The 56,445-nt window shown below is 42.1% G+C and overlaps 1 protein-coding gene and 1 pseudogene across 5 annotated transcripts; both read left to right on the forward strand.

The window, feature by feature from the left end:
* The first annotated feature begins 2,047 nt into the window (after positions 1 to 2,047).
* Positions 2,048 to 36,975, forward strand: RNF8 (ring finger protein 8). Of its 5 annotated transcripts, XM_061146601.1 has the most exons (8): positions 2,049 to 2,288; positions 10,087 to 10,215; positions 20,929 to 21,669; positions 24,033 to 24,095; positions 26,429 to 26,518; positions 28,301 to 28,408; positions 30,598 to 30,802; positions 36,510 to 36,975. In XM_061146601.1, the coding sequence occupies exons 1-8, from the start codon at positions 2,178 to 2,180 to the stop codon at positions 36,524 to 36,526; spliced, it is 1,464 nt and encodes a 487-aa protein (XP_061002584.1). In that variant the 5' UTR covers positions 2,049 to 2,177; the 3' UTR covers positions 36,527 to 36,975. The 5 variants fall into 5 exon arrangements, with proteins under 5 accessions (XP_061002586.1, XP_061002588.1, XP_061002584.1 ...); XM_061146603.1 differs by lacking the exon at positions 30,598 to 30,802 and having other exon boundaries at positions 2,048 to 2,288; XM_061146602.1 differs by lacking the exon at positions 28,301 to 28,408.
* Positions 36,976 to 52,570: 15,595 nt separating this feature from the next.
* On the forward strand, positions 52,571 to 54,284 carry LOC133059026 (elongation factor 1-alpha 1-like; annotated as a pseudogene).
* The last annotated feature ends 2,161 nt before the right edge of the window (positions 54,285 to 56,445 follow it).

A 56,445-nucleotide genomic window follows, 5' to 3' on the forward strand; every position in this document is an offset into this window, starting at 1 on the left:
CACAGTCAAAGGCTTTAGCAGAGTTGATGAAACAGAGGTAGGTGTTTTTCTGGAATTCCCTAGCTTTCTCCATGATCCAGCGAATGTTGGTAATTTGATCCCTATTCCTAGTTCCTTCACTGCCTTGTCATGAAGGGGCTTGCCATAACTCAATGAACCTATGAGCCATGCTGTGTAGGGCTACCCAAGCTGGACGGGTCACAGCGGAGAGTTCTGACAACATACGATCCACTGTGGGAGGGAAAGGCAAACCACCCCAGTATACTTGCCATGAGAATCTCATGAACTGTATTAAAGGACAATAAATGTTAGCCATTTACTATCTCATTTTGTATGATTCATTATTTAGTATATATATTTTCTGCCAACAGAATTTAAGAAAATTGTTAACCACATACTGAAAAACTAAAAGATGAAAGGGGGCATTGAGTTATAATGTAATTACTACAGGGAGCAGTTACCAGACCATACTGGAGAGTCAAAGGAAAGAGTCTAAAGTTGTTTGTTTTTTAATTAATAGCTTTGTTGAGGGTAATTCACACACCATAAAATTCATCCATTGGTGGACAAAGAAGATGTGGTGTATATACACACACACACACACACACACACACACACATACACACAATGGAATATTACTAAGGCATAAAAAGAATGAAATAATGCCATTTGCAGCAACATGGTGAAACTAGAGATTATCATATTAAGTGAAGTAAGTCAGAAAGAGAAAGACAAATACCATATGATATCACTTTTGTGTGGAATCTAAAAAAAAAAAAATACAAATGTTTACAAAACAGAAACAGACTCACAGGCTTAGAAAACAAACTTCTGGTTACCAAAGGGGAAGGGTAGGGAGAGAGATAAATTAGAAGCTTGGGATGTGCCACTGCAGACTACTACATATAGAATAAATCACACAGTCCTACTGAATAGCACAGGGATCTATATTCGGTATCCTGTGATAAATCATAATGGAAAAGAATATATATGTATAACTGAGTCACTTTGCTGTGCAGCAGAAATTAACACAATATTGTAAATCAACTATATGTCAATCAACTATATGTCAACTATATGTAAATCAACTATATGGCAATAAAATTTTAAAAAATCCATCAGAAATGCATGCTTCAAGGATTTTGCAGTAGATTTATACTCATCACTACAATCTAGTTTCATTTTCATTTATTTACTTATTTTTAATTGAAATATAGTTGATGTAGGATATTATGTTCCAGTGTATACCACGATCCAGTTTTAAACAATTCTATCACCTCCGAAAATTCTCTCAAGTTCATCTGCATTCAGCCCCTAGGCTTCCACACTTAGCAGCAGGTAACTGCTTTCTGCCTGGATAGATTTGCCTAATAAGCTCTAAGTTTTTTTATACTTTTTTTTTGTGGGGGGCGGGAAGCGGGGGCGGGGAGGGGGGCGGGGGAAGGGTGAGTCGCCCTGCTAGCTAGCAGGATCTGTTTTTTTGCAGGATCTTAATTCCCCAACAAGGGACTGAACTGCGCTTCCCTGTCAGTGAAAGCGAGGAGTCCTAACCACTAGACTGCCAAGGGATTCCTTTCTTTCTTTCTTTTTTTTAATATTTTTTTTCAGTCTAAGTTTAAAAAAAGATAGTTAAAGGAGATGGTGCAAAAGAGGTTCTATTTAAAACAACTTTAATAGATTTAAAACAAAACAAAAGTTGTTTAATAGTAGGTTATAATTTTAAATAACTTAGCGTTATAAAGCAAAATTTTTAAAAAGGAGGAAAAGTGAGACGAGACTCCAGTGTGGAGAGGCTAAGACTGGGGTAAGCGTTCTACAAAGGGTGTGCAAGGTGTGACAGGAGCATTAGAGTGCCTGGGGCGGGGGGGGGCGGCAAATGCCTCACCTTGGGGTAGACCCACCCTCACCTGGCCTAGACCACCCCACCTGGACTAGACCACCCTCACCTGGGCTACCGGCCGCCGAGCGCCCTCCTCTCGCGCAGGCGCGGTGACTCCCGCTCGCTGGCGGGGCGGGCTGGGGGCGGAGCCCAAGCGAACATTCACATCGATCGTGAGCCCGTAGCGACTGCTTCTGTCTGTGGTGTAGGTATGGCGCCCGCGAGGAAGCCGAGAGGCGGCGGGAACCCACGTCAGGGTCTCGCTGTGTGCTGACTGCGACCCTGGTCTGAGTGGACTATGGGGGATCCCGGCTCCCTGGTCACGGAAGGCGGCGCGGGTGAACGGAGCTGGTGCTTGCGGCGAGTGGGGATGAACGCCGAGTGGCTGCTGCTGGAGGATGGAAACGAGGTGAGGGGGAGGGGTCTTCTTGAGGCGAGGGAAGGGGGTTGGGGGAGGCCAGGGTCCAAGGGAGGCCTCGCGTCCGGGCGGGAAGGATGAACCGGAAAGAGGAGGTGGGAGAAGTAGCGGAGAGCGGTGAGGGGTGGGTCCTGGATGTGGGAATGGAGAAAGGGGCCTGGTGCGAGCGGTTTGGGGGCGGGGAGGGTCTCAGGTGGGAGGTGTCCGGGGGAAGGAGGGCCGCGCGGGAGGAAAGATGGCCCCTCTGACAGCGGCCTAGGCCCGAGGGGCGAGCTGGGCCAGGTGTCTGGGTTGTGGGAAGGAGCCTGGTCGAGGGGTAGAGCGAGAGGTGAGCGTCGAGACTGTGACGACTGCTGGGGTTTCGAGGGGAAAGGAGGCGACTGTGGGTCTCACGGACGGCGACCGCCCGGGTGGCGGAACTGGGAGGCGGAGCTGCCCGGCATCTGAGGGGGAAGCTCGGAGGACTGCTGAGAGAGGAAACTTTCTCAAGTTTATTTTGAAAACGATTGCGAGCTTGGGATAGTGCCCCTTAAAATACCCAGGCTTTAACGTAAAAGTGTCTTTTTCTTTTCCAGTTCATGAGAATTGGCGCTTTGATATGGGCCACAATTCTCCTGTGAGTCTCGGTACTGCCCATTGGCACCTCCTGGGTTGGGGTAGGGTTTCAGAAATATGAGAATTTTCTCCAGAGGCCGTTTATGACGTTCTCCAGTGCTGTCATAAATGCAAAACAAAAACAACTTGAGAGGTGAGGCACAGTTTCAGTTGCAGGCCGCTAGGACTGGGGTGGTGGTTTTACAGATGATGGAAAAGAGAGGGAAGAGAGAATTCAGTCTACTTGGAAAGGATGGCTAGATCAGGGACCATTTTGGGGTGACTGGGAACCGTTTTGGTTTTGGAAACATTTGTGTGAAGGACAAAGAAGTCTTTAGGTAATTTTATATGTTTAAATTTTTCCTATAAGTTAGGTAATCTCGGTTCAGTCTCTTGGGTATTTATTGAGTACTTACATTGTTTGGTATAGTAAGAGAGGGATAAATAATAATGGCTTCTACTCTCAAAGAGTTCACTGCTTGACTGGGAAAAGGAGGATTTTATACAGTGAAGCAGTTTGAGAACATCCATGCAGAAGCTAATCAAGTGCCAAGCTGTGGTTTATTTAGTATTAAGGAAAAAAAGGCAGCACGGTTGTCTGAGGAGGCTTTACAAATAGGTGAGAAAAGGAGAGAACCAAAAGGCAAGGGAGAAAGGGAAACAAACACCCAACTGAATGCTGGGTTCCAGAGAATAGCAAGGAGAGATAACAAAGCCTTCTTAAGTGATCAGTGCAAAGAAATAGAGTAAAACAATAGAATCTGAAAGACTAGAGATCTCAAGAAAATTGGAAATGTCAAGGGGAACATTTCATGCAAGGATGGGCACGATAAAGGACAGAAACAGTAAGGACCTAACAGAAGAGATTAGGAGGTGGCAAGAATACACAGAAGAGCTATACAAAAAAGGTCTTAATGACCCAGATAACCACAACAGTATGATCACTAACCTAGAGCCAGACATCCTGTAGTGTGAAGTCAAGTGGGCATTAGGAAGCTTTACTACAAACAAAGCCAGTAGAGGTGACAGAGTTCCAGCTGAGCTATTCAGATCCTAAGAAATGATGTTGTAAAAGTGCTGCACTCAATATGTCAGCAAATTTGGAAAAGTCAGCAGCCGCCACAGGACTGGAAAAGGTTAGTTTTCATTCCAGTCCCAAAGGACAGTGCCAGAGAATGTTCAAACTACTGTACAGTTGCACTCATTTCACATGCTAGCAAGGTAATGCTCAAAATCTTCAGCAGTACATGAACCGAGAACTTCCCGATGTACCAGGTAAATTTAGAAAAGGCAGAGGAACCAGAGATCAAATTTCCAGCATCTGTTGGATCATAAAACAAGGGAATTCCAGAAGAACATCTGCTTCTGATTCATTGACTATACTAAAGTCTTTGTGTGGATCACAACGAACTGTGGGAAATTCTTAAATAGGTGGAAATACCAGACCACCTTACCTGTCTGTTGAGAACCCTGTGTGCAGGTCAAGAAGCAACAGTTAGAACCTGACATGAAACAACAGACTGGTTCAAAATTGGGAAAGTAGTACATCAAGGCTGTATATTATCACCTTGCTTATTTAACTTATATGCAGAGTACATCATGCAAAATGCTGGGCTGGATAAATCACAAGCTAGAATCAAGTTTGCTAGGAGAAAGTGAAGAGGAAAGTGAAAAAACTGGCTTAAAACTCAGTATTCAAAAAACTAAGATCATGGCATCCAGTCCCATCACTTCATGGCAAGTAGATGGAGATAAAGTGGAAACAGTAACACATTTTATTTTCTTCGGCTCCAAAATCACTGCAGATTGTGACTGCCATGGTGAAATTGAAAGACGCTTGCTCCCTGGAAAGAAAGCTGTAACAAACCTAGACAACGTATTAAAAAGCAGGGACATCACTTTGCCAGAAAGGTCCATATAGTTAAAGCTATGGTTTTTCCAGTAGTCATGTACAGATGTGAGAGTTGGATCATAAAGTAGGCTGAGTGCCATAGAATTGATGCTTTCAAATTGTGGTGCTGGAGAAGAGTCTTGAGAGCCCCTTAGACTGCAGGATCAAACCAGTAAATCCTAAAGGAAATCAACCTTGACTATTCATTAGAAGGACTGATGCTGAAGCTCCAATACTTTGGCCACCTGATGCAAAAGAACTGACTCCTTAGAAAAGACCCTGATGCTGGGAAAGATTGAGGGCAGGAGGGGGAGCAACAGAGGGTGAGATGGTTGGATAGCATTACCAACCCAATCGATATGAGTTTAAGCAAATTCCAGAGGATAGTGAAGGACAGGGAAGCCTGGCACACTGTAGTTCATGGGGTCACAAGGAAGTTTTTTTTTAAATTTATGCGTTTATTTATTTGATCTTAGTTATGGCATGCAGGATCTTCACTGCATCATGCAGGATCTTTCATTGTGGCGTGTGGACTCAGTAGTTGTGGTGTGCAGGCTTAGTTGCTCCACAGCATGTGGGATCTTTGTTCCCCTGCCAGGGATTGAACCCACATCCTCTACATTGCAAGGCAGATTCTTAACCACTGGACCACCAAGGAAGTCCATGCTTTTGGGAAGTTTAACAAATGACGATACTAACACCTGCATAATAGTAACTCTACCTTATTTTCTATAGGGCCAGACGCTTCACACACATCACCTAGTGCAAGCCCTGCACATGTACCACACCCATACACAACTCTATAAGGAATTTAGTAGTCATGTTAATTCATTTAAGATTAAGTTGCCATGGGGACTTCCCTGACGGTTCAGTGGTTAACACTCTGCCCTTCCAATGCATGGGGCGCGGGTTTCACCCCTGGTTGGGAAACTAAGATTCCACATGATGCACAGCCCACCCAACTCTCCCCCCATGAGAAGAAAAAAAGAAAAAATTTCAGTTGTGATGCATTAATTCATTGCTTCTCAGTAGCTTGGTAGCAGTGAGAGTCTTGGGGAGGGTGCAGACAGAAAGAGTTAAAGCCTCTGCGGCAAGGGGACTATAAAGTGCTCCTATACATATTTTAAACTATTGGATAATTTTTTGTGAGGCTACCTCTAATGGGGCTCTCCTCATAGACCTGGCTGCAAGGTCAGATCTTAGGAAGTGGTTCGTACACAGCATGCAGTGTGTATGAGCAGAGCTTGAGTCAAAGCCAAGACGTGATGTCTTGCTAATTGTAACAGTCCCCAAACCATAGCACAAGATGGTGCACACAAGATTTTAGGAGGTATGCTGATACCATTTAGTTACAACAGCAGAGTAAGGTCAGTTTCTTGCCTTCCCAGTTCCCCAAAGTCTCAGCTATAATAATGAAAGTTCCTCTCATTTCACTGAAGGAAAAACTGTAGCAAAGTGTTTGCCTGAATGGGTGTAGATGAATTATCAATATATCAGTGTATATTCTAGGACCAGAGAGTGAAGGGAAAGAGAAAAAAGTGTTTCCTTCCTTTCCTGGATTCAGAGTTCATAGGCAATTTCAGAAAAAGTACTCATTATTCCCTTTTTTGTATTATTTTCTCCAGGCTACCCATAATGGCAGTCTGTCTCCCCTCAAATATTGAAGTGGAATATTGAATACTTTCTTGCTAGAAATAAAGCTACCTAAATGGAAATTCTTTTTGAATATGGGTGACAGATAAATCCTTAACATTCCATTTTTAAAGGATATGTGTGCTCAGAGGAACGTCTATAATTAATTTCTGGCAAACGTCAAAGCATTGAGAAACTTCAGACTCAGGATTTTGGTCGAGGTGATCACTACATTTTAAAGGCAAACAAGTCAGGTTTGTAAGGTTCCTGGCTGCTGCTCCGTGGTTTCCAGTGGTAATAACCCATTTTCCAACTTCTGACCTAAAAAACACCCATCTCCTGGAATCCAGGAGGACTCATAAGCAAGATCTCTTTATTTTTCCATTTATTCACAAATATTTACTGAGCAGAAGGAGGCTCTAAGGAGTACAGAAATATTGTGGTACACAAGATGGATAAGGTCCCTGCTCGTGAAATTTAAATTCTAAATATAAATGTAGAAAAATAAATAAAAGTAGACAAAAATAAATGAAACAAGCAAGGTAATTTTGGATTGTGGTAAGCACATGCTAATAATGTGAAGGAATGCAATGGCAAGGGAGGGAGCAGGCAGCAACTTTAGATCAGGTAATCAGGGTAGGCCTCTGAGGAGCTGAAACTTGAAAGATGGGAAGGAGCCCATGCAAATGTCTGAAAGAAGAATGTTCTAACCAGAGGAGATAGGTGAAAATACCCTCAGGTAGAAGTCAGTGTTTCTAACCATGATGGGGGATAAACTGAAGAGATAGAGGGAGTTAGGACATTGAGGGCCTTAGAGACTGTGGAAGGAAGTTTGGATTATTAGAGAATTTTAAGTAAGGGGAAGACCTGGTTTAAGGTTTTTATATTACTACTCTAGCTACTGTGTAAAGAATGGGGGCTAGCACAGGAGCAAAAACAGCCTAACTAGAGGAAGCAGTGTGGTTTGGATTAAGATAATGGCCACTGATAGAAGTGAGTAGATTTAGGGCATATTTGAATTACAGCCAGTAGATTTTGCTGATGATTTGAATGTGGATCCGGATGAGGGCCATGGATGGCTCCTGGGTTTGGGGCTAAGCAGTGGGTTGGGTGGTAGTGTGAGTTACTGAGATGAGAGTTTGTGGGGAGGAATAGATTGGGGCAAAAAGCTGTGGTGGTTTTTGAGGGACTGAGGACAGGCATGATTTTGAAAGAATTTCAAGAGGAACAAAAGAGGCAGCTTTTAGAAAACCACACACTATTTGGCTTAATATTCCCAAGTAAGGTTGGGGTTATAGATCACTGAAGAGGTGACTTGTGTACCAAGAAGAAAAAGCAAATTCTGTGATCTGGATTCCAGAAGAATCTTATTTCCTTCCTTCACAGGGTTATTATGAACTCGACTGGTTTGTCAAAAAAATATGTTAGATGTGAACTGGGACTTCGTTGCAACCTGTCTTCGACTTTTTCTTTTTCATCTTTTGGTTGAACTATAACTGTTGAAGGTGATTGCTAAATTGTGTGGTAGAATGTTTACTAGGCTGTCCTGAGAGCTTTACCTTTGGTTGTAGCCTATTTTAATCTTTTTATCTGTGTCTTGAATAAAGGTACAGAGGGCATCATATCATTTTGGTGGGTGACTCAAAGCTGGAAGAGATACAGATTATGTCTGATGGCAGATGAAAAGTTTAGAAAGGTCTTGACAAGCTCATGATAGGCTGAATTAACAAGATGAAATTTAATAGGAATCAATTGATCCTGTACTGGAATCCAGATTTACCAACTAGTCAAATATAGGATAGAAGAGACATGATTTAGCATAAAAATTCTTAGGGGAGGGTTCAGTTCAGTCGCTCAGTCATGTCCTTTTCGACCCCAAGGACTGCAGTACGCCAGGCTTCCCTGTCCATCACCAACTCCTGGAGCTTGCTCAAACATCAAGTCAGTGATGCCATCCAACCATCTCATCTTCTGTCGTCCCTTTCTCCTGCCTTCAGTCTTTTCCAGCATCAAAGTCTTTTCCAATGAGTCAATTCTTCAAATCAGGTGGCCAAAGTATTGGAGTTTTAGCTTCAGCATTAGTCCTTCCATGAATATTCGGGACTGATTTCCTGACTGATTTGATCTTCTTGCAGTCCAAGGGGCTCTCGAGTCTTCTCCAATACCACAGTTCAAAAGCATCAATTCTTTGGTGCTCAGCTTTCTTTCCTTCTTTCTTTCAGGGGAGGATTAGACCAAGAAATTTAATTATTCTTAAGCCTAAAGATACATTGACAGTGTGATATATCAGCTATGAAAGCTAATGCATTTTATATGCTCCAGTGATAATATCTAGGACTGAGAAAGTGATACTTGCATCCGGCTATGTAATAAAAATTAGGTTTATTTTTTTTGATGTGGTATCCAGGAATAAAAATAAACCAGGGGTCTCTTCACAGACCCATAGGATGGCAAAAAGACTCAAACCTATGCCATGGAGTCACATCGAAGTAATTGGAAACACAGGGTCAAGAAAAGGGAAGATTCAATAAATAATTTATAGCTGCCATGTGAAAAGGGGAATTGGAGATTTTTCTGGTGGTGCCCAGAGCAGAGCCTGAGCCAAAGAATGGAATTTATAGAAAGAAAGAGGCCAAGTCAGAACCATTAAAAAATTGGAGAAACTGTCTTGTACAGAAGCTATAGTTCTTGGCAGTGTTTAAGACTAGTTGATGGGGGTGTGTAGAAAGGAATCCTCTATCCTGAGTGGCCTTTCAGAATCTGAAGAAGATTTAACTTCGGGACCAGGAACCAGGTTTGATCACTCAAGAGTTTTTGTGTAGGAGAGTTTTATTAAAGTGAAAAGGGACAGGAAAGCTTCTGACGTGGACACCAGAAGGGGATGGAGAACGACTCCCCCCCACCCCCCCAAGTGTTAGCAAGGGAGTTACATACTTTTTAATTAGTTATTACAATAAATCAAAAGAACGTCTCAAGGTTGTAAAGATCTTACCAAACCCACTCCCATAATTTACATTTTAAGATAACAGAGTTCAGTTCAATTCAGTTGCGTCCAATTCTTTGCGACCCCATGAATCGCAGCACGCCAGGCCTCCCTGTCCATTACCAACTCTGAGTTTACTGACTCATTAGCCAGAAGGTTTTCAGGAAGAAGAAACTGTCCTCAAGCAGGATACATTGTTGTTCTTTAATCCTTAGTACAGAGTTTAAACTGAGTTGTTTGTTATGTAATCATCAGTTCCTGGCTTAAAGGAAAAAATGTTTTATGTGACTAAAACTAAGAAATGTAGAGGAAAAAAAAAAATTTGTCCTTTCCTCTTCTTTGAGAACCCTAGACCCCTGTCTCTGCTTTGAGAGCCCCAGACCCCTTTCTCCTCCTCCGGGACTCCTGACTTCTTATCAACCTGCCTAGGAATTGACTCTCATCACCAATCCTAATACTCCATGGCTAACTCTGTTCAGCTAACTCTCGTCACAGCTTTTTGCCTTTTTCTACTCAGTGGCTCCAGTGGCAAATGAAGGAGGAGATGGCCAACGATCTATTTGGGTTTCATGGGAGTCTGGTTTCATAAGTCGAGACTTGGGGATACTGCTGGTTGACAAGATGGCAAAAGACCTCCTTTTTCAGTGCAGTGGCTGATTGTGTCTCTTACTTTGTTATTATCTTCCTAGGTGACTGTAGGGCGAGGATTTGGTGTTACATACCAGTTGGTATCAAAAATCTGCCCTCTGATGATTTCCCGAAACCACTGTATTTTGAAGCAGAATGCTGAGGGCCAGTGGACGATTATGGACAACAAGGTACAGTAATGCACAGAAGCCTAGTTACTTTTATTGGATTTTTTTTTTAGTTGGAGGATAATTGCTTTACAGTATTGTGTTGGTTTCTGCCATATATCAATGTGAATCAATCATAGGTATATGTATATCCCCTCTCTCTTGAATCTCCTTCCTATCTGTTTATTTTTAGGGTAGGGTTTTTTCCCTCCCCAAAGGTAATACATGGTACAAAATTAAAAGATTTAAAAATAGATCTTCTACCATAGCTACTCACTTGTCTTGCCCAGAAATGACTGCTTCTCTATGCTGCCAGAGGTTAGATTATGCCAAAATAAGTTACTTTGTAGGGAACATCTGGGCTTCCCTGCTGGCTCAAGGGTAAAGAATTCACCTGCCAATGCAGGAGATGAGGGTTCGATCTCTGGGTCAGGAAAATCCCCTGGAGAGGGAAATGGCAACCCATTCCAATATTCTTGCCTGGGAAATCCCACGGACAGAGGAGCCTGGGGCTGCAATCCATGTGGTCACAAAAGAGTGAGCATGACATAGCGACTGAACAGCAAAGGAACACCTGTGTTGGGGCAGTGAGGTCCTGTTCCAGAAATTAGACTAAGTTACCAGTGAATTTGGTCTCTTGTGAGTCAAAGGTCCAGAGACCTTGGGAATCTGATGAAGATTCTAGGGTACACCTGTGATTCAGGGCATGGAGAACAGGGGGAACTGAGCTGACTACACTTATTCCTTCTTTTCCCCACTCCTTTCCATCAGGGCAAACCCTTTCCCTCGCTTTTAACATGTTTTATGTATTAGTGCTCTAAGGAAAATTTCCTCAAAGTTTTTTTTTTTTGTTTGTTTGCTTGAAACAAATTTGAAAACCACAAATACTAAGGAAGTTGAAATAATGTATAGACCCAGCAATTAGGAAGTACCTAAAGTGCATATGTGAAGTTTGTACCGAAAGTGCAAATACAGTGAAAATATAGACTATGAAGTGAGAGAAATTCTACTGTAACCGGTTAAGGATTAGGAAGTGTGAAATGTCTTTTGACACCACTTTGCACTGCTCTGGTTGAAAAGGATTTTAAAGATACTTGCTAGAAGGAAAGGTATTAAGATGATTCTGAGACCAATGCCAACAGGTGTGGGGGAGTTCCCTCCCCACCCCTCATCTGTCTACCTGAGATAGCTTCAGATTCTACAGGTAGAGGGCTTAGTCCCACAAGACTGCTTTCCACTTCAGATACCAGTCACAACCCCAAGTTAACATCTGTGCTTCGACTGGCTATATGTTGGAGGTTCCAAGGAACTTGTCCTTGAACTTTGGGTGCCAGTTGCAGTCCAGGTTTTAACCTGTACTTCTGGCTGACTGGCTAAATCAGAGGTTCCCATGGCCACCTCCCATTTTGGATTTAATTAATCAGCTTCAGCTGCTGCTGCTACTAAGTCGATTCAGTCATGTCTGACTCTGTGCGACCCCATAGACAGCAGTCCACCAGGCTCCCCCATCCCTGAGATTCTCCAGGCAGGAATACCGGAGTGGGTTGCCATTTCCTTCTCCAGTGCATGAAAGTGAAAAGTGAAAGTGAAGTCGCTCAGTCGTGTCCGACTCTTAGCGACCCCATGGACTGCAGCCCACCAGGCTCCTCCGTCCATGGGATTTTCCAGGAAAGAGTACTGGAGTGGGTTGCCATTGCCTTCTCCAATCAGCTTCAGAGTGATTCACAACTCAGGAATACATTTTCTTACATTTACCAGTTTACTGTAAAAGGATATGGTCAGGGATACAAGTGAACATCCTCATGAAAAAGATGCATCAATTCATTCAGTCACTCAGTCGTGTCTGACTTTTTGTGACCCCATGGACTGCAGCACGCCAGGCTTCCCTGTCCATCACCAACTCCCGGAGCTTACTCAAACCCATGTCCATCGAGTCAGTGATGCCATCCAACCATCTCATCCTCTGTTGTCTCCTCCTCCTGCCTTTAGTCTTTCCCAGCATCTTTTCCAGTGGGTCAGTTCTTTGCATCAGGTGGCCACAGTATTGGAGCTTCAGCATCAGTCCTTCCATGAATATTCAGGACTGATTTCCTTTAGGATTGTATATGGGAAAAGACACAGAGCTTCCATGCCCAAACCCCATCCTTTTGGGGTTTTTTTGGAGACTTTATTACATATGTGTAATTGATTGAATCACTGGCCAGTGATGATCAACCTGTAACCTCACTCCCCTCCCAGGGCTTGAGGGGTGGGACTGAAATCTGATGCTAACTAAGATAGACTGAAAGTTCCAGCCCTCCAGTCACTGGATTGGTTCCCCTGGCAACCAGACCTCATAGGTGACCCTGGGGTATTCCAAAAGTCACCTCATTTACATAACAAAGGATACCTTGATCTCTCTTACCACTTAGGAAATTTCAAGGGTTTTTAGAAACTCTGTGCTAGAAATGGGGATGAATACCAAATATATATATTTCTTATTATAATTCAGATTATCACAGGTATCCTGCTGGCCTGCCCAGCAGCCTCATTTTGCATGCATAAAACTGCTAGATTTAAGCTGTTGGAGAAAGTATCTTCCTGCACTAGGATTAAGTTGAGTTGGCATGGTGTTGAAGGAGAGCATAAATGCTAAGTAAATTGGTTCGGCACTCTTGGCAAGGCCCTGTGAGCAGAATAGAAATTGGCACTGAAAAGGGGACCTTAGAGATGATCTAGTTTAACCCCTTCTGGGGACACTTGAGTCTGAACAAACCTTGCTGCTTGGAGCAATTCAGCTTTCCACCTCCCAGCAGCTAGAGCAGTGGTTCTCAACTGTTTCCAATTTTGCCCATACATGGGATACTTTTAAAAAATACTGATGATATCACATTAAAATTAAGAATTTCCATTCACCAAAATATATCATTAAGAGAGTGAAAGCATGATTAAGTGGAAGGTACTTGCTAAAGATATAATCAGTGAAGGGCTTATACTTGGATCGGGGTGTGTGTATGTGCGCGTGCCCGTGCGCACACACGCGCGCGCGCACACACACACACACTCTCTCTCTCTCTCTCTCTCTCTCTCTCAGTTGCTCAGTCGTGTCCAACTCTTTGCAACCCCATGGACTGCAGCCCACTAGGCTCCTCCGTCCATGGGAGTTCTCCAGGCAAGAATACTGGAGTGGGTTGCCATGCCCTCCTCCAGGGGATCTTCCCAACCCAGGGATCGAAACCAGGTTTCCTGCATTGCAGGTGATTCTTTACTATCTGAGCCATTGGATGTAAACAGAACTCCAAATCAATAAGAAAAAGAAAGATAATCCAGTTTTAAAAATGGGCAAGAACCAGGCACTTCACAGAAGATTCTTTCTGATTGTTCAGTATCCTTGAAACATTATTCAGCTTCATTAATGATCTGTGAAATACATGATGGAATACCACAACACACCCTGTAGTCAGTAACTATAATTACATTTTAATGATGCCATATATTTACATGGGTATGGAGCCAAGTAGTCTTTTGATAGAAATATAAATAGGTACAACTATTTTGGAAAAATATTTGTCATTATTTATTAAAGTTGTGTATGTATATATGTGTATATATGTATACATGCATATATACATTGTTGTTGTGTAGTGCTAAGACATGTTCCACTCTTGTGACCCCATGGATTGCAGCCCCCAGGCTCCTCTGTCCGTGGGATTTCCCAGGCAAGACTGGAGTGGGTTACCATTTCCTTCTCCAGGGGATCTTCCCATCCCAGAGATTGAACCCATGTCTCCTGCATTGGCAGGTGGATTCTTTACCACTGAGCCATCTGGGAAGCTCATTTTCCTCTTCAGATTGTGGAGTAAAGCTGTGATGGATATTACGAAATGATGAACATGAATATTCTGAGGGGCCCTGTCATTTTCACTTTTATTTGCTTCACTGTCCTTTTCTTTTTTACAATAGTAGAAGATATTAGTTTTCACAATCAATAGCTAGACAAAAAATAAAAGATAATTACAAATCGCAAATCACAATGATAACATGATTAACCTAACAATATAAAGTAATTACATACAATTTGGAGGGTCAAGCAAAGTGATGTGGTAAGTGGAAGTGCATACATGCACATGTTTTCATCTGCTCAGCCAGTCTATATCTTTTGGTTGGTGCATTTAATTCGTTTACATTTAAGGTAATTTTCAATATGTATGATCCTGTTACCATTTTCTTAATTGTTTCAGGTTTATTTTGTGTAGGTCTTTTCCCTGTCTTGTGTTTCTTGCCTGGAGAAGTTCATTTAGTGTTTGTTGCAAATAAAGCTGGTTTGGTTGTGCTGAATTCTCTTTAACTTTTGCTACTCTGGAAAGCTTTTGCTTTCTCTGTCAAATCTGAACAAGAATCTTGCTGGGTAAAGTATTATTCTTGGTTTTAGGTTTTCCCTGAACTAGAGTCTGGCTGGGTAGAGTATTCTTGGTTGTAGGTTCTTCCTTTTCACCACTTTAAATATATCATGCCATTCCCTTCTGGCTTGTAGGCTTTCTTTGAGAAAATCAGCTAATAACCTGATGGGGGGTTCCCTTGTCTGTTATTTGTCATTTTTCCCTTGTTGCTTTTAATATTTTACCTTTATCTTTAATTTTTGTCAGTTTGATTATTGTGTGTCTTGGTGTGTTCCTCCTTGGGTTTATCCTGCCTGGGACTCTTTATGCTTCCTGGACTTGATTGACTATTTCCTTTCCTATGTTAGGGAAATTTTCAGCTATTATCTTTTAAAGTATTTTTTGTGTGTCTTCTCTCTCTCTCTTTTTCTGGGATCTCTATAATGGAAATGTTGTTGCATTTAATGTTGTCCCAGGGGTCTCTGAGCAACTAACAGTTTCACTTTTCATTTTCACAGGTCTTTTAGGCTGTCTTCATTTTTCTTCATTCTTTTTTCTATATTCTGTTCTGCAGCAGTGATTGCCACCATTCTGTCTTATGGATGTGAGACATCTGTAAGTGACCACGAGGTCACTTATCCATTGTTCTGCCTCAGTTATTCTGCTATTGATTCCTTCTAATGTATTGTTATCTCTGTTTGCTTGTTTTTTTAGTTTTTCTAGGTCTTTGGTAAACATTACTTGCATCTTTCTCTGTTCTTTTTCCAAGATCTTGGATGATCTTCACTATCACCCTTCTGAATTCTTTTTCTGGAAGGTTGCCTGATCTCCACTTCATTTAGTTGTTTTTCTGAGGTTTTGTCTTGTCCCTTCATCAGGAGCATAGCCCTCTGTTTTTTTCATTCTGATTAACTTTCTGTGATGTGGTTTTCATTCTAGCCTCTGCGGGATTGTGGTTCATCTTTCTTCTGTCTGCCCTCTGGTGGATGAGACAGAGAGGCTTGTGTAAGCTTCTTCATGGGAGCGACTGGCAGTGGGGAAAACTGGGTCTTGCTCTTTCTATACAAAAAAGATCTTCATGACCTAGATAACCACGATGATGTGATCACTCATCTAGAGCCAGACATCCTGGAATGCAAAGTTAAGTGGGCTTTAGGAAGCATTTACTACAAACAAAGCTAGTGGAGGTGATGGAATCCCAGTTGAGCTTATTTCACATCCTAAAAGATGATGCTATTAAAGTGCTGCACTCAATTGTGCCAGCAAATCTGGAAAGCTCAGCAGTGGCCACCAGACTGGGAAAGGTCAGTTTTCATTCCAATCCCAAAGAAGGGCAATGCCAAAGAATGTTCAAACTACTGCATGATTGCATTCATCTCACACACCAGCAAAGTAATGCTCAAAATTCTCTCTTGGTGCATGCAAGATTTTGTTTGTGCCCTCCAAGAGTTGAACCTCTGTTTCCCCCAGTCCTGTGGAAGTCCTGTAATCAGATCCCCCTGACGTGGGGCTTAGAACCTTCACAACAGTGGGAGACCATCTTTGGTATTATTGTTCTTCAGTCTGTGGGTCACCCACCCAGCGGGTATAGCATTTGATTTTATCCTGATTGCATCCCCCCTACCGTCTTGTTGCAGCTGGCTTCTTTGTCTTTGGATGTGGAGTATCTTTTTGGTGGGTTTCAGTATCCTTCTGTCAATAGTTATTCAACAGCTAGTTGTGATTTTGGTGCTCTCGCAGGAGCCATCTTGAACCTCACTTTCCAAACTGTGGAATATTCTTGCAATGAAACACTATATGAATGAATGACTACTATATCAGCAACATGGATAACTCTCAGAGACATACTATTGAGTGAAAGAAAAAGACACTAAAGAATACGTATTATTCCAGAAAAACATCTATTTCTGCTTCATTGACTATGCCAAAGCCTTTGACTGTGTGGATCACAATAAGCTGTGGAAAATTCTGAAAGAGATGGGAATACCAGACCACCTGACCTACCTCTTGAGAAACTTGTATACAGGTCAGGAAGCAACAGTTAGAACTGGACATGGAACAACAGACTGGTTCCAAATAGGAAAAGGAGTACATTAAGGCTGTATATTGTCACCCTGCTTATTTAACTTCTATGCAGAGTACATCATGAGAAACACTGGACTGGAAGAAGCACAAGCTGGAATCAAGATTGCCAGGAGAAATATCAGTAACCTCAGATATGCAGATGACACCATGCTTATGGCAGAAACTGAAGAACTAAAGAGCCTCTTGATGAAAGTGAAAGAGGAGAGTGAAAAGGCTGGCTTAAAGCTCAACATTCAGAAAACTAAGATCATGGCATCTGGTCCCATCACTTCATGGCAAATAGATGGGGAAACAATGGAAAACAGTGGCTGACTTTATTTTGGGGGGCTCCAAAATCACTGCAGATGGTGATTGCAGCCATGAAATTAAAGGACACTTACTCCTTGGAAGCAAAGTTATGACCAACCTAGACAGCATATTAAAAAGCAGAGACGTTACTTTGTTAACAAAGGTCTGTTTGTATGGATGTGAGAGTTGGACTGTAAAGAAAGCTGAGCGCCGAACAATTGATGCTTTTGAACTGTGGTGTTGGAGAAGACTCTTGAGAGTCCCTTGGATAGCAAGGAGATCCAACTTGTCCATCCTAAAGGAGATCAGTCCTGGGCGTTCATTGGAAGGACTAATGTTGAATCTGAAACTCCAGTACTTTGACCACCTGATGCAAAGAGCTGACTCATTTGAAAAGACCCTGATGCTGGGAAAGATTGAGGGCAGGAGGAGAAGGGGATGACAGAGGATGAGATGGTTGGATGGCATCACTGACTCAATGGACATGAGTTTGAGTAAGCTCCAGGAGTCGGTGATGGACAGGGAGGCCTGGCGTGCTGTGGTTCATGGGGTCACAAAGAGTCGGACACGACTGAGGGACTGAACTGAACTGAATGCCATTTATATATTGTTCAAAAACCAAGCAAAGCTAATGTGTGATGTTAAGCCAGGCTAGTAGTCACCTTATGGCATGGGGCAAAGGATGTGGTTAGTGGCTAGGAGGAGGCATGGGGATGTTTCTGGCGTGCTGATAATGTGGGATTTTTTTTTTTTTAAACCTTGTGGTAGTTACACTGAAATGTTCACTTTGTGATATTCATATAGTTGTACATTTATGACTTATACCCTTTTATGTTTGTAGCTTTGTTCTGGTAAAGAATTTTATAAAATATTGACTGGTACATCTATTAGAAATGCTAAAATAATACATTACCAAGTGCTAATGAGCATGCAAAGTAACTGGAATTCTTAAACACTGCAAGTGAGGAAACAAAATAGTACCACCACTTTGAAAAACAGTTTGGCGGTTTCTTACAGTTAAACAGTTAATCACTTAACCAGTGATTCTGTTTCTAGGTATTTACCCCAAATTAATAGGGACTTATGTTCTCATAAAAACTTGTACCTAAATGTTTCTAGTGGCTTTATTCATAATCACCAAAAACTGGAAGAAACTACTAGGGAATAGAGAAACAAGCTGGTACACCTGTACCCTGGAGTACTACTCAGCAATAAAAATACCAAACTCCTGTAATGTATCTCAGAATCATCATGCTAAGCAAAAGAAGCCAGACTCCAAAGGGTACATACTGTGTATGATTCCATTTATACAACATTTGGAAAAGGCAGACCTATGTAGAGACCAGATGAGTAGACAGATGCCTGGGAATGGGTTGACTGCAAAGGGACCTTGTATCTTGATATGATTCTACACAGTGTTTGTGTCTAAACCTGGCTTTAAAAATCCTGATGCCTAGTTCCCATCTCAGACCAGTTAATTCAGTCTGAGGATGAGACTCAGGCACTGCTCTTTGTTCTAAACATTTCCAGGTGATTTCACTCCATACAGTTAGGGCTGAGACCATTTATGAGCTACATAAATCATCTAGGGAACTGCACAGAAACATTGGCTTTTGGCTTTGGGTTTCCACTGTTCTCAACAACTGATTAAAACTCTAGACAGAGATTGAGCATCAAGTGAAGTAATTAGCATTTAAGGGGCCGAGGATTATTCCACCCTTATTCCATTGATGACTCAGACATTGGGCAGGCTTTTCTTTGGTTATTACTTTGCTGCTGCTGACATTGTTCAAACTGGTGATTATGAAAACCAGCATCAAGAAAGTGTTGACAGGAGTTTGATTTATTTAAACCATTGTATTTGAGATCATATCCTGGGCAGTACTTGATTGTTCCTATATAGCTGTGGTGTTTTCATCTTTTCTATAGTCGCTTTGTGAACGAACCCGATTTGGGCCTTTGGTCCAAATTATACCACTAGGTGTCACCAAGGAGTGATTAATGGGTAAACAGAGGGATCCAAGGATAAAATGTGATCGGAAAATTTTGAAAGCTTATTTTTCAGACCTAAAGGGCTTTGAAGGAGGCAGGTTAATGCAGAGGATCTAGTGGAGGGCTGCCAAAGGTCTTAAGAGTTTGCCCACGCTTTTTAGGGAATCCTTGCTTTCTCCCGTCTTAGGCTACTTCTATAACCTTCTCTCCCGTCTTAGGCTACTTCTATAACCTTCTTTATTTATTAACCTTGTCTTTGTCTTTGAGTTTTTCTTAAATGTTGGCATTAGGTGGCCACTTGTGTCATATTGCTTTCCCTGAGGCTGTTTTCCTGTGTATAATTTCAAACTGACTCTTCCTCTGGTCTCCATTCCTCTTCTTTGTTAATAAATATAACCTTTAGTCTCAGTTCAGATGTGAATTTCATCTCTGGCCTGTCCCTCAAAGTTAAGTCCTTGATATGGGTTAAAATGCCCACTTGTCTCTTTAAACTTTAAATCCTGCATTTGCTTCAAGTCTATTTTAGGACCTGTCATCCCCACTTAGCATCTCTTAGCTAACTCAGCTCTACATGATATTCCTTTGCATTTATAGGCTGTTCTATGTAATCCCACATTTGCTTAAATATGCCCTTGTGTTTTTCTTCCCACAGTCAGCTGTTAAAAGTTGTTTTCATATCTTCTGCTTTTGCACTCGGTATGTTTACCTTGCAAGATGCTGAGCATAGGGTTGAAGTGCTTGTTGATAAATCAGCTGAGCCAGAAAATAGTAGTGAGCACTTGCATATACTCTTACATAATACTTACCATGTGCCAGGTGCTTTTCTAAGTATATTACATGTGTTATCTCTAAATCCACACAAACACCATGAGGGAGACTGTTATTATCTTCCACTTGATAGATGTGGCAACTGGGGCCTAGAGAAGTTAAGAAACTTGCCTGAGTCATGCAACTGTTAAGTAATGGAGCCAGATTACAAACCCAGGCAGTCTGACTTCAGGGTCCATGCTCTTAATCTCCACGCTGATTTAAACCACAACAGTAAATATTGAGCATTTGTTATATGCGAGTCACTGTGCTAAGTGTTTTGCATGAATTATCTCAGTCATTCCTCACAGAAGCAGTATGAGGTAGGAACTGTACTATTTTACAGACAAAACTGAGATACAAAGAGTAAATTGCTGAAGGCCATGCAATTAAGAAGCCCAGGGTGGTTCATTTGAGCTATAAACCTAAGTTTGTATAAATCCAGAGCTCTGGCTCTTAACCTCTATGTTCTGTTACCCATTGAAAGTGAAAGTGTTAGTTGCTCAGTCGTGTCTGACTCTTTGCGACCCCATGAACTGTAGCCTGCCAGGCTCCTCTGTCCATGGAATTTTCCAGGCAAGAATACTGGAGTAGGTAATCATTCCCTTCTCCAGGGGATCTTCCTGACCCAGGGATCACACCTGGGTCTCCTCTCTGGGGCTATTTAGGTCAGATCCCACCTTCAATTTGACCACAGTGCTAGGTGTCAGTACTTTCTTTCTTGGTTTATGAGTTCTGGGCAGTGTTTTTTCAATTCACCATTATTGTGCTCAGGGGTCACACACATCCAGAGATAGTGCCTGCATGACTTTCTTGGAACCTCATCATTAGAATGCTACTTCCTTTACTAATAGCAGTTTTTCCAGTCTTGGCCCTTTGCCCCTAGTTTATGTCAGTAGAGCTATTCAATTTCAGTTTCTTTTAATGCTACTGCATTTATTTGAGTAAATTCATCCTCCAGTAATAAGGTGATTCCTGCCTATTATACAGGCAGTTCTCTGAAGACATGAACGTCATATAGGTAATAAGCCAAAGCACTATTTGAAGAATCCTGTTTCTAAGAATGGTGGTTTATGAACCTTTCTTTTCTTTGTTCTCAAGGGTTTTCTTCCTAAAAAGACAGAAGGTTTTGCAGCAGCGGGAGAAAAATTCCATTAAGAGGAGGAAAATCATGAAGCTTATTTTGTCTTTCTTTCCCTTTCCCCAGAGTCTGAATGGTGTCTGGCTGAACAGAGAACGTCTAGAACCTTTAAAGGTCTATTCTATCCATAAAGGAGATCACATCCAGCTTGGGGTACCTCTGGAAAATAAGGAGAATGCAGAGTATGAGTATGAAGTTACCGAAGAAGATTGGGAGAGGATTTATCCTTGTCTTTCCCCCAAAAGTGACCAGATGATGGAAAAAAATAAGGGCTTGAGAACTAAAAGGAAATATAGTTTGGATGAATTAGAGGGTTCTGGAGCTGAAGGCCCCTCAAATTTGAAATCCAAAATAAGTAAATTGTCTTGTGAACTTGGTCAGCCAGTGAAGTCGCATGGGAAGGGTGAAGTGGCCAGTCCACCTTCTGAATATTTAGATACTAAGTTGACTTCTTTTGAGCCAAGTGGGAAGACCACAGGGGCTCGTGTTAATCCAGGCCCTGCAAAAGTTATAGAGCTTCATCGTAAGAAGAAGAAAGCTTCAAATCCTTCAGCATCTCAGAGCAGCTTAGAGCTGTTTAAGATAACCATGTCCAGGATTCTAATGCTGAAAACACAGATGCAGGAAAAGCAGGTAGCTGTTCTGAATGTGAAAAAGCAGACCAAAAAAGGGAGCTCAAAGAAGATTGTGAAAATGGAGCGGGAACTTCAGGATTTACAGTCCCAGCTGTGTGCAGAGCAGGCCCAACAGCAGGCCAGAGTGGAGCAGCTGGAGAAGACCATCCAGGAAGAAGAGCAGCATCTCCAGGTACCACACAGGAGGGAAGGACAAGATGCCCCTTGGGGTGGGCAGGCCCTTTGTGAGCCTGTGACCAGAGCTCTCTGTTTCTAGGTCAGGGGCCGTATGTTTAGTGCCAGGGACAGGAGAGGTAATGTGATCAGAAAACTTGAGGTCTGCATGACGATCAGATCAGGAGCCAGAGCTGGGCTGCCAGCATGGGATGAGGGGACTGGCAGAACCAGCCGAGAGGCATGAGGTTGTAAAAGCTGAAGCATCACAGAGCTGAGGTGAATTGAGAGAGACGCTGGATGAAGGTCAAGATACCCAGAAGTTACAGTACACTCCAATTAAAGTATTAGTTGTTTTCATGAGTAATCTTCCTCTGCTCTGAGGTCAAAGCCAAATTCCTATACCCAAGGCAGGTAGAGGTCAGCTAGTTACTCTGCCTTTGATTTACCTGTTACTCGTTAGCTTTGAAGCTAACCTAGGAAGTGGGAGGCTAGAAAGGCAAAAATGTTAATTTCTGTCCTGAGTAGCCAACATGGGAGGGGGCAGGTACACCATCACTCAGTTCTTGGGTTGAGTGCTACCTTGCACAGGATGTGTGCCTCTTCAGTAGATAAAATAATGACTGTCTTAGCTGTGTCAAGGTGAGAGTAAATGTGTCTGCATCCCTGAGTCATTTGTTTAGATGATAAGCTCTTGCACAGAGCTTCTCAGCTAGGGCTGATCCTGGTTCTGCTCAAAATGTCAGTTCCCATCTGGCCAGAACCACATGATTTACTCCCACCCACTTCCTCAGGTAAGACTGAATGTCAAGAATTCCCCATTGTTGACTTAGAACTAAGAAGGGCCAATCAGGATTGAAGTGAATAAGCTTTTATCTTTCCTTTACTTTACTCAGGGTAAGAAACAACCACTTGTGTTGGCTTATTTCTGAACAATTTATAGATTTCATCTAAGCTCTGCTATCCCCTTGAACTGATGGTCTTAGCAAAGGCCATGGATTAAATAGGTCTTTCTCAGGGTATACATTGCTTGTTTATATGTACTTTTTTGCTGCCCTTTTCCAGCCTGGACTGGTTCTTGAAATTAATAGAGGGAGGTTTATCTCTACACATTTAGTGTATGACCCCTTTACCAGAGCAGAACTCTCTTTAAAGGCTAATATGTTCAATAACAAGAGTTACTGTTAATTAATATTTGTGGCCGCTCTGGGCATGCTTCAAGATGTAGCTAGCTGTCAAATCTTTTTCCATACTAAAAGGGTAAAGAAAGGCAAAAAGGACTCATTTAGGAAATTTCTCTAGGAATGAGAGGGTCATACATAAATTGCTCATAGTGAGGTGTATCTAGTCCTTTATTATTAGCTGCATTTTCCTCTGTCACCAAGCCCTAGGAATTTATCCTACCCATGCTGCTTGCTCAGAAGCTCATTAAACCCTTGTTATTTCACACAGATTTTTTTGTGGGGGAGGGGGGCGGGCGGGGAGTGGGTGCACTGCGCAGCTTGTGGGATGTTAGTTCCCTGACCAGGGATTGAACCCAGGTCTTCAGCAGTGAGAATGTAGAGTCCTAACAATTGGACGGCCAGGGAATTCCCACACAGAATTTTTTTTTGAGCACCCAGGTTGCCTGGCACTATACTTGGGTCAGGGTGGTTATAAAGATGCTTAATAAATGGTTTTTGTCACCAAGGAATAGGTCTTGTTGAGGACACAAGATATACACAAAATAATCACAATAGTTTCAAAAGTCTATAGATTAAATTAGAGAACAATTTCCAGTTGGTGTATTAAGCGGGTAGGTAATTCTTAAGGAGGGGAGGACCCAGAGGTTCTCGTGGAGGGTGCTGGATGTAGGGGAGTGATGATGTGGAAGACATCCACACCCGAGGGGGCCCTTGGAGGAAATGCAGCCAAGGCGGGTGGAGGAGGAATAGCTTATGGGCCAGAGGTGGTGAAGACTCTTGAGTGAGAGACAGTGGCCAGAACTGAGGAAGGAAACATGGCGGAGCCGTGAGTGCCAGCCCAGGAGATTGTATTTCAATTTAGATACTTGGTGATGCAGAAACTGTTTCCATCCTTTTGAGAGTCATAGCATTAGCCAGTGGAGGGGATTTGGAGTATTAATCCAGAGTTTCTCCAGAACACCCTGAATGGTGACTTGAAGGTGGCAGCCCTGAGATGTGCAGTGTTTGAGCAGTTTAACTCTGCTTAAGTCCCTTACTGCCAACAGCTTAAAGTAAAATGGGAGATTTTCCACTCCCTCCATGCCCCCTGTTGTTTCCAGATGCTTCTGCTAGCAGGTCAGCTCTGCTTGTTACTGTATTTTACCCCTTTTCCCCCCTTTCTACACTGAAGCCTACCGTTTTGTTTTTGGCTTTTCAGGGTTTGGAGAAAGAGGAAGGAGAAGAGGACCTGAAGCAGCAGCTGGCCCAGGCTCTGCAGGAGGTAACATGTCTTGCTATTGTCCTGAGATTATAGTGGGCGACAGAGTTGGGGGCAGCCAGGCTTCATGTGCCCACTGGCTGCCTCTGCTACTTAGCACACCCCTCTGCAGCATCTCCAGTCTGTAGACAGAGCAGGTGGCAGCAGCTTACACCATCAGGTCTGAGATTTGGACCTCACAGACATGCCAGACCGCAGCGTGAAAGCTTACATCTTCATCTGAGCACGAGATGCTCTAGTGAAGATGAAACAGAGCCTGTAGCAATTAGGAGGCTCTCTGGGAGAATGACTGCACATTCAGAAAGGTGAGGGCAGCAGAGGGAAATTGCAGGCCGTGACTTGGCCACCAGGGCCTGCAACACCTCCATTACCTCACTATTTCTGAGCTGAAGCCATTCTGAAGCCATTCAAGAATGTTCCAATTAAGCATTTTAGGTTAGGTTGAGAATTTGCAGTTTAACAGCCACTGAAACATATCAATTTACTAAACAGGCAAGACTCACAGGAATAAAATTATCCTAAAAGATTGCCTGTTACTTATTTAATTCAACTTTAGTACCTCGCTCTGTTTATTTTTTAATGAGTCCTTTTGCATCTTAAAAACCTGCTTTGTCTTTAACTATGTGTGATGATTAGTAGTTTAAGTCAGGAGGTTAGTGTTCATATCTTCTTGGGAAAAATGAGCAGTTGGGTTAGAATTTGTTTCAAATTTATCCTTTGGTTCTTTTATTGCTTACCTATCTGTCAGCCTTCTCACAGTGCCAAGTCACATATTCCTGCATGGTTGGGAGTTTGCCCACTTTCATTTCCTTGGGTTCACAAACAGCCTTGGAAAGAATTAGGTGAAAAATTCAGTCTTTCTGGAATTTTATTTTCTAAGCTTGTGTATTTTCTAGGTTGGGAGGGTAGGCATGTTTCCCATTTAGAGGATTATTAAATTAATATTCAAATAAAATTGACTGGAAAAGAGGAAGGTTCTGCTCTTGAAAATCCTTGAGGGATCATTACGTACCCTGCACCCCCAACGCCTTACGCTCTTCTGAGATAGACTGGAAAACACTATCATTTAGCATAAGGCTCTTGGCCCATCTCCCTTCATTAACCTAAAATAGGATACTTTCAGGTCATGGTTCTCTGACAACATACCTGGGGGACTTACCACTCTCAAATGAAACATGGTGGTTTTTTGTTCCACCTGATGGTCCTTCTAAAGCTGTTCTTTTTCATTTTCCAGGCCTATAATTATAACAACTTGCCTTTACATAGAGATTTAAAAACTTTCCTGAGTGCTCTCATGTATGTCTTTGTTTTTTCTTACTAACCCTGATGTAGGAGGGGCACCTGTTTTCCCATTTTATAGATAAGAAAGTTAAGGCACAGGCATCTAATTAGTAGTCAAGGTGAATACTAAAGACTTCTAATATAACTGCCTTTTTTTTTATTTGTTTGTTTTTGTTAGCCCACACATTTAAAAATGTATTTCTTGAGTGATATCTTTTCAGAATACTTAACCACCTTCTTTAAAAGAAGATCTGAAATGAAATTTAAAATATAATCTATACTTAAGCATTAGGGAGCTCAGAAATTATGCTTCATAGAAATGGAACTTCTTGACATTTGATGTAGGCAGTGAGTCATGGTAAATGAGCCATTAGCTCTTGGGCATGCCAATTTCCAGAATGCCAAGGCAGGGTTCAGGCAGTGTTGCCTTATCAGCACATAGTGTGTGATTTATAGAGTAAATAGGTTAAAGGCCTTTTTTTTTAATTTCAGTGAAAACAGTTACCTAGTTTTCCTGAATCCTGTATATCCCTGATTATTTCTTACAAGCTGCTCCCAGTGCTGGGTAGCCTTAGAATTAGTTACTGGTTCTTCAGCATTGGTTCCCAGAGTCACTTGGGTGGCTTTTTAAAAAATGCACATCCCATAACTGATTCACTTTGCTGTATAGCAGAAGGTAACACAATATTGTAAATCAACTATACTCCAATAAATTTTTTTTTTTTTAATGCACATCCCTGGGCCCCAAGCCAAACCCACAAAGTCAGACTCTCTGGAAGTTCTTCAGTTGCTTTGGGTGACCATGAAGGTTGGGTTATTTCCAGAGGGATTAATAGATTTGATGGCTTTCCTCCCTATCTGCTCCTTTCCCTGAAAAAAAAAAAAAAAGGCATTTAACTGGGATGTCTTGAAGAAACAGAAACATTATTTTGAAATTGCCCAATCCATTGATCTCTTGAACCCAAACTGCTGACAGAGGGAGGGACAGGCATGGTGGCTAAAAGGAACAATATAGTGCTATGCATCTTGAGTATGTATCTGCTGTGTTTCTGCAGTATCGGGCTCTGATGGAAGAGCTAAATCGCAGCAAGAAGAACTTTGAAGCAATCATTCAAGCCAAGGACAAAGAATTGGAGCAGACCAAGGTACTGGAAAGAAGAAGAAGGTTTAGAATTTGGTTAGTACATGCAATTCAGCATTTTCAACAGTGCAAGGATTGCTTTGGTGAATGAAGGGAGAGGTATGGCTATTCCCTGCCTCAAGGGAAATAATCTATAAAATTACTTAGGCCTGTAGAAGGTTCTGCCTGTAAGACATGTTTCCTTCCCTCATTCAGAAGCAAAATGCTGGGAATGTGCATCCTGCAGTCTAGTCCATTGTCTGTGGTAGATGCTCCTTCAGAGTGTCTCACTCACATAGGCTAAGGGGTGGTGTAATCAAACTAAAAAGTAGTTCATCTTGATGCATTTGTGTAATTATTTCTCACATCAAATCAATGACACTCTTAAATTAGGGGCTGTAGACTCAAATGCCCCCTGGAATCAGACTGATAATAGAAGTGAATAATGTGGCCTGGGTATGAGAACACAGTGGGGAGCTGTGAGGTGGAATTCCACCCTCACCCATACCCCAAGAGGCAACTCTTCTCTGCAGCAGCCAGTTGTTGCCAACCAGAGGTGAAGGCCCAGTGTTGTTAGATCTGAGTTTTCCACAGAAAATGGAAATCCAGATGTTTATGTGAAGTATCCCAATTTTCAAGTAGTGGCAACAGGTTCAAGTTTTTTGATGCCATGAATGCCAAACTAAATAAATAAGTCTATAAGCTGGATGTAGTCCACAGGCCACCAGTTTGCATCCTCTGATGGTAAATTAATGCCTGAGTCTGACTGCATCTCTCAGCCCCACCCTTCCTTAGGTACACATCTGGAGCAGATTACAGAAAGGAGGGGACTCTTTTTCCACTTGGTTTGCTATCCTTATTCTCTGTTTAAATCACATAGTACTTTATTCCCCAGCCTCTAAGACGCCACCACATCTTTTTAAATCCAGCAATTCACAAGTTTTCAAGGAACTTGACTCTAGTTATAAATGGGTCCATTTCCTCTTCACTGTCCTGATTAGTCTCACAATCTTTGCTTTGATAAGAAAATAAAATAAAACGTGAAAAATAACCTCTCAAATATACCCTCTTTTGGCTTTTCCTCTCCCGCCTAGGGGCACTTAATAAATGTTGACTTTAAGAGAGCACACCTAGATCCTCCTTGAAAAGGGTGTCCACAAGCAGTCTGTCTCTTGGGGAAAGCACAGGGAAATTGCACGGCAGGAGTGGGAAGCAACAAGCATCACAGAGCATGAGGCCTGAAGATACTTCAGCAGGTCATCTCTCCAGCCTCCTGCCTCCAGGCACCTTGGGTATTAACCTTATTTTGTAGGAGAGACAGCTGCAAAGAACACAGAGGACCTTACACACTAATTCAAGCTTCTTGCCTTTATGGACTGTTCCTCATTTCTTTCTTATCCAGTGAGCTCTTGGCTGCTTAGGATTATTTTGTATCCCCTCTGAACTGCAGTGTGCTATAGAATACCTAATGCCTTGTTCTGGCCTCGAATGGTTGGTGGGGTTGGTATGCTGACTTCAGTTTTCTCATTTGGTTATTTTTGGTAAGAAGACCGAAACTGCGATACCAATACATACTCATAAAATCGAGAAAGGAAAAAAAAAAGGACAACAGTGCCCTATATTAGAAAGCAGTTCTGAGAAGCAGTAATCCTTGGGGCAAGAATTTTATTCTTGTGTTACTACGCCAGGGTAAATTTTTAGTTTAGATTCTTTCTGAATCCTACTGCAGACTATTAATCCTGCTCTGTCCTGTTTTGCATTCTTGTTAGTTCTCCCGAATGACGGGTGGGGTTATATGTCTTTGCAGGAAGAGAAGGAGAAGGTGCAAGCACAGAAGGAGGAAGTTCTTAGCCACATGAATGACGTGCTAGAGAATGAGCTCCAGTGTATTATTTGCTCAGAATACTTCGTTGAGGTAATGATGAGCAGTGGCTCACGCCTTCTCACTCTCCCACTCCTGAATGGAGCCTCAGATACACAGACTGCTTCTGCTCTAGGGTAACATTCTGAAGAGATTTTTCCTCCAGAAACTTACTGTAGCTATTTGACCTCAAAGTGGCTGCTGGAGGTGGCCACTTCTCACTTCTCTTTGTGGTCTTCTTTACCTCCACTGGCTTTTTTTTTTTTTTTTTTGGCTTTTTTCTTACTTCATTGTTCTTGAGTTCTTTTTTTGGCAGAATCAGTGTTTGGGGCTATAATAAAGCCTTTATCTTTTTATTGTTGAAGGAAAAACACTTTGCTTTTGAAGAACCATCTAGGGGCTGCCCCACCCTCCCACAGGTCAGAATGTCATATGTTTCCTACATTTCCAACAACTATATGCTGTTGGGTTTTTGTTGTGTTTTTTTTTTCCCCTAGTGTTGAGCTCCTGCAGGTTTTTTTTTTTTTTTTTTTTTTACCTCCTGGGAGCCATTTGATTCTGGCAGATTCCTGAATTAGATGGCATTAGAAATTTGAAGTATCAGAATAAAGCTACTCAATAAAGCTAGTCTTTCTTTGCTCTGAAAGGACACAGTGCTGAGAGTGGGCGTGCAGTGCAGCCTTTGAACAAGGGGGTAAATGTCATTGCGGTATAATCACTGGGGATTCGGTGGCCCAATGGAACATTTTTCAGGGACTCTGAGGCTCCTTAAGAAAATGAAACATCACACCTAGGATTTCATTTGTTACCCTGTCTTGTTTTTGCACAGACTCTTACTTTCACAAATTCTACCATTTGTGTCCAGTTCATCTTACACAATAAGTGTTAAACTAAAGTTGTTAAATGATAGTGCTTTTCAGACTCATTTAAAAAGAAAATGCATACACACACAGCTTCCTTTTTTTCTGGTGGTCTTTAAGGAGATTGGGTCTATTAGCCTCCTGAAAAATCTGTCCTGGATAGACCTGTTTCTTTTGCTTTGGATGTACTTTGACTTCAGATCATAATTTCCCCCATAGTTTCTAGTCATTTGATTCCCTGCTTTGGAGAAACTCAGTATTGTTTCAGCATGACTTACTCACCTTAATAGAAGACGACAAGAAAAGGGGTTGGAATGAGTGATGGTTTAGCCAACCCAGAGCATCTGCACGACATGTAAGAGACAAGTAACTTGATCTTTGTTTGGTTTACAGCATGTGCTGACCTTTCCTGCTGGTCATCTCTTAAAATCAGTGTTGGGAAAGAGATTTCATTTTAGTCAAGCAGGTTTTTAGTCCTGTTAATTGAGAATTTTGTCTCATTCTTTATTTTTACTTTCTTTTTTTGTATGTCTCATTCTTTACTGGGAATGTCTCCTAGTTGGCTTTCTGGCCTTCACTTGGCATTTGGAAAATAATACAAAGTTTGTGTTATTTCCCCCTGCTTTCCTAAAAGCAAGAAAGAAAACTTTTGAGCTCCAGGAAAAGCTATATCTTAGGAGATGTACAAAAATAAGAGTAACGAAGAGTATGGTTTATGTCTTGGAAAGTAATAAGGACCTTGGCAGAAAGCTGACCATTGGGGTTACTCAGGAGCCCCTCAAATACGGACCTTTTTCTGCTTTCTTTGTTCTCATAGGCTTATTGATATTACTTAAGGCACTGTCAGTTGAACCCATTACATTTTTTCCGATTTTGTTTTTTTATTCTTTTTCCATAGCCTAAGTTCTTTTACATATACTTTTATACCTCCTACCATTTGGTATACTGAGTATTCACTGTGTGAATTAAAATTGAGGTTCTAATTCACCATTCACGTAAATTTATTTTTCATGAGAGAATAAGTGATGTATTTATACCAAACATTCACATGCTTTCTAGTCCAGTGACATTTATTTGCAGGGTAGCTAACACACGTTGGCAGTGTGAACTGAGTTGGTGGAACAAAATAAGACAAATCACCCTACCTGGGGCCTGAGTTTATGAACTTAACTTTGAGAGAAAAAACAAATCATCTAACGTAAAGCTTAAAATTTCACGTTCCTAGGAATGATTCTGATACCCTTTGTAAGCCCTCTAGATGAAGTTATGGTTAAATTTCCATTTAGTCTTGAGAACTAACTCCTTCCCTAACTCTGAGATCACAACGGCCCTGGGGAAGTAAGCGTCACAGTTCTGATGTGTGTGTTCACATTTCCATTATAGGCTGTCACCTTGAACTGTGCCCATAGTTTCTGCTCCTACTGTATCAATGAGTGGATGAAGCGGAAAGTAGAATGCCCCATTTGTCGGAAGGACATCAAGTCCAAAACCCGCTCCCTGGTTCTGGACAATTGCATTAGTAAGATGGTAGACAATCTGAACTCAGAAGTGAAAGAACGACGAATTGTCCTCATCAGGGAACGAAAAGGTGAGTGAGTATGAAAAGAGGTGAGTCCCCTCTTAAAGAGTGTTTTGGATCCAGAAGAGTCAGGTACATGATTCTTGAGCTTAAGAAGGAGGTGGAAGAAATGGGGGAAAGTAAAGGAAGCTAAAGATAATAAACATGTAAGAAAGAGTTGAGGCAGAGTGAAATATTTGAGCAGCAGGGGATGGGCAGGCTTAGGTGTTTGTGTCTTAGTTATGGGATAAGAAAAGATGGGATTAGAAAAACACACGGGTGGACAACTTGCAGGCTAGTCACTAGATGGGGCTGTCGTTCAAGACAGTTCAGTAGCTGTCTGTTGCTCTCGGTGGGTTGCAGAAACCTTGGGTTGGGTACACAATAAATTATAAATAGGATGTGTCCAAGTCAAAGATTCACAACTTGGAAAATGCCAAAAAATGTGAAGAAAACATATATAGGTTCTATCTGTAAGAGTCACAGCTTAACTACACAAATCAGGCATAACTGTTAAGCCAAAAAGAGATGAATTTAATCCTATTCTGTTAACTTTGGGCTCCTAATAAACAAGTTTCTCAGAGAGAGTTTGAATAAAGAGATTAGGGATGTGGGGGTGGGTGAGTTTCCTCAAGGAACCATCCTCCCAGAGTATCTGCTCCTCTAACCCGAGTGATCTCATCACATTTGGGGCCTGCTCTGCTGAGACTTAAATGTCCTTGTGGCAGAAGAATGTGTCCTGGGGCAAAGCACAAGGGAACCAGTGGATCAGAAGGGTTGGTTATTAGGCAGGGATGAGAGTTCACAGGAGGAGGGTGGATCTGATTATCATGTTCGGTCCCTTAAGAAATCCTGTACAGCTCTACCTTCTGGGAAAGCTCAGAGCCAGAGTACTGAGAGGTCAGTTGGTTGCAGATAAAGGGCCAGTCAGAGAAGAGGAACCAAAAGCTCACTGCCCTTCCAGGTGCTTCCCACCACCTGCCCATCGGGAAGCCATGTTCATGTATGTATTTGGATGTACCCTTTTCTGAATTAAGAGACGCCAAAGGCTTAAATGCCACACTGCTAAGAACAGGATTTTCTGTCTACTGCTTTTTTCTCTTAGCCCTTCAGCAAATATCAGCCTCTTTGAATCAGGCCAGGAGTCTGATGCTGATTTGTCAGCAGCTGTAGTGTGGAATCGGCCCTGGTTGGTGAGCCGTTGCAGGGGCAGCTAACCGGTCACAGGGTGGGTGTGGAGCCTATTTTGCCCAAGGAAGACATTCTGACCTTTGGGAGGGTAGGACAGCTCTCAGGTGGTTCTTTGAAATCAAAGTATTTTCTGCTTTTTTGACAATTATGTGCTATTGGACTTTGTGCCCGGTTTGGAATCCCCATAGGTGTTTGTTTTTGTTTTTTAACCTCCTAGGAGCCACTTGATTCTGGCAGAATCCATTGCTGTTTCTCTCCACCTCTCATTAGTCCTTAACCATTTATAGGAACACTACACTAGGCACTGATATAAAGAGATAAGGTATTATCTCAGCTCTCACAATCTGTGGAGGAGACAGAAAAGCAAGTAGGTAGGGTGCAAGTTCCATAATAGGGTGCTGGAAAACTGCAGAGAAGAGGGCATTCAATTTGACCTGGACAGGTTGGAGGTATGGGAACAAGCTTCACAGAAGAAGTGAATTTGAACTGAGTTCTAAAGGCTCTAGGGATGCTGCTTTCTAAGCAGAGGAATCAGCATAAGCACAAAGGCGTGAGAAGCAGTGAGCTGTTTGTTCCTCGCAGGGCCCCGCTTGGTGGCCCAGACAGGACATGATGTCTGCATGGTGCCAGAGGAGCACGAGGACGGCCAAGGCTTAGGAAGTGTCTTTTGAGGTGCTATGAATGCCTTCTGTTTTCTTCTCTCTTCCCTTCCTGAGAGGAATGCTGACCTGGGAACCCAGATTGGACCAAGCCTGTGAGCTTAAGTTTGCTGGGTCTGTGTGTGGGTGGGGATACCCATATACTTTCTTTTTTTTGCTTTTTGGTTTTTGGAGGTTATTGTTTTTATTTTTTTCTTTGAAGTAAAATTGATCTACAGGGAGGCCTGGCGTGCTGCGATTCATAGGGTTGCAAGGAGTTGGACACGACTGAGCGACTGAACTGAACTGAGTGACTTGATAGTTTTATACATTACAGAATGATCACCATAATAAGTCTAGTTACCATCTGTCACTGTACAAAGCGATTATAGTATTACTGATTATATTCCCTGTGCTGTACATTACATCCCTGTGACTTAATTTATTTTGTAAGTGGAAGTTAATTCCCTTCCCCTGTTTCACCCATTCCGCTGTCACTCTCCCTTCTGGCAACCACCAGATTGTTCTTTGTAGACTGTATTTATAAGTCTGTTTCTGTTTCGTTATGTTTGTTCATTTGTTTTTTAGATTCCAGATTTAAGTAAAATCGTATGGAATTTGCCTTTCTCTCTGATTTATTTCACTTAACAGAGTACCTTCTAGGTTCATCCATGTTGTTGCAGATGGGAAGATCTCATTCTTTTTTATGGCTGAGTAGTAGCCCCTTGTGTGTGTGTATATATATATTTATGTATGTATAATTTCTTTATTCATCTGTTGATGGGCACCTAAGTTCTTTCCGTATTGTAGTTGTTGTCACTAATGCTGCAATGAACATTGGGGGTGCATATGTCTTTTCTGAGTTAATGTTTTCATTTCTTTGGATAAATACCCAGAGGTGGAATTGTTGGGTGTTGTGGTAGCTCTGTTTTTGATTTTCTGAGGAACCTCCATATTGTTTTCCATAGTGGTTGTACCAGTTTACATTCCCACAACCAGTTTACATTCTCCACAGCAGTGGAGGAGGGTTCCTTTCTCTCCACACACCCATATAGTCTTTCTTCACCCAGCGCACTGACTAGGTTTCTTCTGAAAGGCCCAAACACGGTAGATGCATGCAGCCATTGGAAAGAGAAAGAAGGACCCTGTGTCCTAAATTCGTCTCTGACTCCCCTCACACAGAGTTAATACTGCAAGGTGGATAGTGTCAGACCCCTCTTTTCTCTCTGAAGGCTAAAGCAGGTACCTTTTTGGTGACACTGGGAGCCGACGAAGTAAACTGAATCGGCCTCCCTGATGCTCGCGCTGGCTGAGAGCAGCTCTGGCACCAGCCTCGGTTTCTGCAGTTATCGCAGCGAGTGCAGCTTCGACGTTTTCTCCAGAGACAGACAGAGGTGCTGAGGCCTGACTTAGGGAAACAGGTGCCAGAGCCGTCAGCAGCTTCAGCGGGCTGCAATGTGGAGTGTAGAGGGAATTCTCAGTTCAGATACCAACCTTCTTTGCCAGTTGAAAGCCAGTTTAATCCCCAGTGCATGGGAATTTTTAAAGGACCAAATGTAGGATCTGGGAACTAGAATTGGCAGGCCTGTAATTGTCACAGTTCTGACACTGGAAGGGCCGTTTTCCTCCTGGGTAGGGGAGTACTTATCACGAGTTTGGAGAGGAGAGTCTGCCTGTCTGATTTCACCAAGAGCAGTGCTACTCCAGGCCTGCCTGACTGGTTGGTGTCTTCAAGGCCCATATCCCCACGGGAGGAGTAATGCCTCATGATTGATTAGCCATAGATCTTCAGTCAAGTCTGTGAGGCCAGATTATCCGGAAGAGGGGAGGAGGAGGAGAGTGTAGGGGGCCAGATCCTGTGTTGGAGAAAGGGTGCCCTGGAGCTGGGGCAGATAATGAATGTTAAGTGTGTGTCGCATGAGCAGTTGCAGCCCTCTGGGATATTGACAGGTTTTTCTGAAGGAAAGACATTTTGTGACATGAGCTGGGGAGGTGCTGGAGCTGAGTCTTCTGTCAGTTGCTCCCCCTTCCCCGTTTGTTCTATTCTCATTAAGTGTTGGTTGGTTGACTTGAGTGTTAACATTCTCACTTTAAGCTTTCCCTCGGAGTTTCTTTGAGTTGTGCTCAAAAAAGACAAAAGCAGGTTATGTAGAATAAAATCTTGCTGGTCCTTCAGAACAGTGATTTTCAGTCCAGAGACTTTTTCAAATTGCAGCTCCCAGCTCCCTTGGTACTAAATATGAAAGCGAGGCTGCTAGTGGGAGTTGTCCGTGGCCTTTCAGGGGTGTGGAGGTGGGGAGGAAGGTTTATGAACTGCAGCTTTCCTGAATCTATGAGAGAGATGTCCCTCCAGAGATTGGTGGTCTCTAGGAAGATTGACTCAGGTGAGATCACATAGCCTGTGGCTCTTGCCGGCTTCCTATAGGCTAGGAGGAGGGTGATCCAGACACAGGACAGGAGAAACTCCGTCTCTGAAGAGAGCACCTGGCAGGCTTTCCCCGGTTATTCCCTATCATCACCTGCTGAAAGACAGAGCCTCTTAAAGGACTGTGTAGGGAATAGCAGCAGTAACAATGTCTGCCAAGCTGACCTCATCCAGAGAGAATACCTGTTAGCAAGGTGTTGTATTTTATGTTTTTTTGGCTCTACCTTGTGGGTTGCAGATGAGATCTTATTTCCCTGACCAGGGATTGAACCCGGTGCCTGCGGCAGTGGAATTTCGGAGTCCTGACCACTGGACCGCTAGGGGATTCCCAACAAGTACCCAGTCCTGCACCAAGAACCTAGAGGGTCACGTGCATGAAGTCAGCATGCCCACCTGGTATAAGGACAGTGTTTGCCTAAGATAAAGTGGCTCTCAGCAAGATTGGCATGGGGTGGGGGCAGGTGTCCACATACATGCACTCACATAGTTTTAAAATTTATCCTTTGCAAAATTATCATGGGATCAAAAATTAGCAGATTTGTTAATAGAAGCTTTAAAAAAAAATAATTCTCCATCACCACCCTCTCATTTTTGCCCCTTCCTTTTTCCTTCCCTTCTTTTATCACTTACTGTCATTCCTTGCCTTGTCCCTTGATGGATGTCTCCTCAATAACCCTTATTATTCCCTTATATATAAATATAATAACGCTTTCAATCTGCATACCAAAACATTCCACACTTTAATCTCAAAGTCTTGAGATTGCTTTTGGTGTAAGCCAAAATCCCTGTTTCCCTGGGATCAAGGAAGCAGAAGCTAATGGAAAACACTAGAGGCCAGTGAATAGCCCCTCCCACGCCCTCCCTCTCTGGACGGACTTTGAAGGGGCACCTCTCTGTGCCTGTTGCTGTATATGTATTTCCTTCCTTCCTCTGAAAGTATTAACTGAAGATCAGCTTTGTGCCTGGCACTCTTCTAGGTATGAGAAATAGAAGAAGTGAAAATCTAATTAGTTAGATGTGATTTGTGCTTTCTCGCTAATAAAGCAAGAAAGGGACCAGCAGTGATGGGGGGAGTGTTGGCAGTTTTTGATAGAGCAGCCAGGGTAGTCACTGAGGAGAAGGTGGTATTTGAGTCACGTTCTAAAGGCGGTGGCCATGCTGCCGTCTGGGGAAAGGGTTTTGGAGGGACAGCATGGAGGTGACGTAGCAGGAGTAGAATGAGCGACGGGGAGGAGAACAGGAAGTGAGGTCGGAAGGTTGGGCAGAGGGCAGGCTGAGTAGGGATTTATAGGCCTTTGGAAGGACTTCAGCTTTTACTCTGGAAGAAGAGAGGGGTGGGCTGTGAGCAGAGTGATGTGATCTCACATCTGTGTCTTGATTCATTGTGGCTGCCGTGTGGGGAAGGGGCTGAGGAGGGCAGCAGGGAGGCCAGGGAGGGAAATGCAGGCTCCTCTATTTCTCTTTCTTTTTTTTCTCTCCAAAGGAAAGAGATTGTTCTGAAGATGGTGCTCCAGGAGTGTTTGACAGACTGCCAGGCACTGGGAACTTTGGACGGTCTGGAGGATTCTCTTGGACAGGTCTTGGGCAGCTCTGAGAGCGTGGGATGGAGCCACCTGGGACAGATTGAGTTAGGAAACCCTCCATCACGAGCCTATGCCTGGGCCATCCCTGCTGCCACCATTGTCTGCAGCCCCGACTGCTTCAGGGTACTTGAGAGACTCTGTTTCACTACATGTTGTATGGGTTATATATTTCTGTTGTACTTTTTAAGTTTGTTGTTGTTATTATTTTGGTACCTCAGAAGCACCTCTGTTGACATTTGTTTGGGACAAATTGGGTATTACCCCTATTGCTGCCCCCGAAGGCAAAGGCAGCCTATTTGAGAGGATGGCATACCTCTTCTTTGTGAAAACAAGATGTCATTTCCTGAAAATAAAATGTAAAACCGATCAGTTGCTCAGCTGGGCTTTGGTATATTTATCTTCCTTTCCTTCCAGCTCCAGACAGTCTCACAAGTAAACACTGGCAGCTCATAAATCGCAACCAAGAAAGTCACTGTATCAGATGATATACTCAAGTGAATGTCTGCCTCAGAAGCCAAGCCCAAGATCATGACCGCAGCAGATGGCTCTGTTAAGCCCCTGACTGGCGTGTCTCCTTTTCATTTCAGAGATGAGTCACTGCTTCCTAGTTTGGGGATGGAGTGAATTCCCTTCTTTCAGCTGGAGTTCCAAAGTATCTGTTTTACCTAATGTCAGAAAACACAGGCAGTGATTGTCTGAGAACCTGATATGCTTTTTTTTTTTTTTTTAATTAAGAACCATTTCTCTTTTGCTGCTTTCCTGTTTTAAACAAAACTAGTTTGATGTTTGGGAAACAGAAGCATAGGAAAACCTGTGGTATCCTTGGTTACCAGTGATGAGAAGGAAGGAGAACACAGGCAGCTGCAGAGTAGTTATTTAGAACAAGGAGCTCCAGCAGGAAGCTGGTTGTGCATTATGTCATTCAGTGATTTGTTTCCAGATGGAAAAGTATTTTCCTCTCCCTTTTTCCTGCCTGCCTATAGAACTGTTCTTTGTAGTTCTTTACTTATATTACAGGTATTTCATAGCAATGGTAGGTTTTTCCGTTATTGAATCTTCTGTATATTGGGATTCTGGTGTCCCTAGTCTTCACTTCCATCTTTCTCAACAGGATTACTGATTGAAATACTGGTGCTGTCAAGGAAGAATAAGTTAAACATAGAAAATAACACTTTAAAAATAGGCATTATAAACCAACACCATATTGTAAAGTAATTATCCTCCAAGTGAATAAAAATAAAATTTTTTTTAAATCTTAAAAAAAATAGCCATTATAACCGAATCAAAAAACTCTGGAGAAATAGAAGGACGATTACTACCATCTTGATGTAACAGTCTCCTGTTTATCCCCTGTCCATGTGTTTTGTTTATACATTGCATGGGATACAAATATTTCTAGAATTGTACAGATAAACACTTTTTTTAGAAAGGAAAGGTGCTTTTATCAGAAAAGCTGACAATCTGGGGAGATGGCAGACTCATGTCCAGAGACCAACTCAAAAATTCTGGTTAGCTGTGACAGCTTATTTGTTTTTGTTTTTTTATTTTTTTTTTTTAATTGAAGTACAATTGATAACAGTGTTGTTACTTTCTGTGGTGAAGCAAAGTGAAGTGAAGTCACTCAGCTGTGTCCAACTCTTTGCAACCCCATGGACAGTAGCCGGCCAGGTTCCTCTGTCCATGGGATTTTCCAGGCAAGAATACTGGAGTGGGTTGCCATTTCCTTCAGTTGTATATACTTTTTGTTTTTAATATTCTTTTCCATTATATTTTATCATTGAATATAGTTCTCTGTGCTGTACAGTAGGACCTTGTTATTTATCCATTCTGTGTATTATAGCTTACATCTACTAACCCCAGCCTCTCGCTCAGCCCCTCCCCTAATCCCTTTCCCCTTGGCAACCATAAATCTGTTCTCTGTGTGCATGAGTCTGTTATGTAGATAGGTTTGTTCATGTCATATTTTAGATTCCACCTGTAAGTGACAGCATATGGTATTTGTCTTTCTTTTTCTGACCTACTTCAGTTAATATGATGCTCTGTTTGCATTCATGTTGCTGCAAATGGCATTATTTCATTCTTTTTTTAATGACTGAGGATTATTCCATTGTGTATATGTATCACATCTTTATCAATTCATCTGTCAGTGGATATGTAGTTTCCATATCTTGGCTATTTTGTGAGTAGTGCTGCTATGAATATAGGGGGTGCATGTATCTTTTTGAATTAGAGTTTTGTCTGGATATATGCCCAGGAGAGGGATTGCTGGTAATTTCTATTTTTAGTTTTCTGAGGAACCTCAACACATTTTTCTATAGTGGCTGTACCAACTTACATTCCCACCAACAGTGTAGGAGGGTTCCTTTTTCTCCACATCATCTCTTACATGTTATTTGTAGAGCTTTTAATGATGACCGTTCTGACCGGTGCGAGGTGGTACCTCATTGTAATTTTGATTTGCATTTCTCCAATAATTAGCATTGTTGAGCATCTTGTCATGTACCTATTGGCCATTTGTATTTTTTCTTTGGAGAAACATCTAGGTCTTCTGTCCATTTTTTTATTGAATTCTTGAGTTGTGTGAGCTGTTTGTATATTTTGAAAGTTAACCCCTTACTGGTTGCATCATTTTTATTTTTGTTGCCTTGGGAGACTGACCTAAGAAAACATTGGTACGATTTATGTCAGAGAATGTTTTGCCTGTGATCTCTTCTGGGTGTTTAATGGTGTTATGTCTTATGTTTAAGCCTTTAAGCCATTTTGAGTTTACTTTTGTGTATGGTAAGAGGATGTGTTCTAACTTCATCAATTTACGTGTGGGTCTCCAAGTTTCCTGACACCACTTGCTGAAGAGACTTTTTCCCCTTGTATATTCTTGCCTCCTTTGTCGAAGATTAATTGACCATAGGTGTGTGTGTTTATTTCTGGGCTCTCGGTTCTGTTCCATTGAGCCTCACATGTCTGTTTTTTGTGCAAATACCACACTGTTTTAATTTACTGTAGTATTGTCTGAAGTTGAAAAGGTTATGCCTCCTGCTTGCTTCTTTTTCTTCAAGATCGCTTTGGCAATTCTGGGTCTTTTACAGCTTCATATAAATTTTAGGATTGTTTGTTTTAGTTCTGTGAAAAATGTCATGGGTAATTTGATAAAGATTGCATTAAATTTGTAGATTGATTTGGGTAGTATGGCCATTTTAACAATGTTAATTCTTCCAATCCAAGAGTATGGGATATCTTTCCATTTCTTTGAGTCATCTTCAGTTTCCTTTATTAGTGTTTTATAGTTCTCAGTGTAGAAGTCTTTCACCTCCTTGGTCAGGTTTATTCCTAAGTATTTTATTTTTTGGAGTGTGATATTTGAAAGGTATTGTATTTTTTTCTTACATCACCTTTGTGATGTTTTGTTGGTAGTGTAAAGAAATGCAGACGATTTCTGTGTGTTAATCTTGTATCCTGCTACCTTGCTGAATTCATTTATAAGTCCTACTATTTTTCTGTGGTGTCATTAGGGTTTTTTATGTATAGAATCATGCCGGGCTTCCCTGGTGGTCCAGTGGTTAAGAATTCACATCACAATGCCAAGGACACCAGTTCAATTCCTGGTCCAGGAAGATCCCTGGGTGCCTTGGAGCACCTAAGCCTGTGCGCCACAACGATTGAGCCTACGCTCTTGAGCCCATGCTCTGCAACAAGGGAAGCCATCACAGCCAAAGAGTAACCTCTCTTTACCACAAATGGAGAAAGCCCACACGCAGCAACAACGACCCAGTGCAGCCAAAAATAGATCAACAAATCCATGTTAAAAAAAAAAAAGTCATCTGCATATAATCATCTGGTAATAGGGTCACATGTTTTGAAATCATTGGTAATATGGTTACATATTTTGAAATCAGAAGGTACAAAAGGACCTAGGGTGAAAAGCCTTTGTCCCCCAGTGACATGTCCCTGCACAGAGGTGATGAGTGGTGCTGGTTCCTTGTATATTCTTCCAGAGATGTTCTTTGTCTATACAAGCAAAAACATACATGTAGGCCTTCTTTCCCTTCTTTTCCACAAATTGTAACAAATTGTACACTGCTTTGTACCTTGCTGTTTTCAATTACATGTTGATGATTGGTCCATGTCAGAACATATGGAATCTTCTCTTTCTGTATTACAGCTGCCTATTATTCTGTTATGTATTTGTACCATAAATTTGTTTTTCCAGTTTTTCTCTTTTTAAATCTTAAGTTTCTTTAAACCCTTTACTCTTTCTTCATACAACTCTCAAAGTACTATTAAAGATATCTCAGAATATATACTTTCAACCAAAACAAACAGGAAAAATAATGGCAACAAAAATGACATAGACCCCATAAAGTGGTATATGAAGAATGAAAAAAAGGAAATCTGGAAATTCACCTAGTGGGAGTTCTCTATTAAAATCAAGGAGTTGCGGTCTTTAAAAAAAAAAAAAAAATTATGGATATAGCTTTTTCTAAATATTAGTAATGGTCTAGTAAATCTGGTTCCATAGTAATCTGACTACTTCCATCTGCAGTTCCAATAATCTACACTGAAATAAGAACAGAATCTATTAGGCTCCCAATTCCACCAAACCCTACAGTACAAAACTTCAGTAAAACCAAGGCAGAGTATCCAAGGTAAAATCAGTCTGCTCCCAACCAATCAAGAAAAAGATATCACTTGGTATGAATAGCCATTTACATTTTGACAAGATCCGGGCTTGAGAAAATCAATTTCATTTCTAGTAAGATTTGTGTCATTACCACTGACATCCTTATAATTTGTGTTGCATGATATATAAATGTGTTGGGTGACTACAAGTGAGCTGTATAGTTAAAACTATAGTTAACTGGTTCTTGCATAGTCAGGTAGTTACCATGCTGGAGAATTCCATGGACAGAGGTACAGTCCAGGGGTTCACAAAGAGTCAGACACGACTGAGTGACTAACAGTTCCACTTTTTTTTTACATGTTGGGGACAAGTAGCTTCCCTCTTTTTACTCTGTTTTAAACAGTGCTGCAGGGAACACCCTTATACATCACTGAAGGAAAGATCCTCAAAGGAGACACATCTCAACTCAAGAGCCTAAAGGCTATCTACAGAGACTGATCTCACAGAATGATCCTTCTCTTCCTTGGCTGTTGGACACAGTGACTTGCAACCTCTTCTTCCAAAACACATGTTTCAAGGGTGCATACAAGTTCAGAAAGTGAGTTCTTAAATAAAAAAAGACTTAAATAACTTGGGTTTGAATCCCAGTCCTGCTCTTTGCAACTGTGTGACCTTGGGCAAGTTACTTATCCTCTCTGAGTCTCAGTTTCTTTGTATCTAAAATACCCTTATCTGTTATTGTGAGGTCTAAATATTCCAATTATTGCACTGCTCAGAAACAAATGTTCCATTATTTTTAAGGACACAAACCAAAAATTAACCCAGACTTTTGCATTGTTTCTCTCAGCCATAATATGTTCTTTTCCTGAAGGGATATCTGGTAAGAAACACCATCTCCATTTTGCTTGCCTGGGAAGATACGTGGTAACTTTTCTGCCTTGCAGCACCAAACCACAGTATAGCTGAACCCCACCACTGTGCATTCTGGCTCTAATTAAAGGCATGTTCTCTGCAACAGGGCTCTGAGAAACTGGGTAAAGAACGTTTGTTTCAGATTCTGGCTTTATTAAGCAGATGAATGCAGCCAGTGAGCTCTGTGAAGCGCTTTGCAGTGAGTGGCAGGTGTCCTGTATCCATCTGATTATGTTAACCTAGAAAGGGCTTGCTCTACCTCTAGGCAGTCTTCATGCCAGCAATCAAACTCTGCCAGGGTGGGGGACTTTGCCCTTTGTGGGTTGGATAGCTGGATACCTGTCATCTGATTTTCTGATTGGAAGCTGCTGTTTTTATAGAAGGACCTAAATCCCCTCGTTATCGCCAGCCCTTCTCTCTCACTACTTTCTGCTCTGTGAACAACCATCCAGGCAGTCACCACAGCTCCAAGAGTGCCTGGGACGGGCACCTCTCTCCAACTGCCTGTTTGGCTTTTTATAGCCCAACTCTGTGTAGAATCTCCTCACTTCGTGTCTGAAGATAAATCAGGGGTGCCCTAGGTTTGTCTGTCTCAACAACTCATTTCCCTAGGCTTCTAAAAAAAAGTCTACAATTAATCTATTTGACACAGAAATTAAAGGAGGAAATGTCTAACTTGCACTGTGGTCCTAACCTAAGAAGAATCTAAGATGGTTAAAATCCTAGTATCACTGTCTCTTCCCCAGAAAAGCAGTCTTGTTAACAGGTGCAGGGCCTGATCTGAACAGAATACTGCCGCTGGTAACCGGAGGCCAAGCGCTTGTTCTGAACACCAGAAATCTTCCCGGGTGGTCAACTCTTTTAACTGTTTCCATCAATGGTAGTTGAAGCAGTAGGAGCTCCCCAGGAGATGATAGGACCTTGTATTGATGAAAAGTAATGAACTGTCTTGTTTATCTGATTCTTTCATTTTAGATGAGCCTATGAATCCTGCACAGTAAATACCCAGATCCTGAAATTCCTTTGTCTGCAGCATCCCCAAACAGTGTGCCCACCAGGGGTTACCCGAGCTCATCAATTTAATCTCCAAGCAGTATTTTCAGATTGTTGCTTTACCAGAGTCTAATCTGGATCCCTACGTCAAGTCCAATTTCCAGACCCACTCTCCCTGCTGTCCATCTTCCCCAGGACCTGTGAATACTCGAATCTCAGTCATTAGTCGCTTGTTGAATTCTGGATATCTCCAATTCAATTCAGCAATAGTTGTTGGATGCCCATTTTTTACTAGGTCTTGCTCTAGGTATTTATGCCCCAAACGAAAGGAAAAAAGCCATTGTAAACTACATGCTAGTAAAGGGTCAAAAGATCAGAAGCTTCCCACAAAGGTTTTATCAGATCCTCTGGAAGTGGTTTAGCAGTGCTGCCTACCTAAAAGCCAGCATAGTGGGTGTGCCTTCATCCACACATTTCCAGAGATGGGATTTTGGATAAGGGGGTCCTGTGGGGGTGAAGAGGGATTGAAGTGATGGAGCTTTGGATTCAAGCCTAGTTAGGGTGGAAAATGAAGACAGGAGGGAGGTGATAATTAGACTATAGATGAGTCCAGGGCCTGCAAGAGGTACCACAGGATCAAAGAACAGTGTCTGAAAGAGAGAGCTGGGAGTTGGAGAACTGATAGGTGGATTTAGTATTTAAAGACTGGAATAGTTCTACAACCAAACAATGATGTTCTTATCTCAAAATGATGGGGCTTTGCTTTATGAGCACTCTCCTTCATGACAGTAACCTCATTTGTTTTAATTATATACGTGTGTTAGTCACTCGGTCGTGTCTGACTCTTTGTGACTGTGGGCTGTAGCCCACCAGGCTCCTCTGTCCATGGAATTTCCCAGGCAAGAATACGGGAGTGGGTTGCCATCCCTTCTCCAGGGAATCTTCCCGACACAGGGGTTGTACCTGGATCTCCCACGTTGCAGGCAGATTCTTTACTATCTGAGCCACCAGGGAAGTCCCTTTAATTATATAGATCATATGTATTTTATTAATATAATAATTATTGTTTATAAATTTAAATAATAAAATTATAATTTATATATATTTCTATGTTATATGTTGATACATTGTTCCTAGATATATTCATTTGAAAATAGCATATTTTTAAATATAAGAGCTTCATTTTTGAGGATATATTTTTACTTTACTTCTTTATCACCAGAGACCTGGGTTCAGTCCCTGGGTCGGGAAGATCTCCTGGAGAAGGAAATGGCAACCCACTCCAGTATTTTTGCCTGGAAAATCCCATGGACGGAGGAGCCTGGTAGGCGACAGTCCATGGGGTCGCAAAGAGTCGGACATGACTGAACGACTTCACTCACTCACTCACTCACTCACTCTTTATCACCCACTTTCTTTTCCACCTTAATCTCCAGCTGCAACAGTCGAAACATATTAAGCATTATTTTAAGATGCTGTTACAAAAATCTTTGGTTCCTGTCCTTTTCTTGCATCTATCTCACCTACATTTGTCTTTTTTGACTATTGATCACCCAGACTACTTTCATATTAATAACTAATTCCCTTCCTTATGAAGCAAAGCCCACTTCTCCACAAAGAAGCTGAAAACACCAGTACTTGCTTTCCCAGAATTCCTTGTGGCTAGAGCTACATACATAAAAAGGATGCCTTAATTTGGCACACTCAACCTGTGAACTGGGAATGGGATTCAAAGATGCTGGGACCAGCAGAATCATGTTCTGTGAGAGAGGTGGCTGATGAGTCATTTGTGGAAGCAGCTGTGACAGTGGTGCTTGCAGGATGATCCCTGGTCAAGGGTATCTGCCATATAAGCGCTGGTGTGTCTGCCCAGGTGCTGGGGGCAGTAGTGACTATAAAACCACCAAACTGGTTATGTAGTACAATTTTGGGCGTTACTACTAGCCGTAATGGCAACCCACTCCAGTGTTCTTGCCTGGAGAATCCCATGGACAGAGAAGCCTGGTAGTCTACAGTGCATGGGGTCACAAAGAGTCGGACATGACTGAGTGACTTCACTCACTAGCCGTGTAGCTGCTAACCTCTTTCTAATATATACTTTTAATCCTTTCAATATATTCATTTTCTAATTACTGTACCCAGAAGTCATTTCTGTTGCATACACCTGAGTCAGAAGAGTGACACAGCCTGGTCAAGCCTTGCCTTAGTCCTGTGAGCTGGCTTGTATCCTTCCAAAATATTTTCTTTTGGTTTGAGTTTTGGCTGCATCAGGTTCTATTACTCGTGTAGGTGGCAGATGTGATGGGGAAGAGTCTGAGCTTCGAGTCTACCTTTTACTTGCTCTGTGACTGTTAGCCAGTTACCCAACTTCTGTGGGTCTCAGTTGTTGTTCAGTCGCTCAGTTGTGTCCGACTCTTTGCAACCCTGTGGACTTCAGCATGCCAGGCCTCCCTGTCCATCACCAACTCCCGGAGCCTCCTGAGACTGATGCCCATTGAGTTGGTGATGCTATCTAACCATCTCATCCTCTGCTGCCCCCTTCTCCTCTTGCCTTCAATCTTTCCCAGCCTCAGGGTCTTTTCCAATGAGTCGGCTCTTTGCATCAGGTGGCCAAAGTACTGGAGCTTCAGCTTCAGCATCTGTCCTTCCAGTGAATATTCAGGGTTGATTTCCTTTAGGATTGACTGGCTTGATCTCCTTGTTGGCCAAGGGACTCTCAAGAGTCTTCTCCAACACCACAGTTCAAAAGCATCCGTTCTTTGGCACTCAGCCTTCTTTATGGTCCAACTCTTACATCCATACACAACTACTGGAAAAACCATAGCTTTGACTAGACAGACCTTTGTTGGCAAAGTGATGTCTCTGCTGTCTAAGGTTGCCATAGCTTTTCTTCCAAGGAGCAAGCATCTTTTAATTTCATGGCTGCAAGTACCATCTGCAGTGATTTTGAAGCCCAAGAAAATAAAGAGTCTCACTGTTTCCATTGTTTCCCTATCTATTTGCCATGAAGTGATGGGACCGGATGCCATGATCTTAGTTTTTTGAATGTTGAGTTTTAATCCGTCTTCTTCACTCTCCTGTTTCACCTTCAAGAGGCTCTTTAGTTCTTTGCTTTCTGCCATGAGGGTAGTGTCATCTGCGTATCTGAGGTCAGTGATATTTCTCCCAGAAATCTTGATTCCAGCTTGTGCTTCATCCAGTCCAACATTTCCCATGATGTACTCTGCATATAAGTTAAATAAGCAGGGTGACAATCTACAGCCTTGACGAACTCCTTTCCCAATTTGGAACCAGTTCGTTGTTCCCTGTCCAATTCTAACTGTTGCTTCTTGAACTGCATACAGGTTTCTCAGGAGGCAGGTAAGGTGGTCTGGTATTGCCATTTCTTTAAAAATTTTCCACAGTTTATTGTGATCCACACAGTCAAAGGCTTTGGCATAGTCAGTGAAGCAGAAGTCTCAGTTACTAGCTCTAAAATATAAGAGGGCACTTCCTTCTGACCTGCTCTGGTTATAGGGTTTGGGTGATGCCTCCCTCAAAGGTCTGTGCTGAGTATGAGGGACAGCTTGAACTGCTCATTGTTGATGCCGCCCCTCCCCCCTGCCTGTGGAAGGTTCTCTCTCTCTGTCTTTTCTTTCTAATTTTATCTTGGCTGTGCTGGGTCTCTGCTGTGGGCCACAGGCTTTCTCTAGTTGCCGCACGCAGTCTCTAGTGTGACCAGGCTCAGGAGCTGTGGGTCACGGGCCTGGTTGCCCCCTGGCATGTGGGATCTTAATTTCCTGACCAGGAACTGACCCCCATGTCCCCAGCATTGAGAGGTGTATTCTTAACCACTGGACCACCAGGGAGGTCCCTGGAAGCTTCTATTTTAAGTTCATAACATTCTAAAGCAAATAGATTTATCACCTCTTCTCTTCCATTCATCGTCTTCTCTTCAAAAACACTGGGTGAGACTGGGACAGTGGACATTCTGGAAGTTAAAGGGGAGGAGAGACTAAAGGGAACGGAAGGAACTTCCTAAAAGCTCAGGGAGGATGTGTCCTTAACGTTATCCTCTTGCAGATAGCTCCTTACAAGGAGCCTCCTCAGCCAACACAGCCTGCGTCGTAAACGCCAGGTCCTGGGACAGAGTGCACCGGTGCTCAGCCCTTCCTCTTCTCTCCTCAAAGTCCTTCTGTAAGCTTTCTAAATAAGTGCCTAGTCTTTGCTCGTTTCTGTTCCAATCCATGCCCCATACCTTATCCCAAGGTGGCTTTCTAAAGCATACATGAGGTCATGTCTTGGCCCCATGTGTCTCCTTGCTGCTGCTGCTGCTAAGTCACTTCAGTCGTGTCCGACTCTGTGCGACCCCAAAGACGGCAGCCCACCAGGCTCCCCCGTCCCTGGGATTCTCCAGGCAAGAACACTGGAGTCGGTTGCCATTTCCTTCTCCAGTGCATAAAAGTGAAAAGTGAAAGTGAAGTCACTCAGTCGTGTCCGACTCTTAGCGACCCCGTGGACTGCAGCCTACCAGGCTCCTCTGTCCATGGGATTTTCCAGGCAAGAGTACTGGAGTGGGGTGCCATTGCCTTCTCCGGTGTCTCCGTGAGTCATGGGCAAATGAATTACATTTTCCAAGCCTCAGTTTTCTCATCTATAAAATGAGGATGGTAATACCTATGTCATGGGGGTTGTTGTGAAGACTGAATGAAATGTTAAGAAGTAGCCTGGAGCGTAGTGCCTGGAACATACCAAGAGTTCCTGCGTGAGCTATTGCTCTTACTACCGTTATTGCCCAGGGTACACAGCTGTCTGGCCCAGTGGTCGTGAGCGCTTGCCAGGGAGTCAGACACAGCTGGCTCTGTCTTTACTATTCATATGAGCTTGGGCAAGTCAGGCTACCTCTCCTCATTTCCTTTCCATGAAATGAGGATAATAAAAATCCTTCCACTCAGGGTTTCTGTGAGGGTGAAATGAGATAGTATATGCATTTCAGAATTAGCTTAGGCTAATAGAGGGCCCTAAACAAGCCATTACCCCTACCCCCATAAAAGCTGAAGGGAGGCTCAGTTGTTATTAAGGACTCAGGTTCTTCCTATCTCTGTCCTTCACCATCCTTGGGGGTTGCCTAGTAGCCCATGACAGCAAAAGTTTTAAGACTTCCTGGAATTTCCACCCAACAACTTCTAATTACACATCATTGGCCAGCATGTAGGATGACGTCACATCTAGCTGCAAGGGAAACTAGAATTAAAATTTTTCAGCTGGACAAATTGCCACTCAGAATGAAATAGGGTTCATCAAGTCATTCTGCCAACAACTATATGAATGGGCTTGGAGGTAGATCTTCCAGCCCAGTCAAGCCTTCAGATGGCCAATAGCTTGAATTCAACATCAGGAGAAACCAGTATTACTGAGCTATGCTGCTCCTAGACTCCTCACCCTCAGAAATGGTATGAAATTGTGTTGTTTTAAGCTACTAAACATTGGGGCAATTTGTTATGCAGCGATCAATAACTAATACAGTAGGCAACAAGCCTCAGAATATTAGATTATCTTTGTCACCAATAGAAACCATAGCTGTTTTAATATCTTTAAGTTGCTGTAGAGATTTTAAAATATTATTTCCACTCATCCTTCCTTCAGAATTACAGTATTATTAGATTTACTACTAGATAACACACAATTTCCCTTAGGATTCATTCACTCCTAAAGGAAATCAACCTTGAATATTTACGGAAAGACTGATACTGACGCTTTAGCTCCAATACTTTGGCCACCTGGCCAGTGAACAGCTGACTCATTGGAAAAATACCCTATTGCTGGGAAAGACTGAGGGCAGGAGGAAAAGGGGGCAACAGAGGATGAGATGGTTGGATGGCATCACCTACTCAATGGACATAAATTTGAGCAAACTCCAGGAGATAGTGAAGGACATGGAAGTCTGGCATGTTGCAGTTGATGGGGTCAGAAAGAGTTGAACACCACTTAGTGGCTGGACAACAATAATACATGATTATGGTCTCGCATTTTTGTGTTATGTAGTTGGCCAGCTATTGGGCAACTCTGGACCTAGGGGTCAATGTGCTTCTCACACTGATAACTCTGATATCTTTGTTGCTTTTGAGGAATTTCTGTCAAAAATTATTTATTGATCAAACAAGATCAAACAGAGGAGGTAAGTTGTTTCCATTGTTGGTTCAGGTTTTGCAAACCAGACAGTTCAGATGAGAATTTTTAACACTCCATGAGGCAGCTTTGACCTTTGGTAATGTGAGCAAGTGTGCAGTCAAGAAGTGTGGGCTAGTTGTTTTCAAACCTGTCTAATGGTTAAAGTAACTGTTACAGGATATTATTTAAGATAATTTGGTATTGTTAACACGATATTGGCCATGTATAGAGTTACACAATCTGCAGGTAGCAGAAGTCCTTTTGTTTTGCACTGTAAACTCTCTTTGTACATTGTCTGTGTTTTGAAGTAAAGGTATAAACGAACACACAGTATTTGTACAGGCTGTATTTTCCTTAGAAAATACTGAGCGGCCTTTTGTTTATTTGTTTGGCCTAGCTGTGTGGCTTGCGGGATCTTAGTTCTCTGGCCATGGATCGAACCAGTGCCCCCTGTAGTGGAAGCTCAGAGTCCTAACCACTAGACCACCAAGGAATTCCCTTGAGCATTTAAAATAAGAAAACTGAAGGCAAGATGTTCAGGTGTGGCCAAGTGAAGAGATTGGCATCTCATTTACCCCAAAAGAAACTGAGACAAAAGCAATAGTTGACATAAAGAAAAAGTGACAAAACACCCATTTCATTTCCCCAGACACCAAACAAAATCATACAACAATCTGAGAAGCATTTATGCTTGAAAAACTGCTGAACTTCAGGTAAGAAGAGTGGGAATCTGTGATTTTCTGGCCTGAGGCTGCACCATCACTCTCTCCCTCAGTTATTTGATACAGAGATTCTAAATTTTAAGACAGTCAGGACCAGCACCTTCTCTGCTCTGGTCAGTGGGGACAGAGGATGGTGATCAGAAACACCCAACAGGGTTGCTGATGAAGGGATAATCTCAGAGGTAGCAGTGAGGAGGGCCAGTGGCTCTACCATCTAAAGGTTGTAGTCTTGGTTGGGGCAAGCTTCCAGGATGAAGCTGCATGCATGCACAGAGATAAGAGAGGGCCCAGTCAGCTACACGCTCCTGGCCAACCCTGAGGCTGTGTGTATGTGCAGAGGAAATGCAAAAGGACATAACAATAAGTGAAAGCTGGGTAAGAGTGAAAATGGTGGCCGAAACTATGAATACACTCCCCCAGAAAACAGATCTGTCAGTAGAGGACAGAAGAGTTAGTTCAGTGGCTTGAGGTGGTTGGACACAAGCTCTGTTTGATCAGTGGCTAGTCACTCAGTTATGAAGTACCTGAGGCAAGTACTTCAGGAAGTCAGAAATAAAAATAACAAAAAAATGACAGAAGTTGTAGCTATATTCTGATGGAGAGACAGATTTCATGGATTTAGCCCAGACAAGTTACTAATCAGAGAAACAATAAACAGATAAACAAATAGAAATTACAGTAGCCTGCAGGGGGGAATTAGAATTCAGACTTGCTATAAGATATTATCTAAAATGTCCAATTTACAACAAGAACAACAACAACAAATTATAAGACACACAAAGAAATGGAAATTCATGACCCATACTTTGAAAAAAACAGTTAATATAAATTGACTCTGAGTGAGTATTGATACAGAATTTAGCAGACAAAGACTTCAAAGAGGCTGTTATGAGGATGTTCAAAGAACTAAAGGAAATTATAGTTAAAGAATTCAAAGAAATTACGATCACAATGAATCAATAATAGAGATTCTCAATAAGGAGATAGAAATAATAAGAACCCAAGGATATCCTGGAGTTGAAGAATACAGTAACAACCCAAAGTAATCTATATATCCAATGCAATCCCTATCCAAATGCCAACAACATTCCTTTTTTTTTTTTGCAGTAACAGAAAAATCCATCCTAAAATTCATATGGAATCTCTAGCAATCAAAACAGTGTGGGGTTGGCATAAAGACAAACATATCAACCAATGGAATAGAATAGAGCAGTGGTGCCTAACATTTTTGACACCAGGGATGAGTTTCAAAGAAAACATTTTTTCCTTTGAATGAGGGGGGATATGGTTCAGGCGGTAACGTGAACCACGGGGAACGGCAGGTGAAGCTTTGTTCACTTGCCTGCTACTCTCCTCCTGCTGCGTGGTCTTGTTCCTAACAGAGTTTGAATCAGTACTGGTCTGTGGCCCAGGGACTGGGGACCCCTGCAATAGACAGCCCAGAAATAAACCCATACGGTCAAGTGATTTTAAAAAAAATTTTTTTTGTGGGAGAAGGTGAGGGTGGGATGTTTCGAAAGAACAGCATGTATATTATCTATGGTGAAACAGATCACCAGCCCAGGTGGGATGCATGAGACAAGTGCTCGGGCCTGGTGCACTGGGAAGACCCAGAGGAATTGGGTGGAGAGGGAGGTGGGAGGGGGGATCGGGATGGGGAATACATGTAACTCCATGGCTGATTCATGTCAATGTATGACAAAACCCACTGAAATGTTGCGAAGTAATTAGCCTCCAACTAATAAAAAAATAAAAAAAAATTTTTTTTTTTTTATTGTTGGCTGCATTGCAAAGCATATGGGATCTTAGTTTCCTGACCAGGGATTGAACCCCTGTCCCCTAAAGTGGAAGCATGGAGTCTTAACTATTGGATCACCAGGGAAATCTCCATGGTCAAATGATTGTAAATGATTTTTGACAAAGATGCAAGGACCTCAACGGGAAAGGACAGTCTTCTCAACCAGTGGTGTTGGAAGGCTTCCCTGGTGGTCCAGTGATTAAGAATCTACCTTGCAATGCAAGGGACACCAGGTCAATCCCTGGTCCTGGAAGATTCCACATGCCATGGGGCAACTAAGCCTGTGTGCCACAACTACTGAGCCTGTGCTCTCGAGCCCATGAGCCACAAATACTGATCCTACGTGCTACAACTACTGAAGCCCATGCAGCTAGAGTCCATGCTCCGCTGAGAGAAGCCACTGCAATGAGAAGCCCACACACGTACCTACAGAGTAGCTCCCCCTTGCCACAACTAGAGAAAGCCCATGCGCAGCAACAAAGACTCACCACAGCCAAAAAAATAAAAATAAATAAATAAATCTTAAAAAAATACAAGTGGTGTTGGCAAAACCGAATATCCATATGCAAGAAAAGGAGGTTGGACTTTTACATCACCTACAACAATGGACTCAAAATGGATTCAAGACCTAAATGTAAGACTGAAACTATAAAACCCTTAAAATATTGCAATATAGGAGAGAATCTTCATGCCATTATACCTGGCAATAATTATTTGGATATGATGTCAAAAATATAGGCAACAAAAGAGAAAATAGATAAATTGGACTTCATCACAATTAAAAACTTTAGCTTTTTCACACCGGGTTTGCTGCCAGGACACAGGTGTCGTGAAAACCACCGTTAAACCTAAGCAAAAATGGGAAAGGAAAAGACCCATATCAGCATCGTTGTCACTGGGCACGTAGATTCAGGGAAATCCACCACGACTGGCCATCTGGTCCACAAATGTGGCGGGATCGACAAGAGAACAGTTGAAAAGAAGGAGGCTGCCGAGATGGGAAAGGGCTCCTTCAAATATGCCTGGGTCTTGGACAAACTGAAAGCTGAACGTGAGCGTGGTATCACCATCGATATCTCCCTGTGCAAGTCTGACACCAGCACATACAATGTTACCATCATTGATGCCCCAGGACACAGAGACTTCATCAAAAACATGATCACAGGCACAACCCAGGCTGACTGTTGCTGTCCTGACTGTTGCTGCTGGCGTTGGTGAATTTGAAGCCGGTATCTCCAAGAACGGGCAGACTCGTGAACATGCCCTTCTGGCTTACACTCTGCGTGTGAAACAACAAATTGTGGGAGTTCACAAAATGGATTCCGCTGAGCCACCCTACAGCCAGAAGAGATACGAGGAAATTGTTAAGGAAGTCAGCACCTACATTAAGAAAACTGGCTACAACCCCAACACAGTAGCATTTGTGCCAATTTCTGGCCGGAATGGTGACAACATGCTGGAGCCAAGTGCTAACAAGCGATGGAAAGTCACCCGTAAGGACGGCAATGCCAGTGGAACCACCCTGCTTGAAGCTCTGGATTGCATCCTGCCACCAACTCGCCCAACTGACAAAGCCTTGCATTTGCCTCTCCAGGATGTCTATAAAATCAGTGGTATTGGTACTGTCCCTGTGGGCCGCGTGGAGACTGGTGTTCTCAAACCTGGCATGGTGGTCACCTTTGCTCCAGTCAATGTGGCAACTGAAGTGAAGTCTGTAGAAATGCACCATGAAGCATTGAGTGAAGCCCTTCCTGGGGACAACGTGGGCTTCAATGTCAAGAATGTGTCTGTCAAAGATGTTTGTCATGCAATGTGGCTGGTGACAGCAAAAATGACCCACCAATGGAAGCAGCTGGCTTCACAGCTCGGGGGATTATTTTGAACCATCCAGGCCAAATCAGTGCTGGATATGCACCTGTGCTGGATTGTCACACAGCTCACATCGCTTGCAAGTTTGCTGAGCTGAACGAGAAGATTGATCATCGTTCTGGGGAAAAGCTGGAAGATGGCCCTAAATTCTTGAAATCTGGTGTTGCTGCCGTCGTTGATATGGTTCCTGGCAAGCCCATGTGTGTCGAGAGCTTCTCTGACTATCCTCCCCTGGGCTGTTTTGCCGTGCGTGATATGAGACAGACAGTCTCTGTGGGTGTCATCAAAGCAGTGGACAAGAAGAGAGCTGGGGCTTGCAAGGTCACCAAGTCTGCCCAGAAAGCTCAGAAGGCTAAATGAATATTATCCCCAATACCTGCCACCCCAGTCTTAATCAGCAGTGGAAGAACGGTCTCAGAACTGTTTGTCTCAATTGGCCATTTAAGTTTAATAGTAAAAGACTGGTTAATGATAACAATGCATCATAAAACCTTCAAGAGGAAAGGAAAATGTTTTTGTGGACCATATGTTTTGTGTGTGGCAGTTTAAGTTATTAGTTTTTAAAATCAGTACTTTTTAATGAAAACAACTTGACCAAAACTCTGCTACAAAATTTGAGACCCATTTAAAAAAAAAAATTTGAGACCCATTAAATAATGTTTAATGAAAAACCTGTATCTTCTTTGGGTCAACATTGTAACTCCCTATATACTACTTTGGTAAGAGTTGCTCATAACCTATTTCTGGTGAAACAATTTTTGATTTATAGGTTTGTATTTCTAGGGTGGAGCTTCAGGTTTGTTAACCTTGTGTTGAGAACTCATCTGTTTTAATCACATCTTAAGCATTGGTGCAACACTTTCTAGGTTAGGACAGATGAGTAAAGAGTAACTATGTTTTTTTTTTTAGTAACTATGTTTTATATATAAGCTAGTTTTTAAGGTCAGATTCTATAGTATAAAAGCTCCCGTTGCATATAAAATTTTGTATGGTGACATAAATGAGTAAACCTATGTCATTTAGTTTCCCAGTTATGAGGATGTGCATTCACATTTATAATATTAAGTAGTTAATCTAAAACGTGAGGCTTAAACAGTATTGAGTATTGCGCTGCTAGAGTTAATTGTATACAGATTCTAGGAAAAATAAAAGATGCTGGAGGCTAAAAAAAAAAACTTTAATTCATCAAAGGATTACATCAACAGGGTGAAAAGGTGGCCTGTGGAATGAGAGAAAATATTTGCAAATCATATATCTAATAAAGAATTAATATCTGGAATATATAAAGAGCTTCTATAATTCAGTAAAACCCCCAAAGACCCAACTGGAAAATGGGCAAAGGACTTCAATAGGCATTTCTCCAAAGAAGATATGTAAATGACTCATAAGAACGTGAAAAGATGTTTAACATCACTAATCATTGTGAGTTGCTTAGTCATGTCCGACTCTGTTAGCCCATGCACTGTAGCCCACCAGGCTCCTCTGTCCATGGAATTCTCCAGGCCAGAATGCTGGAGTGGATAGCCATTCCCTTCTCCAAGGGATCTTCCTGTCCAAGGGATCAAACCCCAAACTCCTGCATTGCAGGCAGATTCTTTTACAGTTTGAGCCACCAGGGAAACCCCCCGTCATTAGGAAAATGCAAATAAGAACCATGAGATGGCAGTGTCACTTCATTATCACCCCCAGTAAGACAGATGCTATGAAAAAAGAGAAAAAACACTAAAAACCCCCAGAACATAACAAGTGTTGGTGGAGACGTGGAGAAATCGCAACTTTTGTGCATTGCTAATGGGGATGTAAAATGGTGCAGCTGCTATGCAAAATAGTATGGCATTTTCTAAAAATATCAAGCATAGAATTAACATATGATCCAGTAATTCTATTTCTGGGTATATGCCCAAGGGAATTGAAAGCAGGGACACGAGCAGATACTTGTATACCCATTTTCAAAGAAGTCTATTCATGATAACCAAAAGGTAGAAGCAATATAAGCACCCATTGATGGATTAATGAATAATCAAAATGTGATATATATGTGTATGTGTATATATATATATATATATAATGGAATATTATTCAACCTTAAAAAGGAAGGAAATTCTGACACATGCTCCAACATGGATGAACTTTGAAGACATTATGCTAAGCAAAGAGAATGAGTCACAAAAGGACAAATATTATATGATTCCACTTATATTGCAATACTTAGAATAGGCAAATTCATATAGATAGAAGTATGGTGGTTTCCAAGGACTAAGGGGAGAGGAGGAACAAGGAGTTATTGTTTAATGGTAACAATTTTGGGAAGATGAAAATGTTCTAGAGATGAATAGTGGTGAAGTTTGCACAACAATATGAATGTACTTAATGCCACTGAATTATATACCTTTAGAAATGGTAAATTATATGCAATGTATGAGTTACCACAAAAAGCATAACAACTAAATGAAAAATTCATTAGAGGGGCTTAGCAGCAGATTCTAGATGGCAGGAAAAAGAATCACTGAACTCAAATATAAATTCATAGAAATTACCCAATCTGAAGATCTTTTTTTAACTGAAAACAGTGATTGGTGTTCAAAGACCTGCGGGACAACATCCTACAGACATTAGACATACAATATATGTCTAATAGTTGTATCCAAAGGGGAGTTGAGAAACTAAAGGGCAGAACTTTTATTTTAAATAATGGTCATAAAATTCCCAAATCTGATGAAAACATGAATCTGTATATCCGAGAATGCAACAAACCTTAAGTAAGATTAATACAA

This window comes from Dama dama, chromosome 7 (genome assembly GCF_033118175.1).
Source record: "Dama dama isolate Ldn47 chromosome 7, ASM3311817v1, whole genome shotgun sequence".
In the NCBI taxonomy this organism is placed as follows: Eukaryota; Metazoa; Chordata; class Mammalia; order Artiodactyla; family Cervidae; genus Dama; species Dama dama.

Bases quoted from the DNA above. Each gene is read 5' to 3' on its own strand.
- RNF8 (XM_061146601.1), top strand. From the start codon at position 2,178: ATGGGGGATCCCGGCTCCCTGGTCACGGAAGGCGGCGCGGGTGAACGG. The intron at 21,670-24,032 runs GTACCACACAGG...TTGGCTTTTCAG, and splicing joins AAGAAGAGCAGCATCTCCAG to GGTTTGGAGAAAGAGGAAGG. The intron at 24,096-26,428 runs GTAACATGTCTT...GTGTTTCTGCAG, and splicing joins TGGCCCAGGCTCTGCAGGAG to TATCGGGCTCTGATGGAAGA.